The sequence below is a fragment of the Cibotium barometz genome, chromosome 33 (assembly GCF_041138505.1).
Source record: "Cibotium barometz isolate CiBa-2024 chromosome 33, ASM4113850v1, whole genome shotgun sequence".
Lineage (NCBI taxonomy): Eukaryota > Viridiplantae > Streptophyta > Polypodiopsida > Cyatheales > Cibotiaceae > Cibotium > Cibotium barometz.
This window is the reverse complement of record NC_141078.1, coordinates 21,722,931-21,795,019: the sequence shown is the minus strand read 5'-3', so window position 1 is coordinate 21,795,019 and position 72,089 is coordinate 21,722,931. Positions and strand designations below refer to the sequence as shown.

The following is a 72,089-nucleotide window of genomic DNA, read 5'->3' as shown; positions in this document are numbered from 1 at the left end:
AGCTTTGACTTGAAGCCCTATAAACTTACTTGGCCTTCATGTTTACACATTTGCAACCCACTACTACTCCAGAAAATTTGATTCCAATTGAAACCTTAGGGAGGGAGAGAGGGAGGGAAGGAGGGAGGGAGAGATGGGCATACCTGCAGGCAGAAAATATTGAAAGCTTTTCACATCCACATCCACATCTCTTTTCACTACATCACATCTCATCCACATCCACATCCACATCCACATCACTTTCACATCCACATCCCTTTACATCACATTCTTTCACATACACATCCACATCCATTTACATCACATTCTTTCACATACACATCCACATCCATTTACATCACATTCTTTCACATACACATCCACATCCATTTACTTCCCATCTCACCCTTTCACATATCCTCTCATCTCATTCTCATCTCATCATTCACATCCACATCCATTTACTTCACATCTCATCAACGTTCATTTTCATCACACCACATCCCATTCACATCTTATCACATCCATTCACATCCTATCGCATCCCATTTACATCTTATCACATCTATTCACATCCTATCACATCCCATTTACATCTTATCATATCTATTCACATCTTATCACATCCCATTCACATCTTATCACATCCCATTTATATCTTATCACATCTATTCACATCCTATCACATCCCATTTACATCTTATCACATCCCATTTACATCTTATCACATCTATTCACATCCTATCACATCCCATTTAGATCTTTATCGCATCTATTCACATCTTATCGCATCCCATTCACATCTTATTCCCATTTAGTAGCTTTTCCTACTTCGATACCGATAATGGGACTTCTTCTAAATTTCTGCCAATTGTTTGGCTTAGATAAAGGTTCTTTTTCTCGACGACTATTTCCATATTCTTTCTCAATTTTTCAAATGAATTATATTCAATATTCCTCTTTTGAATAAAAGAATTCATGGGATTTACAAAAATCAATTCTATCCATATTTCCACTTTTGATAAATATTCATAAATTGAATTATACTAAAAATTTCTCTTTTTTTCATTTAATTTCTTGGATCTCAAATATCATGGGAATTCCTCTTTTTACATTTAATTGCTTGAATTTTAAATGTCATGGAAATTTCTCTTTTATCATCAAATAAATTTATCTAAAATTTCTCTTTTCTTTAATAAAAATATCCACTAATTCAATATGCCAAGAATTTCACTTTTACTATTTAAATCATTGAATTCAAAATGTCATGGAAATTCCTCTTTTATCATTTAAATATTTCTCATAAAATAAATTTATCTAAAATAAAATATCCATTAATTCCAATATGCTAAGAATTTCACTTTTACTATTTAAATGATTGAATTCCAAATGTCATGGGAATTTCTCTTTTATCATTTAAATATTTCTCATAAAATAAATTTATCTAAAATAAAATATCAATTAATTTCAATATGCTAAGAATTTCACTTTTACTATTTAAATGATTGATTTTCAAATGTCATGGGAATTCCTCTTTTATCATTTAAATATTCCTCATGCATAAAATAAATTTATCTAAAATTTCTTTTTGAATTTAAATAAAATATCCATTAATTTCAATATGCTAAGAATTTGACTCTTCCTATTTAAATGATTGAATTCCAAATATCATGAAAATTCTTCTTTTATCATTTAAATAAAATTATCATAATTTTCTCTTTTTTAATTATTTAATTATACATAAACCTTAGAAATTAGTTTTCCATTGAATGTGATGAAAATCATTCTTTTAGCCTAGGATATTCAATCCTGGAATATGGTAGGAATTCCTCTTTTCATGTTATGCATAAGAATGAATTATGTATCAGTTTCTTAAAATTTTTACCATAGCTCCGTTGCTATTACTGATAATTTTTAATATTTTTGAAAAGAATAAGACTTAGTAATGTAATTATGATAGTATAACTATCTTTTAACCTTAAATCCAATTTATGGATTTAACTCATAAGATTACCATAATTTACTAGCATATAAGTATAAAAAACCATTTTCTCCATGAGAAGCATCCATTGAATAGAGAATTGGTCATAGGAATGACCATTCTTTGGGGGAGAGAGAGATAAACATAAAAAGCATCCTAATTAAGCATAAATGTAAACTTTTCTTAATTATTTATTACAACTCTTAATAAAAGCTTGATTTGCATTATAAACACTTAATTTAAAAACTTCTCAAGCTTGAGAGGGGTTGAGAAGTGAAAACATTGAGAATAGTAGAGAAAAACCATAAAATTACACTTTACCTCTTATTTTTGCTTGCTTCTCTATCTTAGAAGAAGCCCCCAACCAATCAATTGGTTAGTGTGTTGAAAGGAAAGCTCCAAGGATGGTTGAAGAGAGAGAGAGGCTCCACTCTCTCCAAAAGTAGAGGATTTTTAAGGGATAATAAAAAATATCATTATTTTAATGTAATACTAGCATGGTATAGTTCACAAGTTTTTTTAAAAAAGACTAAGGATCTATTTATAGGTGGGGGAGGCCTCTAACTAAGTCCAACTAAGTTCTAGAATTTTCCAAGTTCAATTTGGCTTAGTTTGGACAAGATTCGGCTCCCTTTTGATTTGGTTTGATCCAGGAGAGGAGAGAGAAAAAAATATCGCAATTTTTTTGAGTTAAAAACTCCACCATATGTGTGAAATAGGCGCCTCCTTGAAGTCTCCCCCCCTCCAAGGTGTCAAAAATGTATCATTATACCAAAATATCTCATTTTTTTAGTAATATCTCATAGTTTTTAACTAATAAACCTTGTACTCAGTCAACTCTTTATCTTATGTGGGCATTTACTCATTTTTGGGTATTTTTTTTATTCGTTGGATTTACTCATTTTTTTAGTAATATCTCATAGTTTTCAACTAATAAACCTTGTACTCAGTCAACTCTTTATCTTATGTGGGCATTTACTCATTTTTGGGTATTTTTTTTATTCGTTGGATTTATCTCCTCCCCACACTTGGATTGATCCTATTGGCCCATAGGAACCTTAATTCGACCATAATCCAAAAATTTCTAAAAATCTAGACCCTTAGGCTAAGGTCCTTTATACACATTTTCAAATAATTCCAATTGTACATTGGAAAGTTCTTTTTGAATTTCTCTTTCAGGGGAAACCATTTTAGACACTAGGAGGATTTTTATATCCAAAAATATCTCAATTTTGGATTACCTCTCTCTTTAGACATTTTCTCTCTCCAGGCCAAAACAGGGTAAAACATGATCTTTCTTCTATTTGAGAGAGGGGAATAATTACAAGATCAGAAGGGAAGGTTCTTACACCTATACACCTCAAAAGCTGGAGGGAGGAATCTTACACCGCGGCATTACAAAATGAAAGCTCGACATTTTTGAACCTTATGTCCTGGTTTGAACCAGTGAACCTCGACTTGGCAAGACTTGTTTTCACAGCTTACCATGAAGAGTGAGGACGGCCCTAAACGCCTGTCTTTTAATAAAGAAAATTTTTGATATTCATGATGTAAGTGATGTTTGTAATGTAGATTTGCATAATCAAACATAGCTATAATGTCCCTAACAAAGCTTTTCTCTATGTACAGGAAATAAGTTTGAAAAAATATGCTCCCTTGCACGTAAAACAATTCAGGACAAAATCTATACAAAGAATTATTTTGGCTATCCATGATTGTGCAGAAGATGAGATCAGGAGGGCGGACGAATTATCAGGAGGGTGGACGAATTTGCAAGGGAAGCTGCAGAGAGAACACGTTAGCGAGACGAGGAGCGATAAAGACAAGTCCAAGAACATGTAGCTGCCCTGAATGAGTATGACAGGCTGCAAGCGAAGGTGGAGGAGTGGGTGGATTCCAAGAGGCATGTCGAGCTGCAGGCGAAGAGGGAAAGAGAAGAAACACTATGGAAAGAAATGGAATGGCTGCAAGAGGAGCAAAATCGATGGCTCCCTTAGTCCTAAGCGCAATCAACCTCTCAATCACGACATCGCTCCCCTGCCCCCCCTAACTCTTCTGATTGGCGTCACCATCATTAGACTTATATTTACATTTGTAACATTAACATTAATTTTGTAAGAGACCTGACATTGTTTTATAAGAAAAAAATATTTCATATATACAATTGCTTGTGGAGTTACAATGTCTCAATATTATCATCATTTAATGATTAATCAAGTGAATAGTATGAGAGACAGATTCTTTGCAGAAAGTCCTTTTCTCTTTTTGCCTTGGCACCTGTAAAAAAGGGGTTTTGTTAGTGTTATATTACATAATATTATGCACAACATTCTAAATGGTGAATGTAAATATAAATGGTTTATCTTTTTAGTATCCATTATAAATGTATAATCTTTTGGTAATTGTTCAATCTCCTCGTATGTAAGGTCTTCTCTAATTTGAGAAAGAGATGTTTTAGATAGTGTGTTCAGCATCGTAAAGCAATTGCCCTTCCAAATATATCTCCATTACTAGAGGCATATTCTCTGGATCTGACTCCAAATCTTGATCTAATGGAACAAGGTTGCCATTAACATAATGATATGTGGTGTAGTGAAAAGTTGCAATGAAGTTTTGAGAGCCAATAATGTACTTGCAAACTATTGAATTCTTCTCTAAAACAGAAATGATGCCTTCTGTCTATCTCCTATCCCAACCATTGTCCAAAAAGTCCAGTGCCTTACTTGACTTGCAAATAAACATTGTTGAAGTATTTCTTATTTCTTCATTCAAAGAAGAAGTCAACAAACACTTCGATAGTAGGCATAAAAATAGTAAGCGATAGTAGGCATAAAAATAGTAAGCTTGACAGTCTTTGTTGCAACAGATGCCTTAAGAGACTTCTGTATGTCGTGATACAACCTGATCCTATAACTTTCACTAGTTTGTGAAGTTGGCAATGACCAATCTTTGCTTCCAAATAATGGGAGGGGTAATGGAGTCAAATGATCCCATCCACAAGACGTGTTTGTGGTTCTAAGTACTGCATATCATAAAAACATATGTCGTGGTCTGCAAGATCTCTATGAGTTCTTCCTTTGTAAATTTGTTCATATGCATGGAAAGGGTAAAAAATCCCACTTATACTCTCCACTGGTTTCCATTCTATTCTATCGGATGGATAAATATCTACATAAAACCAAATGATTAGATATTTTTAAAACAATAATTAGACATTTTTAAAACAATAAGGAGACATGATTGAATGGATAAAAAAGTGCATAATAACAACAATTAAACACTTTTAAAACAAAATAAGCTTTGACTAAGATACTACTCACAGTTGGGATGATATCGTGGAAGACCAGGAGGAAATTTTTTCACTCTCAATTCTACATGCTGGAAAACATGTTGTATTAGTATCTCTGTGTCACACGCTTTCTCAATTCACATACCTTGAACTCTTTAACTTGTCCCTTGAATTGCTCCACAAATTCATTAGCATTTCTCCTCTTTCTCTTTCTTCTCTGTAAAAGTACCCAGCTCCCGATTGTAATTGTAGATGGTATCCATATCCCATCGTCCGTATTATAACTATTGAATACGGTAATAGCTGAAATGCTAGTATGAGGCTTTCTACAGGTTGCCATTTTGTGTAGCAAAAGACACATGAAAGAAGAAGATGAGAGATTAATTTGGAGAAGACTTAGAAATAGAAAGAAGGACTATGTTGGAGAGATGAAGAAGATCACAGCTAGTTTTGGGGGGAAACTTAGAGATTCTCTATCATTAACTACCATTCTCTATCATTAACTACCACTATCTTTACGTGCAAAGATTCGGTAGTATTATTTTATTATTATTTTAAGTTGATTAAATGTTATTTTAAGATGCATTTTGAGCATAATTTTACTCTATTTACTTGAATTCTTGCTTTAAAATGCCAAATTTCTCCGTCCTCATGGAAGCCTCCTCCTCATTGGTTGAGTGCCACTCTCTCTCTAGAACTAAAAGGCCCAAAATTGAGTCCACATTTCTCCTAATGCTCATTCATGTGCTCAGACTCCAACTGAAATGGATGTAGAGCAAAATATGGAATCAAACACATCAAAGCAAGAATCTAGTATCCATTAATCATGAGATTAATTATCAAATGGCTCATCACATGAATATACAAAAGAGAGAGAATCGATAACTGCATGTAGCAAGAGAAGATGCACAAATAGCCTAAGTGTGTTTAACCTCTCACCAAGAGGATGGCTTTCAAGCTAGCCATGAACTTGACCATGGAAGGCCAAATCTCCATAGATGGAGTCCAAAGGTACAAGATGACCAAAATTAGTAAAAGTGTCAAAAGATGTCAAAAGATCCTACCAATGTCCCCCAAGCCCTATTTTTATAGTCACTTTCTCCTTTTGCCCATGGGCCCCTATGTACATGTGGAAATCAAGCTCTATGGTTCATGAGACAAACCATCCCTTCCCAAAGATTTTGTCCTCAAAATCATACAAGATATTTATAATTGAATCGCAATCTCAATGTAAACCCATGGAAAGTAGAGGTCTTCAAAAATGTGCCTCAAATACATTTGGAATAGGGAAACCAAATGAGTGAAGCCGACAAACTCCTTCTCCAAAAATAGCATGTAGGACTGTTATGGCAGCCATGTTGTCGATGAAGCTTCCCTTGAAATTCTTCATGAAACCTCCATAAAAATGAGCTGTAAATGATGCGTAGCCGCACCCAAAAGGGTCCCACATATTTGTCATCGAACCAAATGATCTTCCAAGTGTGTTGGAGTAGATTGATAACCCCAACAATAGATCCAACCAAAGCTGTCCAGAAATTACAGCACATATAAAACCTCATGATATGCCCATTCTTCACATAATAATCATGCCACTTGATCAAGGAATACTTCCATCAAGTAAACCATGTTGTTGAACATACTCCATTGATTGCCAAGTAGCCTCATCTATGGGCAAGCACTTCCATTTCACAAGGAATTCATCAATATTCTGGTTCCTCAAAACCCTTGTCCTCTTGTCCACAATCCTCTCCGGCTCATAGATAATCTCTCCTTCTTCATCCACCGGTGGTAACTCTTCAATCTCTTGAGAAAGAGAGCCCACAAACCTCATAAGGTTGGATACATGAAACACATTATGAATCCTTGTAGAAGGAGGTAGGTCAAGCTTATAAGCCAAATCACCCACTCTCTTGACTACCAAATATGGTCCATAGTATCTATGTGCCAACTTGGAATTGGAAGACCCTTTGAGAATATTGTGACGGCTCTTAGGAATCTTGAGCAACACATAATCACCTTCCTTGAACTTCATTTTGCATCTATGCTCATCCGCATTTGCCTTTATGACTTCTTGTGCCTTCTTCATATTATCCTTGCATAATTGAAGAAGCTGTCTCATCCTTTCCAACTCTTCCTTGGCTAAAGGATTAACCATTTTATCCTCATGGAAGGCAATAGATGGCACATGCACTTGATACCCATAAAAAGCCTCGAAAGGTGACATCCCAATACTCAAATGCTTGCTTGAATTATGACAAAATTCAGCAAGGTAAAGCCATTCATCCCATGATGCTTGCATGTCATGAGACAATAGTGCCTCAAGTACACTTCGAGCCATTTGTTTGTGCACTCCGTTTTCCCATCCGTTTGAGGGTGATAGGCTGTAGAAGGAGTGATTTGAGTCCCCAAGTTCTCATACAATGTCCTCCAAAAAGTGCCCATGAACTTGGTATCTCTATCACAAACTATGTTGAGTGGCAAACCATGTATCTTGAATACATGCTCCATAAATTGCTTGGCAATGTGAGAGGCCCCATAAGTAGTCTTGGAAGCAATAAAATGAGCTGATTTGGTGAGTCTATCCACCACCACAAATACTGGCAAGCCCGTGATGAAGTCCATGGAAATGTGAGTCCATTTTCCATCCGGAATAGGCAAAGTGTTGAAAAGTACAAGTGAATAGGTTGTGTGTGGGAACAAGCTCTTGGATAGAGGCTGTAAAAGAGGAGATGTAATTGTGAAAGAACCTATGAAAAGGTGAGAAGAATCTACTGGGAGAGAATAAAGGGTAGCATGAGAGAATTTAGGAAGTGTGAAGATATTCTGGGAAGTGTGGAGTTGTTCTGGGAGATATTCAGGGAAAAGAGAAGAGGTGGAGAGAATCAGGCAAAAGATGGAGATATTCTGGGAGTGAATCATGGAGAAATCAATGGGATTTGATGCTTGATGTAAAATCTATAAATTGAGGCATAGCCCTAATGAAAATTTGCTGGTTTTTGAGTATCCATGCCTACATTAATCTATCTACTAATTACATCTTAATTATTTGCTAATCACTTTGTTAATGATGTTGATTCTAGTGTTTGATCTACCATAGCTCATCATTATGCTCAAATTTTAACATGGTATCAGAGCCATGCCTAGAATCAATTAGGTTTATGAGCCCATTAGTTAATTAATTAGGATTAGTAGATAAAAAATCAATTTTTTAGTGAGTTTTTCACTTCCCCCTTCACCCCCAGCTAGTGGAGGACTCCATTCTCCTTGCACACATAACATTAGGCTAAGCCCTTTTAGGTACTCATAGTAGACTCATAGGGCTACACACACCTCAAAGCTTGTGGCCCAATTCAGCGCAGAACGCCGGCGGGAGCTCGATTACTGGGCATCATTTTTCTGAGAAATTTTTGCCATTGCTGCTTCATCAAGTAAAATCTTTCTAATTTCTACTAGCCCAAGGTGTAATCAAGCATGCTCTACGAGCTGGTGAAGACAGAATTGAGTTTCATCAAGTCTACATTGAGATCCAAGCTCTTCATCAAATCTGCAGGTGACTTTGGTAAAACAGAGATTAAGCTTTCAATATTTGGTCAAATCTTGTGTTTCTTGGCTTAATCCTCTACTAGACTCATTTCTATTGATTCCTTTGAAAGAATTTGAGCTCATTTGAAGTGGAAGACACCAGATCTGGACTCCCCGCATACTCTGTTTTTTGCACACAAAACAGAGCATTAATTTACTAATCAGTGATTAATCAATACTAATCACTATATTTTGGTGCAATTGAGGGTTCAAATTAACCATTAGGTATTTGATACAGATCCCTAAAGCTTCAGATTGCAAATCAGAGTTGGTTTGATACTCCAACCATCCCGTACAAATTGGTTACCCTTAATTTAATGTAATTTCTGAAAAAATTGTGCTGATAAATTTATGATAATCATCATTTTGCATTTAACCCTTGGTTAATGCCTATAAATCTCACTCAAATTCAAGATTATTCACAGCCAGAGTTGCATTTGGAATGTGCATAAGAATGAATGCTATACGCATTATGTATTGGGCACATTGCATCAGTGTAAATATGGGAACAGACACTGCCCCATAAGTAGTCTTGGAAGCAATAAAATGAGCTGATTTGGTGAGTCTATCCACCACCACAAATACTGGCAAGCCCGTGATGAAGTCCATAGAAATGTGAGTCCATTTTCCATCCGGAATAGATAAAGTGTTGAAAAATACAAGTGAATAGGTTGTGTGTGGGAACAAGCTCTTGGATAGAGGCTGTAAAAGAGATGTAATTGTGAAAGAACCTGTGAAAAGGTGAGAAGAATCTACTGGGAGAGAATAAAGGGTAGCATGAGAGAATTTAGGAAGTGTGGAGATATTCTAGGAAGTGTGGAGTTATTCTGGGAGATATTCAGGGAAAAGAGAAGAGGTGGAGAGAATCAGACAAAAGGTGGAGATATTCTGGGAGTGAATCATGGAGAAATCAATGGGATTTGATGCTTGATGTAAACTCTATAAATTGAGGCATAGCCCTAATGAAAATTTGCTGGTTTTTGAGTATCCATGCCTACATTAATCTATTTGCTAATTACCCACTAATTACATCTTAATTATTTGCTAATCACTTTGTTATGATGTTGATTCTAGTGTTTGATCCACCATAGCTCATCATTATGCTCAAATTTCAACACAAAGGATGTAGTAAACCACTTGGCAATTGGTGACTATCCTTATTCCTTTGGCATGACACACATTCTAAAACAAACTTCTTGACATCCCTCCACATGCCTTTCCAATAGAAGCTTTTGCTCACTTTGTCAAATGTCTTGAGAACACCAAGATGACCCAAAAGCGGTGAAGAATGCATCTCATGAAGCACCTTGGGAATATAGGATGAGGTTGGAACCAAATACACCTTATCCTTGTGCTATAGTAGACCCTTCCGAAGCTTATAATACATGGGCTGCATTTTCTGCATTTCCTACATCTTTTAGCATATTGTCCCTCAAAATGCATGCATGATCCCTTCCACCGGGCTCAAAAGGAAACTCATCCTCTTCTTTGACAAAAGAATGACCCTCCAAGTCTTCTTCATGTGTCTCCCACTGAAACGTTCAAACTCTTCCACATCATGAGATGACTTGGAATTGTCATCCTCCATAATGATCATAGTAGCCACCACTTTCTTTGATTTGCAAATGTGCCTGGGTGACCACTTCTCTTTGCATTTAAAGCATAGGCCTTTGCTCCTCAATTCCTCAATCTTAGGATCATCCATCCATTGAGTCTCCTTGAATGGTTGAGGAGGCTTCTTGACAAACCCATTGCTCTTCTTAGCATCATTATGAACTCCACTTGTGGACTGTCCACTTCCAAAAGATGTATGGAATTTGGAAGTGTAAGTGGATGTAGAAGAAGGTAGACTTTTCCCCACATTTGAAGAAGTGTGAAATGGCTTATGAAAAGGTATATTGGGCTGAACCCTCTTATACTTTGGCTCATATAGCTCCGCCAACCTCATAGCCTCTTTGATAGTGCTTGGTCTTTGTGCCGAGACATCCGCTTTGATGTATGAATCTAGACCATGCACAAACTTCTTCAATCACATGCCTTCATTGATTCCATCCACAAACATAGAGAGCTTCATGAACTTCTTGATGTACTCCCTAATCGACATGCCCTTTTGTGTGAGTTCATACCATTCTTCATGGTATTGGTCAAGAACCAAAGGCGACACAAATGTCATATTCATTTCATGCTTGAGTTCCTCCCAAGTATGTGGCATAACTCCTTCCTTGAGCATATGTCTCCACCATTGATATGCATAGTCTTCCAAATGCAAGGATGCAAAATGCACTTTGTCCCTTTCACTCTTCGGATAGAGCTGAAAGTATGTATCCAACTTATTCATCCATTCTTCCAACTCATGTGGGCCTAAACCATCACCCTTGAACTTAGAGAGTGAAATCTTGTCCTTTACATCCTTTGACACGATTGACGATGCATTCTCATGATGGTACGAGGGCTTGTGCTTTTGCATTTGCACAAAAGATCCAAGGAATTGTGCAAAATCCTTGTACTCCCTCTTGAGGAAATTTGGCATTTCCATCCACCTATCATGAGCTTCTCTTTGTCTCTCAATGAATGACATATGTTCCCAATCAAGCTCAACCACATCATCCATATCATACACCTCCTCTTCAAGCATGGAGAATTGATTTGCTTTGGGATGCAAAGGTACTCTCCTTGGATTTCCATCCAATTGAGAAGAACCTGCTTGGAATGTAGTAGGCTTTATCTCCCGCATAGAAGGCCTCCTAGCGTCTGCCACATGAATCTGAAAGTAACATTCTTGGTGGAATGATCGTGTGTTACCTTGGGAGAAACCTCTTGTACCATGGGTAGCTTGCCTTCCCTACGGCCTTCAAAAGCTGTCCCAAATTGCTTGCCTTCATGTAAAGCACCATGACCACTATCATAGGAAGGTTGGCTCATTGGCCGAGTGACCCTCTCTTCTAAAACTTCCATCCTTGTAGCCATAGGGTCAAGCCTACCATTGACTTCCACCCTTGTAGCCATCGTGTCCATCTTAGCATTCAATTCCATCAGCATTTGCATGATCGAATCGATGGGTATGGCATGCAAAGATTGTGGGGTGTGCTTATGGGCACTTCTGACATTCAACTCCTCATTCCCTTCTCTTGAAGTATGCCCAAAAGTATCCCCTTCTCTTGAAGTGTGCCCAAAAGTATCCTCTGGAGCATCCAAAATTCCTTGTTCCATCATTGCCTCTTCATCCTCTACCTCGTTGGAAGCCAAAGTGTTGCGCCTCGGTCGCCCTTTTGGCTTCGGCCCCATGGAAACCTTCGGTTTCAGAAATTTGGCTCTAAATTGAGGTAGGGATGTCCGATTAAAGTGATCTAAAGGAGGTTGGAGAGCTAATGAAGTGTACTAGACCACTATGCAAAGACCTGAAAGAGACGAGGTGTGCTACTATTCTCTGTTTTAGGGTATAGGCTGAAACGGTATTTTGGGTATAACTTGAGCTAGAAATATCCAAATGCAAAACTTTTTAGCTCAAATCGAAGCCTTCAATAAGTACTACAAGCCTATGTAATTGGATCTAGAAGACCTTCAAACCCTTGTGTGATTGAATTAGGGTTTATTGTTTCTACAAAAACCCTAAATTCTACCCTAAAGAGATATCGAAATGCGGAGGTTAAGGATTCGTTGGGTAGCTCTAAGGAAGCACTAAGAGTTTATATGGTCCCTTTAATTCAATCCAAAAGGGTTGGGACTGAATTAGGGTTTTTGTGAATCTGTAGATTCTTGCCAAAGTGACCCTTTTTGTGCCCAATTGATCTTTGTTTGTTCACAAACCAAAAGTATCTACGGTGGAATCTACATGCAAAATAGTCCCAATAGCTACCTTGGTATCACTGAACATCAAGGATACTTGTGTCCTTCTTTGGAATTAGGGAGACGCCATGAAGATGAACAAGTAGCACAAGAAGAAGGAGATTGAACAAGGAAGAAAGAGTCCTAAAAGATATTAGAAAGCAAAATATAAAAATAGAGCAAAAAAGCAATAGATATAAATAAGGGATAGATATAAATAGAGAAAAAAAAGATTAAATTTAAAAAATTATGATTTTAAAAAAAAGAGAAAGAAGAAAAAAACAAAGAAGAAGAGAGGAAAGAGAAGAAACAATGAAGTAAATAGAGGAGAGGAAAGGAAGAGAGAGAGAGAGAGAGAGAGAGAGAGAGAGAGAGAGGAAAAAAGAGAGTGAAGGAAGGGTTGAGAGAGAGAGAGAGAGAGAGAGAGAGAGAGATTGTCTCAATTCTCTAGCAAGGACTATTTACTTTTCATTTTTTAAAATGTTTTAGGAGGACAATAAATATGGTTATATGTTAATGGCTTAAATATGTTCATTACATTCATCTAATTTTTTAAATAAAGTGGATAGCCATGCATCTACTTTTCTAAAATTAGGGAAAAGCCATGCATGTATTTTTCTAAATTTAGAAAAAAGCCATGCATCTACTTTTCTAAATTTAGTGGATAACCATGCAAAGAACGTTTTTACTTTTTGCTTTGTATATCTATAAACTTTACCCCTACCTCTTACTCTAATCCTCACTTCCAAATCTTGTTGCCTCCCCCTCCCTCTCATTGTATTCTCTCCCTCACTATCGTTCTCTTCCTTTTTTACAACCCTCACACCATCAACTAACCTTTGTTCATCTCTAATGGTTTCTTCTAACAGCCCTAGCTATACTCTGAAGAAAACCCTGGAAAGGGTTTGCAAAGATTTATGCAATAAAATAGGAAGAGATTCGATAGAACATCTCAAAATCACGGCAGCATCTTTGGACAAAGATGCTAGTGGATGAGCCTATTGATTCTGGAGATTTGTTCATGTGGAACATGAAGATTGGAAGCACCATCGACACTTGGTGAAGTTTCGGGTATATTGCCGAAGAGATGGAGGAGTCCCTATGGGAGGAGTTAAAGAATAAAGTAGCCCAAAAAAGTGTATAGGTGTAGGATCCCTAGGTAGTTATGGTATGTTTTCAATTTTAAACAATTTTAGATTGCGGTAGCCTATGTAATAACATGTGGTCTCAACTATAGATCACCTTATCTTTTGTATTAATTGCCTTGGCAAATTTTTGGTTTGTTGTTGTTTTGATTAATTATGTCAAATTCTCGATTTATTGTATGTTTTAAATAACAATTATGTTAGTATAAGAGTTGTATTTGGAAGGTGTATGTGAATGAACATGGTTTTATCTGTAATTAAAAGTGGTATTTTTTTATCCTAAGGATGTAATGTTGTCATGTTCTTATTTCTCTCACTCTCTCTTCCTCTCAAATAATTAGGCCATGATCTCAATCATAATTGAAAAATTATTGACCTTAATAATTTTACATTCTTAATTGCTTCTTACACAAGGCATAGTAGATATCTTGTCTAGAATGAAATTATCTTGTACGTATAATTCTTGAAATTATTCACCTTGTTAATTGTACTCACATGCAATGATATGCCATCACATGCAAAGGCTTCAAATAATTTGAAATCACATGCAATGACATGTTGTTAACACTATGCAAAGGGCGTGGAGTACCATGCAATGACATACACATGTAATAACATCCAGATGCAATCCATGCCATGCAATGCAATGTATTGTAATTGTACATGAGAGAGAGAACGAGAGAGAGAGAGAGAGAGAGAGAGAGAGAGAGAGAGAGAGAGAGAGAGAGGAAAGGGCTATCCTTTAAGGGTTTAGGGAGGGAGAGAGTTTGTGAGAGAGAAGAAGAGAGGGCTATTGTTTGTGAGAGAGAAGAAGAGAGGGCTATTGTTTTATGGGGAGAGGTGAGAGTTTTGCTTTTAAGGAGGCGAGGGGACATTTTGTTGTTAGGAGGGAGGGGGGGAGGAAGAGGGTGTTTTGCTTTAGGGAGGGGAGAAGGCATTTTTCTTTAGGGGGGGTGAAGAGGGGGCTATCGCATTTTACTTTACACGGGGGAGAGGGCTGTCGTGTTTAGCTTTAGGGGGGGTGGGGGTGGCTTCCACATTGTAGGTGGGCCGCAGTGCTTTAGGGGGGGAGGGCTGTCGTGTGTTTAGCTTTAGGGGGGGTTGGCTTCCACGTGTTGTAGGTGGGCCGCATTGCTTTAAGGGGGGCTGCCGCATTTAACTTTAGGGGGGAGAGTGGCTACCGCGTTGCGCCCAGGTGGGAGTGAGGGGGGAGGGCTGCTGCGTTTTGTTTAGAGAGGGAAGGAGGGCTGTGACATTTTGTTTAGGGGGGGGGAGCTCAAGCATTTAATGGAGGGGGGAAGGTGCATGCACGCCCTACTAAGGGCAAGGGGCGATCGTCGCCCTTAGTGTCCCACCCCCCACTAAGGGCGACGTTGCCCTTAGTGGGGGGGTGGGGGGTTGCCAACTAAGGGTGATGGTTGTCCTTAGTTGGTGGGGGGGAGGGGGGTTGCCAACTAAGGGCGATGGTTGTCCTTAGTTGGTGGGGGGGAGGGAGGTTGCCAACTAAGGGCGATGGTCACCCTTAGTTTGTGACACCTCCTCCCCTCCCCCCCACCCACTTAAGGGTGACGGTCGCCCTTAGTGGGTGGGGGTTCACCCACTAATGGCGACGATCGCCCTTAGTGGGTGGGCCCCGCCCACTTAAGGGCGATGTTTGCCCTTAAGTGGGTGGTTTAGGGGGGTCACCCTCAGTGGGTGACCCCACTCCCCACCCACTTATTAAGGGCAATGTTCGCTCTTAAGTAGGTGGGGGGTGCCAAGGGCGATCCCCCCCACACACCCACTTAAGGGAAATGGTCTTCCTTAAGTAGGCTTAGGGGGAGGGGCTGGTCGCCCCCCTTAGTGGGCGACCCGCCCCCCCACCCACTTAAGGGTGACGATCGCCCTTAAGTGGGTTTAGGTGGGGTTGCCCTTAAGTGGTGGGGGGGAGTCACCAACTAAGGGTGATCCCTCTCCCCCCCAACCAACTAAGGGCGATCGAACCTTAGTGGGTGGGGGGATTCATCGACTAAGGGCAAATAGTCTTTCAGAGTTACATCAATGGACTTACAGGAAATTGATTCACAAAGAAAAATAAAAGACACATTCAAGTCCTCTCATTGACACGTGCAATACAATTGATTAATACAGAAAAGCGACAACGCACTTGGAATCAGTCTCAACTGCGAGAGAGAGCGCCATAATTTATGGCGTCATTCAAGAGTCAGGGTTGGGAGAAGGTGGTCTGATGAGGTGGGCTTGATCTTCTTCAGTGGTCTTTCTTCTTCGTCTTCCTTTTCCTCTTCTTTCTCTTCATCTGCCGACCGGGAGATCTATTTTTGGCATCTGCACTGTTGGAGACAATAGTTCCTATCGACTTTTTCTTGTCCTTATTAGATATCTTTTTCCATATGGATGCAATGTGTCTGGGTCTGTAATTCCCGCTGCAATAGCATGCGCTATATATGGCAGGTAGTAGGGGCATCTTAGTGCTTGGCAACCATACCCCTAAGTGACTAAACACCCGCAGTGCAAACTGTTTCTCGACAAGCACCACCTTCTCAGCATTTAAAGACACTTCGTGTCCACCATCACAAAACCTGGATAGTACTTTGAATGCGAATAAAGGGAATTTTGCATTGTCTTTTGAGAACTCCTTGTTAAATATAATGATCTGCATAGTAAAAGTGTAATCATCATGACTCATGCCACTGTTGCTGCTGTCAATTTTAAGCAAGTGTCGTAAATTGCACGTACCTTTTGATGATTCAAATGTCTTATATATTGAACGAGAGTAACATCCTTTTGATGACCTATTGACTTTGAAGTGGAAGCTCTGGATGATATTGAGCCTCCTGATCTCTTCTCAGGAAATCATCATCATATACAAAAACCTGGTACCAATGTTATATGTTTAATTCACACAATCGACAAAGTCCATGTAAATCAAATTCTTATAGTTTGAAAAATCTTTGGCTCTATTACCTGTTGATTTTCATCACCCTCAAGCATGGATCTTGTCCACAAAGGGATCGTGGACTTACTGTCTTCATGCATGCTCGGTGCCAGAAATTTACCCATATCTGCCAAACCAAGACAGTCGGCAATTGTTGCAGCCTCCTCCCTTGGTCGGCAATTGTTGTAGCCTCCTCCCTCGGAAGGCAATTGGGTTTCATATGTCCTAGCTTCATCGAACATCTTCTTTAATATCTCCTTTCCAGGTAGGTACTCGGAGTCCTGGGACTGCAGATTTAGCTAGTAGATAATTATCAACTCCTTCCTCTATCCAGCCCATGTCTGCTTCACTAAAATTTGCTAAGGCAGCCAAGCAATAGTCTTCACGAATATTGAAATGTTGCATAATGTGTGTTAAGAATACATAATCATCTTGGGTTGCCATAGTAAAGTTGGGCAAGGAAGGTCGACAACTCCCCCTGTTCATTCTGTGCTACATCGAAGGGGATAACGGATGCATTAGCCTCAAAGGTTTCCTTTTCAGCCTCTGCCCTCTCCTTGGTTGGGTCTATAGCCTCTCCTTGGTTGGGTCTATATCCTCCTCTTCCTCAACCCCATCATCCTCGATTGGCACTTGAGTGCTTGCCAAAATCATTGTCTCGGGCTCTGAGTCCTCAATAAGGAGATGCAGAAAACAAAGAAAACCATAACTAAATTGGAGTAGGTGACACTTCTTTGAGTGTATTGGGCATTTCTCCTCTACTCTATTGCTACAATTGGGAATCTTTTCAAGACAACGGCTAAGCCTCCTCTTCATGACTTTATCTATTGCACAATCAGATGGATGAACATATTGTTCACCATCGGACATAACGATATTAGCACAAATAGTGTCTTCTTACTCCTGCTGCTCACCACGGTCACCGAGAACAATCCTACAAGAATTAATGACATTCTCAATGTTGAACATTGAAGACAACTCCGAGATACGCTCGTGGGCTTGTGTATTGTGTACAAGAACATAAACAGCTTTTCTGCACAAGACTCTTTTGCCCGTCATCCGATTCGTAATGTCCAACTCTTTCGAAGACATGCCCAACTCTTTCGAAGACATGCCTAAAAAAACATTTCAGTCAATTAGAACATGCATGCTTATTATACATGGGGTCAGTACCTGGCGATAAGGAGATTTGGATATGCAAGCCCCCTATCGCTTGGTACTAGCACCAAAAAAAGAGGGGTCAGTACCAAGCGGTAGAGGGCTCACGCAAAATTCACGAGCCCATCACCGCTTGGTACTGACCCCTAAATTTAAAGAGACTTAAAGGGGTCAATACGTTTTTTTTTTTAGATGAAGCCTTTATATATATTAAATAAAAAACATACAAGCGGCATATTTTGCATTTTAGTTGTATTTTGTAAGCTAAAATAGTCTGTCTTCCAGGCTTGAAAATTTAAGGCCTGCCCTAAGCTTTGACTTGAAGGCCTATAAACTTACTTGGCCTTCATGTTTACACATTTGCAACCCACTACTACTCTAGAAAATTTGATTTCAATTGAAACCTTAGGGAGGGAGGGAGGGAGGGAGGGAGGGAGAGATGGGCATACCTGCAAGTAGAAAATATTGAAAGCTTTGGCGATGCAGAGGGATGGCGATGGTGATGCAGAGGGACGGCAACGTAGGCAACTCAACGCAAATGGGTGTCTCAGCTTATCACAGAGGCAGTTAGCTTTGAGGATTTCCTATAAGACTTAAACCTAACCTAGAAGGATTTTAGCATGCAAAGAAACTTTATGAAATAGTGTAAATTTCTAAAAATGTATGTCCCAAATTGCTTGATTTACTAGTTCGAGAGGAGTCCAATGGGAATTTGGGTACGTTTCTCAAAAATATCCTCCCCGAACACTCCTCCCAAGGGAGATTTGGGACTTAAAAAACTAGTACCACACGAGGAGTTTTGGGACGTTATCGACTCATACCACTCGTGCAGACATTTAAAAGATCGACCGCATTAACGACGCGTGAATATGGTATGTACTATGTGCTCTCATTGACTTTCTTGCATGTGTTCATTTTGTTCACCTAAGTCTACGACAAAATAGCATAGTGTTCATTTTGTCGTACTCATTGACTTTCTTGCATGTGTTCATTTTGTTTACCTAAGTCTCCGACAAAATAGCAAGAGCCAAACGCCATCGCTGCTACATCCATTGTCCTCCGAGTCTCCGACTGCATCAGCCTCCTCAACGCCCCCCAAACTAAGCCAAACACCATTGGTCTCTACATCCATTATAGGTATTTCAGAGTTCTTTCAGACCCTCTATTAACGTTTTGCTATCTGTTTTGTGAATGTTGATAATAGTGTCTGTACTACAAAGCGCTCATGGTTTCATCGGGGTCCTTCTGGTCCCATATCGCTTAATACTGACCCCCTTGGCTCACGTTGCCCACGGGTCTAGTACCATGCGACATTGGTACCTCTGGACTCCTGGACTCTTGTTTGTTTCATATCGCTTGGTCCTGACCCCACTGTGAGTCATGGGGTCAGTACCAAGCAAAACAAAGGCCTTCGGGATCCTATCTCCTTTATATCGCTTGATACCGACCCCACTGTGAGTCATAGGGTCAGTACCAAAAGTGAAACAAAGGACTCCAGGATCCTGTCTCCTTTATATCGCTTGGTATCGACCCCACTGTGAATCACGGGGTCAGTACCAAGCGAAACAAAGGACTCTAGGATTCTGTCTCCTTTATATAGCTTCGTACCAACCCCACTATGAGTCATGGGATCAGTACTACCAAGCGAAACAAAGGCCTCCGGGATCTTGTCTCCTTTATATTGCTTGGTACCGACCCCACTATGAGTCATGGGGTCAGTACCAAGCAAAACAAAGGCCTCCGGGATCCTGTCTCCTTTATATCGCTTGGTACCAACCCCACTGTGAGTCACGGGGTCAATACCAAGCGAAACAAAGGCCTCCGGGATCCTGTCTCCTTTATATCGCTTGGTATCGACCCCAGTGTGAGTCACAGGGTCAGTACCAAGTGAAACAAAGGCCTCCGAGATCCTGTCTCCTTTATATCGCTTGGTATCGACCCCAGTGTGAGTCATGCGGTCAGTACCAAGCGAAAAAAAGGCCTCCGGGATCCTATCTACTTTATATCGCTTGATATCGACCCCAATGTGAGTCATGCAGTCAGTACCAAGCGGAACAAAGGCCTCCGAGATCCTATCTCCTTTATATCGCTTGGTATCGACCCTAGTGTGAGTCATGCAATCAGTACCACAAGTGAAACAAAGGCCTCCGAGATCCTATCTCCTTTATATCGCTTGGTACCAACCCCACTGTGAGTCACAGGGTCAGTACCAAGCGAAACAAAGGACTTCGGGATCCTGTCTCCTTTATATTGCATGGTACTGACCCCACTGTGAGTCATGGGCTCAGTACCAAGTGAAAAAAAGGCCTCTGGGATCCTGTCTGCTTTATATCACTTGGTACCAACCCCACTATGAGTCATGGGGTCATGGAGTCAGTACCAAGCAATACAATGTACTCTGGAATCCTATTTCTGTTATATCGATTGACTTTTTTAAATGCGTTTCTCATAACGCTTTGTTTATTTGTTTAGATGGCTCATACCAAGACAGCTTGCTCGGAGGCTTGAAAGACCTACTGAGTCTGCTGAAGGCAAAACAAGAAGGTATTTGCAGGAGCTTCGTTGCATTGAGCGACACATGCAGCTTCGTTGCATTGAGCGACACATGCAGCCTGCGATATCCACGCTCCCTTTCCAAAGGATTGTGAGGGAAATTTGTGAGCGATGGAGTATCGGCATGCGGTGGCAATTATCTGCATTATTGCGTCTTCAAGAAATCAATGAGGATTGGATCATCGAGTTTTTTAAAGATGCTTACTTTCTCGTCGCTCATGCCCACAAGCTAACAATAATGCCCACAAGCTAACAATAATGCCGAGGGATTTTGATACCCTTCGTCGATTGCGGTACAAATATGACCAGATGCTTGTTCCTATTTCTGTAAGTGATCCTCAAATGCGGCGTATCCTTACAGTTCCCCCCCTCCATCCTCGTACAAGGTCATCTGAGAGCCCCCGTGCTCCTCATGACAGGGACACCTGTTCTTAGAGTAGGTTGAGACTTGAACACTTCAGTGATGATGCCTCTCAAGAGCAAAACCTCACAAACAACTAGAATCGGAGGCATAACCACAACCGGAGGCCACTGCAGCACAACCACAACCCTCCGCTAAAGTAGAAATTGTTGCAGAAGAAGAAGATGCAGACATGATAGAGAGGGAATTAAGTCTAATTGAAGCAGATAATATCAAAGAATTGAGAGTTTTGGAGGCTGTTACGTGCCGGTTAGAGCGGCTTTTTCACTTCAGGACCAAAGAGTTGTCAGGCGTCTGGATGCATACGATTTAAATGTTTTGAGAGGAATGACGCATTCGAAATCACAGATAACATTGTCAATATTTTACTATGGTATGTATAGTATATACAATGCATGATGTATATAGTATGATACATGACTGAGCTGTAAGTACCAGTGGACTAATTCTTTGTTCTTTTCATTGTTGCCTTTAGGTATTGTATATTACTACTACCAGAAGAGGTCCAAAATTGTACATATACTGTGGATCCTCTCATTTCCGTGTGAAAGATCCCTGCCCCCTCCGCGCAACAAATTCGGGGGTGCTAGGAGCGGAAGTAGTACTTCTTGCGCGGGATAGAGCCTCTCACTCGGGGCCTCACCCACAGATATCCGGACAAGAGACTAATCCCTCCGCGCAACGAATTCGGGGGTGCTAGGAGCGGAAGTAGTACTTCTTGCGCGGGATAGAGCCTCTCACTCGGGGCCTCACCCACGGATATCCGGACAAGAGACTAATCCCTCGGTTCTTCCAAAACCGAACCCGAAAAAACTTCCCTCGCCCAGAAAGCACAGGCGATTCCTCCATGGGATATTTTTATTCTAACGTAGTCAAGGTCATCACTAACCAAACTGATTCAACCGAACCCATAAGTCACATGGTCAGATCAAGGAAAAGGATCATAGAGACCAATGCTTTTTTCCTCATCAAGAGGCACAGCCATTGATTCCTTTCCATAGAACAAGGACTGTCTGGGATTTACTTCATCTATCGTACCATAACAGAATTGAGTCTCATTTTAGAGATCCATCAGTCTAGCCTACAGTCCCATGGGTTAGCCAACCGCCCAACCATTGTAGTGATAGAATCCGTTTAGGAATTTGATTATGTTTTGTCTCCCGAGTACCAAGGAAAAGAGTTCCCAGGCCCCCTAGCTAGCGCTTCATGCAAACTTCAAGATAGTCACACCACTTACACACCCAATATGAAATTGCCTTTCTCACAAATTCAACTAACTTTAAAATAATCTTTTAATGAAATCATAGTATCACAGATTCAGCTAACTTTAAAACAATCTCTTAATGAAATCATAGTATCACTGATCATAATCCTCCAAAATATCCGGTTGAATTCTAGTTTCCAATCATTCTTTCATCGGTGTACCTATGGCATCATTGGCAACCAGAACGCTCACCACCTATCCACTCAAGGACCTTTTCAATAGTTCCTAGCTCATAGTACCCGAAAATATATTCACTTATAAAAATCTAGATGGACTCTCCGTTGAAGATCAGCAAGATCAACCAATAGATCCATATAAAAGAGCCATGGACTCATCCGTTGAGGACCAGCAAGGTCAATCAACTAGATCCATGCTCAAATTCAGAAAACAACTCTTACTCCTTGTTCCAATATCTTCCTCGACGCACGCGTGGGTATCTTCGGTGACCCAGAGCCCGAGCACCATATGGTCAACACCCTCTAGGATCCTTCGCAGGTCACCTACTAGCACTTCACTCATAGGCCACTTCCTTGGTCCCTCATCCACCGTACCGGAAGCTCACCAAGACCTCGGCCGACTGCGCTACTACCCGAGACATCCTCCGTTGACTCTCCGTCAGCTGTTGCAACTTTATCACTTAGGTCTCCACGAGCTCATTCACAAGATGGTCAAAATGCTTCCCCAACATTCTTGACATAAAACAGTCATTTAAAAACAGGTCATAAATACAGTTTCTATAACGAACTCTTGTCTTTCCACATTGTTCCACATCAATCCACTTTATTTAATCGAAGTCCAATCATATGTATTCCCATCATCCTTCATCCATTCTCATCACATCATTTTCCATCTTATCACATCTTTCCACATTTATACTCATCACATCTCATCTACTCGCATCTACCCATATCCATATCCATATCCACATCTACATCTCATCACATCTACCCATATCCATATCCATATCCACATCTCATCACATCTCATCCACTTGCATCTACCCATATCCATATCCATATCCATATCCATATCCACATCTCATCCACTCACATCTACCCATACCCATATCCATATCCACATCTCATCACATCTCATCCATTCATATCTACCCCGATCCACATCACATCACATCCATTTCACCTCACATCTCATTCATTCACATCTATCCCGATTCACATCTTATCCATTCACATCACATATCATCCATTCTATTCCAATTCACATCACATACATTCACATCACATATCATCCATTCACATCTATCCCAATTTACATCATATCACATCAAATCCATTTCACATCACATCTCATTCATTCACATTTATCCCGATTCACATCACATCACATCCATTCACATCTTATATCATCCATTCACATCTATCCCAATTTACATCACATCCATTTCACATCACATCTTCACTAAACCCTTTCACATGAAGCATAAGCTTGAGGGACTTGTGAGTGCACTTCTTCACACTAGAATACCTTTGTTGAAGATTATCCCACTCACACAACCAACTTGTCTATATGATACAAATTAGAAGTTAATGCATCCTTGAAAGCATCCCAAATTGTAATCTCATAAATTTGTGATTAAAGATGCCTCCACCATGCATGATCCTTCTAAGTGTAGTGTAACAAAATAGACTTTGGCCCTTTCACTTCAAGCATTCATCTCAAAGTTAAGGTTTATCTTGTTAATCCATTTCTTAAAGTTTTCATTAGTGGTAACTTCACCATTGAATTTGGTAAGCACAATTTTTTCCTTGACTCCTTTAAAGACGATTCACATGAGCATTGTCATCCTCCAATCTACCTCATAATGATCTTTATACCCATGGAATCTTGAAGCAAAACCTTGATGACTATGACTTTTTTGGGTACATAACATCATTCTGAGAAGATTGATATGCATGACCTTTGCCCTTGGAATCATTTGATGTGGAAGCATACATTGAGTTGCGCATGGCTCCAAAAGAAGAGTACAAGTTTGGGTTGCTCTCCTTATTTACCAAATACAACTTGACCCATGTCACACTGAACATGTTGCCTTTAGCTTGCCTTGAACCATCAACATTGTGTAATCTACTAAGATATCACCCAAATCATGTGATCTTTTTTCCACAAAGGATTCATGCATTGTAGTAGCTCCATAAATAGGTTGCCACACATGTTCATGTGACTATTATGTTGAGACAACTCACTCTTCATGTCATTATGAAGATGTTTAATCTCATGCACCATTGGTCTCATGGTAGTCTCCATCATTCCTCTCATCAACATCATCATTTGAGCTACATCACTTGTCACAATTTGCATTGCATTTGCATTTGACTCACCACCATGATGTTATGCATTTGCAACATTGGTATAAGTTGTACCTCCTCCCATTGATCTGAATTTGCATTAGAGCTCCCAAGCTTGGGATTAGTATCTCCTTCCTTAATCATGTCCAAATGATCCACATTATCCATGTCCTTCAACTCTTAAAGCACCTAGGCTTGTCTAGGTGGTCTCGCGATACACTGAAAATGGAAATGGAGTGTAGACGGCTCAAAACTTATCCAAATTTGGAGATTCTTAGTTTTATAGAAAGCTCTAAGTGTGTACTATCCAACTAAGAAAATATTAAAAAAATTAAAGGTGCCCTAACATTCTCTGTTTTAGGGTTCATGTGACATTGTTGAAAATCGAGTTTCAGTTCAAAAACGTAAAATATTAGTCTGATTTTTTATTTCTTTTGACTTTTTAGAAAGTTAATGCTTAGTACTACTTACCCTTTGAACTATTTTGCTTCAGTCAGAGACTTGTATTTGGTTTTGACTTTTTGGCCGAAGTCAACTACCTAGGGTTTTGACCTAGTAAATGATGTCAGAATCAAATGCTTTGGTTCAAATGAAAGCTCTCATTAATGAGTACTTTGAAGCCAGATCAATGAACTCTTTGTCTCTATTGAAGGCTTACAATGAACACTTCTCAATGATGTATTAGCCTTGGTTGAGATCACTAAATCTTTTGTGAATAAATTTTAGGTTTAGCTTGCAAACATGCATGGATCTTGGCAGCATCTCAACAACTGTCCAATGTATAACACAATACATCCCATCAATAGCTAAGCTTTTTCACGTCCAAAAACCACATCAATGGCATGCATCCTTATGGCTTCTACCAATACCGTGAATAACAATCCTCTTGCACACATTGGAAAATTTGAGAAAAGAAAGGAATGATCCCTAATTTTAGAAAAAAACCCTAAATCTCAAGAAAAAGGTTCAAATCTTATAAAAACATGTAAGAATAACACCATTAATGCCCAAAGAAGCTTGTAGGGGTTGTTAATGACATAGAATGGTGATTAGGGTTTTGAAGTAAATGACCACATGTAGGCGGTAGCCTTCGAAATGTCTTTGCGTAGAGATTCGCCTATCCCATCCACGAGTTTTTGCGTAGAGAAAATGACCACATGTAGGCGGCGACCTTCAAAATGTTTTCGCATAGAGATTGGCCTATCCCATCCACGAGTTTGCTATTACAGCTTATGTCATTCATAGCTCCTAGTGCTTTCTTTGCCCTTCCCCATTGCTTATTCAAGCTATCAGTGTCCAATGGCTACTCCAAGTCTTCCATCTCCACCAAGTTGCCATTCACAAAAAGAAGAGGAAAGAAGAAGCATGATTTGTAGGTCTCCACCTCCATATTTTGTCCACTCTAACCAAAATTTTGGCCCAAAATATGTTCAATTGTCCAAAATGATCCAAAATTGGTGTAATTGTTTGGGTATGAAATTTATTACATTTTTTATGCTCTCAATATTTGAGAAAGAATATATGCTCGAGGAATATGTGTACAGGAGCCCACCCCTATGTTAAATGTGCGAGAAATTTATTTAAGGATTGTATAAGGTGCAAGTGGTAAATATGTGCACAAGGAGCACCTTAATTTGATTAATTTATTTAAAGGTTATATAAGGTGCAAACAGGTGATGAGCGGTGCGAGTGTTTCACTCATGAAGGATACTATTTTGTTTCAAGTTGAGTTATTACTTCGTATGGTTATTTTATGATAGTGCACCATGATTTTGATGTAATGCTTTATCCCCATTTGTGTATATGGACATGCACATTTAAATTGTATGTGCACGTTAATAAAGTCTATGGTTCAAGGCACATAGGTGTGAATAGGGTAAATGCCTTGCCAATGTTGTAAAAGGAAAAGCCCAATCTTGTACGTGCACTCTATATTATCTTAAGGGCTAAATTTTGGAATATTATTAAAATTCCCGTGTTGTGGAGAGAGCCTCATGCATGGGGGGCCAATGGTTTGTCTTGTGTGGTGAAGTATTTTCCATTCAAGTGTTTACACTCACCTCTTCTATGCTTTGTATTATTTCTTTATTCAATTTCAATAAGTTATTGAGAGTATACGGTTTAAGTTTGTACTTGTTGCAGAAAGATTCATAATTCAGTGGTGTCAGAGGTTTGGCAAATACGAAGGATATCTCTTCAAGGTTTTAAATCAAAAAATATATATTTGAATCAATTCTAAAAATTCAAGCTATGCCTATTCCCTTGTAAACCTTGATTTAATTTATCTCAAAAAGAGTATGTAAGATTCGTCCCTCCAGCTTTTGAGGTGTACAGGTGTAAGAACCTCCCCTTCTGATCTTATAATTATTCCCCTCTCTGAAATAAAAGAAAGATCCTGTTTTACCTTGTTTTGGCTTGGAGAGAGAAAATGTCTAGAGGAAGGTAATCCAAAGTTGAGATATTTTTGGATATAAAAATCTTCCTAGTGTCTAAAATGGTTTCCCTTGAAACAAATCTTGTCCAAATTTAGCCAAACTGAACCTAGAAAATTCTAGAACCTAGTTGGACTTGGTTAGAGGCCTCCCTCACCTATAAATAGATCCTTAGTCCTTTGTAAAAAAATATGTGAACTATACCATGCCAATATTATACTAAAATAATGATATTTTTTATTATCCCTTAAAAATCCTCTACTTTTGGAGAGAGTGGAGCCTCTCTCTCTCTCTTCAATCATCCTTGGAGCTTTCCTTTCAACACACAAACCAATTGATTGGTTGGGGGCTTCTTCTATGATAGAGAAACAAGCAAAAACAAGAGGTAATAGTGTGATTTTATGATTTTTTCTATACTATTCTTAATGTTTTCACCTCTCAATCCCTCTCAAGCTTGAGAAGTTTCTTAATTAAGTGTTTATAATACAAATCAAGCTTTTCTTAAGTGTTATAATGAATAATTAAGAAAAGTTTACATTTATGCTTAAATTAAATTGCTTTTATGTTTCTCTCTCTCTCTCCCCCAAAGAATGGTCATTCCTATGACTAATTCTCTATTCAATTGATGCTTCTCATGGATAAATTCTTAATTCACAAATCAAACTCTAGGCTTGTGAAGCTAGAGGTTAAGAAAATAATTTTTTATACTTATATTCTTGAAAATTATGGTAATATTATGAGATAAATCCATAAATTAGATTTAAGGCTAAAAGATAGTTATACTATCATAATTACATTACTACGTCTTATTCTTTTCAAAAATATTAAAATTTGCGAGTAATAGCAGTGGAGCTATGGTAAAATTTTTAAGAAATTGATATATAATTCATTCTTATGCATAACATGAAAAGAGGACTTCCTACCATATTCTAGGATTGAATATCCTAGGCTATAAGAATGATTTTGTCACATTCAATGGAAAATAAATTTTTAAGGTTTATGTATAATTAAATAATTAAAAAAAGAGAAAATTATCATAATTATATTTAAATGATAAAAGAAAAATTCCTATGACATTTGAAATTCAATCATTTAAATGAAAAAAGTAAATTTTCTAACATATTAAAATTAATGAATATTTTATTTAAATTCAAAGATGAATTTTAGATAAATTTATTTTATGTATGAGAAATATTTAAATGATAAAAGAGAAATTTCTATGACATTTGAAATTCAATCATTTAAATGAAAAAAGTGAATTTCCTAGCATATTGGAATTAATGGATATTCTATTTAAATTCAAAGATGAATTTTAGATAAATTTATTTTATGTATGAGAAATATTTAAATGATAAAAGAGGAATTCCTATGACATTTGAAATTCAATCATTTAAATAGTAAAAGTGAAATTCTTGGTATGATTTGGATTCTAATTGAAAAAAGATGATTCCTGAATTTTGGTTAAAAAGTGATAAGCTGAGCAAAACCATAATGAGGATGAATGAAACAAATCCCTGTGGTAATGTTCGTAAACTGAAATGATGATGATGACCTCAACAAATCACTATATGAGATTAGTGGATTGTGCTGTCAGATTGCTACTGTTAACACTTGACCCGGTGGATCAAGTTAATAGGATGACAAATTGAGAACTTGCTTGACTGAAATTCCCGTGGAGGAATGTTCAGAAAGAAATTTTTCGATCTAATGGACCATTATTGTGTTAAAGATATGAATGATATGATCTGAATAAATTGTTATTTAATGATGAGTTCCGTATAAGGATATTTATCCCATGATTCTGTTGGGTTAACCAAAATATAAGAAACCCCAGAATCAGATGGATCTTAAGGAAAAGAGTTATCCTCTAGTTTGCGAGATAAGGACATCTCGCGTTTTTTAAGTGGGGTAGGATGTAAGATTCCTCCCCCCAGCTTTTGAGGTGTACAGGTGTAAGAACCTCCCCTTCTGATGTTATCATTATTCCCTCCTCTGAAATAAAAGAGAGATTCTATTTTATCCTATTTTGACTTAGAGAGAGAAAATGTCCAGAGGGAGGTAGTCCAAAATTGAGATATTTTTTTATATAAAAATCCTCCTAGTGTCTAAAATGGGTTCCCCTGAAACAAAAAATCAAAAAAGATTTTCCAAGGTGCAATTGGAATCAATTAAAATTGATTCAGAAGACCTTAGCCTAAGGGTCCAAATTTTTCAAAAAAAATTGATTATGGTCCAATTAGGGTTCCTATGGACCAATAAGATTAATCCAAGTGTTGGACAAGATAAATCCAAAGAATAAAAAAAAATACCCAAAAATGAGTAAATGCCCACATAAGATGAAAAGTTGACCAAGTACTAGGTTTATTAGTTAAAAATTATGAAGTATTAATAAAAAATGAGATATTTAGAGTAATCATTCATTTTTGACACATGTGTAAGGAAAAGGGAGACCTTCAAGGAGGCGCCTAATCAAAAGGAGACCAAACTAGGTCCAAATCTTGTCCAAATTTAACCAAACTGAACTTGAAAAATTCTAGAAATTAGTTGGACTTGGTTAGAGGCCTCCCTCACCTATAAATAGTTCCTTAGCCCTTTGTAAAAAAATATGAGAACTATACTATGCCAGTATAATCATATTTTTTATTATCCTCAAAAAACCTCTACAAAATTGAAGAGATTGGAGCTTCTCTCTCTCTTCAATCTTCCTTGGTGACTCCTACAACATACCAAACCAATTGATTGATTGGGAACCTCTACTGTGATCAAAGAATCAAGTAAATTAGAAGGTAAAGTGTGAATTATTATCTTTTTCTTATTAAAACTCCGAACGCTTCTCTTCTCAACAACTCTCAAGCTTGAGAAGTTTAAATTGAATGGCTTTTGATTACTATTGAAGTTCTTTTATGAATTGTAATAAAGAAACACATAAATTTTCATTTATGCTTAATTTTAATCGTTTTTAAGCATTTCTCTCTCTCCCCCCAAAGAAAGGTCATTCCTATGACCTATTCTCAATCCAAATGAAGCTTCTCAATCATGAAGGAATTCTCTAATCCAAAAGTAATTTCTATGCTTGTATAATTGGAGGCCAAAATAATGGCTTTTTAATGCTTTTATGATATTTATTTCATAGAGCTCAAGAAAATGCAAAACCCCCAAAAGAAGACAAGATGGTTGTCGGCTTGTATTGTTGTTGGGGCCGACAGATGATTTACAACTAGTCAAGTGAGACTTTGATAGGCTGATAGTAGGCTGACGAGATCCATTGCATGATGTGAGCCTATAAAAAGACTAGGCCAAGATCTATTCGGAGCACGTCTAGGATAGGGTTTTTGGGAAGACCTAAGACCAATGTATTATAACCTTTTTAGATATACTACAAGTATACTAAAAATACAGCTATCTCTCTCCATCTCTTCTTTGTATTTTACATCAAGATGAAAGGTGCTTAGGGTTGAAAGATGACACAAAGCTTTCGTCCATGTGATAGCGGTCCCAACACTGGAGGTTTAAGCACATGACATGGTAAGGGAAGTGGAAGACGGTGGAGGACTTGGTGAGGGAGATGGTGTTTTGGAAGAATGTAAGGGACCTTGGAGAGGATGGTGGAGAAATTATATATATCGTCATAAGGCAGATGAATTTGAACTCACGAGTAATTTTAAAAGAAGGAAGAGAAAGTAGTAATAATAACTTGCAAAAATAGACACACTCCCACATACACACAAATTCTTTATTGAACCACAACAAAAGAATTTCTAACAAACAAGCTAAACAAATTTTTAATGACTAATTAGCAAAACAAACTTTAAATGAATAATTCACTAATTTTTGTTTATTGAGATGGTGGAGAAATTACACTACCATTTCAATAAACAAATAAAATGTGCAAGTGATATCTGTCAATGCAAATAAACAAAAGGGCAATAAACTTAAAAATGCTTTCTTGGGAAAACAAAGATCTCCAGCAAGACATAGCAACACATTGGGGTTTGCACAAGCCCTAATGTATAAGGAAGGCCAACAACCTTAAAAATATACTTGCTTGGGATGACAAATATTTCCATCAAGCCATAACACATTGGAGTTTGCATAAGACTTGTTTGAACAACTAAAGGGTTTCATCAAAGAATTGCAAATGCTCAAACATATAATTCACCTTCTGTAACATCAAACCCTCCACAAATGTGCTTATCATAACTTGCACATCCATAAAATACATGTGAGTTACGATGAGGGTGATGTTAAACCACTCTCAATGCTAGCCAAAGATCAATATGGTTCAAGATTGTATTACACACACTTTTATGTCAAAGTTCTTAGTATCAAAAAATACCACAGTGAAGTTAACCCAATCAATGTTGGCCAAAGCATTATACACAACATCAATGTGCTTATTGCCTAAAAATAGCAAGTTTTGCTAATCAACACATGCATGAAAACAATAGGTTTCAATGGGCATGACAATGATCATCCCTTTAATAACCAGATTTAGTTGGAATCAAATCACTTATTACTAAAATAATGATTTTTGTAAAAACATTAAGTTGTTCCTAGGTTAACCACAACAATGTCTAAGATGTTAAAGGCAACACATAGGTAAACTTTGAGGCTCTGACAAAAGGTGATTAAACTTACGAACTTTGTAATAGTTGGGCACTCCAGGTAAATTCAAATTACAAATTCAACTTCAACATGATAAGGTGATCGAGCATCTACATCAACCAAAGATGGATTTCTAACAATAAATGTGTGGAGACCTTAAGTCATCTTGGCCTTATGAATAGACCAACACTTCAAATACAAAAGACAGAGCATCACAACACGACGGAAGAACCTTAAATAATACCCGGAATGACCGCCCCCCCTAGGAACTGCTTTATTCCAACAAACTGGTTACAATCAAACCAAGGTGTAGGTGCGGATTTTCCACAAGCTTCCTCAACAAACACTTGCACAGGCATCAAAGCACAAACTGCTCCAAGAGCCAATACGAATCAACAGCTCGGTATGGTGTCAAACCCCAATGCCAAACTCTCCAAACACAACCAAGGCTCTTAAACAGTCCCACTGAGCAAAAGAGAGGAATCCGCCAGATCACTATACCACTGTACGGTCTGCACTTTAGGAACAAGAGAGAATGTCAAACTGCTGCCCACCAGTTGCCCAGAAGAGGGAGAAGGTGGCTTTCCATGCTGTGTACCACGCTGTTGTACTTGCTATATGACCTGTACCGCTGGCTGGATTGCTGTCCACAGTACGACCAGCGCAGGAGAAGGAAGGAGCTGCCCGCAACTGTCCACTATACAGGCACCACAAGGGCGAAAAGGAAAAACACTGCTATCCATCTGTGCGGCCAGTGCAAGGGGAAGAGAGAGCTGCCGGCCTGCTGTCCACAGTCCACCTGTACGGTCAGCGTAGAAAGAGAAAACCACCGGTCTGCTCAAGACTAGGCAAAGAGAGAGAGTAAACAGGCCTATACAGCCAGTGTTGTAGAAAGAGAGTCCAACAGCTTCTGTCGTGTGAAGGTCTAATCGCATGAGAGAGAGAGAGAGAGAGAGAGAGCGCCGACTGTTGCTTGAAGGATCTGTACGACCAGCGAATTCAGAGATAGCCCTGCTGTCTCCCTTCTCATGTGTGTATGTGCATCACTTCTCCCCTCCTTCATAGAGTCGACCTCCTCTGTTTCAAGTCTATGATTGCTTTTCCCATCCCTCCAAAAATACCATAAAACTCCTCTTTTTGGGAGTTAAAAACAACCGCCATATATATTTATATGTATAAAAGCTTGCAAGACCCATGCAAAGCTCCTTGAAGTGTTCACACGGTTTAAAAGATCAAGTCCACCTCATATATATATATTCCTTGACCAAAACTCCACCATGTCCACTCACTTATAAGTGTGAACAAGTATCCTTATGAACCATAAAAGTGAGTAAAATCCTATAAACTCATGTCCTGTAATCTACCTTCAGATAGAAACATGCCAGATAAGCCTTCACACAAGTTTTGCGAACAAGACTTAGCTTTACACAAGCGTCTTCCATTTTCTGACTTCGTTGCTTCTGTGGAAAAATCCCCGTTCACACCTTGGTTCCCCTGGTCAAGACGGGTGAGGGATCAAATGGTGACATCCCCTCCGTCTTATAAAGCAGTTGTCCGCAACTGTATAAACCTGATACCATTGAGATATCCTTTAAGAATAGCAGATCCGCTACCCATCAATAGTATTACATAAGTCCAGCATTAAAGCCATAATTCCATATCCACGATCCGAAGTCAAATACGAGCACAAGAGCCAACCGTATCAAGAAAGTGTATCCATATCCTCAGTCAATAACTCTGATAATAACCAGACACACGCACAAGAGCCAATTGTGTCCCAAATATCCATAAATCTATAAGCTGCTTTTTTTTTAATGTTCACAAATGCTGAATCCTTCCCAAAACATAAGTATGAAGTGAGCACCAGGGTTGCTAGTCCTAAGAAAGATCACATCATGTCAAGCTGCATCTGCTATACATGTACTGTATCAGTTAGGTTGTATCTGCCATACATGTACTGTCATGTCAGGCTCCATAAGCCACACATGTTTTGTCATGTCAGGCTTCATAAGCCATACATGTTTCCGTCATGTCAAGCCTCAGAAGCCACACGTCCTGTCACGTCAAGCCTCAGAAGTCACACGTGTCCTGTCATGTCAAGCCTCACAAGCCACACATGTCCTGTCATGTCAAACCTCACAAACCATACATGTTAACATTTCAAGCCTCAGAAGCCACACATGTCTTGTCATGTCAAGCCTCGCAAGCCACACATGTTCTATAATGTCAAGCCTCAGAAGCCATACATGTTACCATGTCAAGCCTCACAAGCCACACATGTTCTGTCATGTCAAGCCTCACAAGCCATAAAGGTTACCATATCAAGCCTCACAAGCCACACGTTCTCTGTCATGTCAAGCTTCACAAGCCATACATGCTCTCTTGCCATGTCAGTGGGCTCACACCAGAGTCCTTTCTCGAGATCCATCCACACACATGCAAAAGACGTAAACTCTTGTTGACATGTCAGTGGGCTCACACCGAAGTCCTTCTGGAGATCCATCCACATACATGCAAAAGGAATATGCCATGGCATGATCAATGTCAAAAAATCCTTCTCCACAAGCCACCAAAATAAGCACATGTTCACACAAGCCAACGAAGCTCATCTGGCACGCTGTTGTCCAGGACAGCCCTACATATCGTCAACCGACCATGCAAGCGCAGAATACCTACCATGTTGGTTTCAAAACAACTCATAGACTAGAATCAACCAATCCATGATACTGATAAATAATTTATAGTGTTGTAACCGCAGATGCTAAATATTCTAGCAGCCCATACCACTAGAATATTCCCCATATGAGATCCTTGTGTAGGCGACAATTCAAATCCATAAATCCTTATGCTAAGCTGCTCATGCTCGCGACACATGATTGCTTCCATAAGCCTAACAGCCAAATTGTTGATCACTATAGTCCCCGCTTTTGATCTTTTCTCTTTCTCATTGTTGGAAAGAAGCCTCTGCTTCCGAGAAAGCCTAAGCTCTAATACCAATGAAACCTCGTCAATCAATTGACAAGTAATGTTTGGCATATAAGCTCGTGATGGCAATATGGTATGCACGATAATATGCATTACACTACTTTTATTTGTAGAACTTACAATAGAGAAGTAGAATAAGGTATAAGTAGTGTTCGAGTGCACCGTGCCCACACTTATCCATTTGTATATCAATCAAAATCTCTACTTTATAATGCACAACATGACACTTTTACCTTTACTTTTTGCTATCTTCTAGCATTCGCTCTTATTAGTGCTCTTGTTACGCTATAATGTTGCATTTCTCTATGAGATTTAGCTCTAGACTAGTTAAAGCAAGTTTTAAAAATTGGATATATATTACCGTCTCCATGAGTGGTTTTCTTGCCCACCATGACTTGTAGTTTGGGTTGGAAACATATGGCTTCTCTACTAGAAGCTTAAGCATGTAACTCTCTCTCTCTCTCTCTCTCTCTCTCTCTCTCTCTCTCTCACACACACACACACACACACACACACACATTCATTTCACTAGCCTTGTGATGTCCATAGCTTGACTAACAATAGGGATTGTATTATGTGGGGTCCCCCTTGATATTCACCAACAATAGTTCTTTGAGCAAACTTTTGATGGATTATTTGCAAAAATTGGTAAAAACATGTTTTAATCAATTGTTGTTTTGGTATACACACCCGCGCGCATGCACACACGCACACGCACGCGCGCATGCACACACAATGTGAGGGTTTCCACGTTCAACTTACAATGAGGGTTTTTTTTTGTGGGGCTCCCCTCATAAATACATGCAAAATGCGGTTTCTCTCACTCATGAATATGCTCTATATACTTCATGTTCAACTTGCAAAGAGGGGTTTTGTGTGGGGCTTCTATCATACATACTTCTGACATATGTTCTCTCTCACATTCACCATTATGGTCTACGTACATGAGAGTGAAAACAAATGTATATAGACCACATGAGTGTGAGAAAGCATGTATACAAAGCATGATTGTGAAAACACATGTATATGGTCTATATACATGAGTATGAAAACGCACGTATACAAAGTACATTTATGCAAAGTTGTCTAGGTCAGCCCCCAGACATACTATTTAACTTCTAAATTCATCTCTTTACCTAAATTCATATCTCAAAGACAAGCAACACAATTTCCATCGCCTCTTCAAAGACATAAATGCATCCTCTACTTGATCAAGCATCATTTCTTTATAATCTTGCTTAAATCCTTCTAAAAGTCTGCCTATAAAATCATGACAAGAAGATGTGAAACCTAAGTCTAATTATCCTCAAATTCAGTCAACTATCATCACAAAATAACATATTGCTTTTATGCTTGAATTTACCACATGCAACAACATTGAACCAAAGACTTGCGACAACATGGCTTCATAAAATCATGCATGCACTTCATACTCACTCCTCAAATGGTTACCATTATGATGCGAAACCAAGAGAGAAATTGTGGTTGACTTATGTCTTCCTATAAAGAGCTCTGTAACTCAAAAATCTATCCTAGATTTCCTCTATAAACCAGATTATCTAGCATGCCTTGCAATATGTAAGCTTCAACCAAACAGGTTTCACTTCATGCAATAAAATCCATATCCATATGCCATTGAACTAAATACCAATGCTAAAGCATTCATATAATCTCTTGAGATCTCTATGCAAAACCATTCTCTCACCTTTCCTAGAAATTTATATTTTTCATCCTTAAAGATAAGGGGAAACCATGGGTGATCATTCCAATCCCCCTTTGTATAAGAAGATACAGACCTTGAGATGGATTTGACCACACTACTTGGGAAGAAACTAACTTAGAATTCCAAAGCTTGAGATCCTATATCAATCATGCATAAGCTTACATATGAAAGAATGCACAGAGCGAAAGCAAATAAGCACTAGAGTGTGCTGAGTAGAGAGTGCAAGAGAGAGATATATAAAGCAACTATGCTGAATATACTGAAGTGATTCAGTCCCAAGCAAGAGACAGAAAGAGTCTCATAAGTCACTTATAAGACTAGGCAAGATGAAAAAGTGAGAGGCCAGCCCACCTATTTATAGGTAGGAAGGGCTGGCCGACTGGACATGCTACTACTGGCCGACTGGACATGCTACTACTGGCCAACTAGACATGCTAAAGCTGGCCGATTGGGAAAATACATCCAAGCTGGGAAAAATCCCAAAAAAATATGTGAATAAGGGGTGGCCAGCCTACAACCAAGGGCCATGCAAAAGGGACCAAAAGTACACCAAACATGGGCAGAAACTGGGGATGAATGTGCTAACAACATATCCATGGGTTTTCTCATTTATAGTTGTATTATTAATACCATAAGGGTCAAGTTTCTCTAATATCCATGGGTTTTCTCATTTATAGTTGTATTATTAATACCATAAGGGTCAAGCTTCTCTAATATCTTAACTAGATCATGCTTAAACAAAAGCTAATCTAAATTCTTTTGTCAAGATTGACTGTAAAACTTAATCTTAACCATGTAAGATATTATTCTTACCTGTTAGGAATCACCAATAAGATTTAAAGAAGGTTAAGAGTTGGAAGTATGAGCTTGTAAGGTTTGAATCACTTGGAATGGTGTTAGATGAAGATGGAGTTCCTCCCTTCTAGTTTCAATTCCGGACCTCCGATGTACCATAATAATGGACTAGCCTGAGCCCCAAGATAATTTGCATAACCGTCGATTGGAATCTCCAGGAAGCTTGTTTGATGAATAGGAGAAGATGGTGAAGTTGGCACAATTTTTCAATAGCAGAGTCCTTTTCTTGCCAATAAAGCATATTTCCATATTTTCCATCTAGGCCAGTCCAAAAACTTGGAGACCATTAAGGCTGACTGAACCACAATTTTTGCAAAAGGATCCTGTAGCAACAACTGAGCAAGCCTTGAGCTACTCATAAGCTCTCCAATAATCCGTGCCTTGCTTTCTTCTCCAGCCAGGTTCAAGCATTACTTCAAAGTTCAAGTAGACCACGTTGGTGGCTTGGAGTAGATTGTGCTGGTGGCAAGCTCTCCTAGATTGAGAAAACGATCAACTATTCAAGGTCATCGATGATGATATAGAAGGTGGATATCTAGCGTCTCTGCGTACTCTCTATCCTAGCTTGTCATGGAGATCCATGACCTTATTGTTAAGAACGGAGAGCATAACCTTAACTACCTCTCCAATTTCTTCCTCTCTTGCTGGCTAAGCAACCCAAGATCATGTTGACAACTGAAGAGACATAATAGACTAAGACTATAAGTCCCCAGCTTCTCCTTCTTCCCAACCAGTCGTAGGAGCTCACAACCATAAGAAAAAGTGAACAAAAGCTTCGCCTACTCTATTGGACTAGCTTCCCCTGCCTTCTTCCCACCATAGAGATGCTGACTCGAAACTTCTCCCTTCAGGATGGTTCTGACCTTACGCGGAAGCGTCGGGAAGCCTTCCTAAGGCTCTAGCGACTTGGTCCTTTTCTCACAGATAATGGTGGTGAGCCAACTTGGCATTTTAGACCACCCATGTGGTTATTCCCTTCCCCACCGCTTGTATGAGATGGCCTTCCCCTCATAGAGCAGCCAGCCGGAGGAAAGTGCATCCTTCCCCCCCTTTTCTGTTCTTTGATCCTCCCTCCGAACATGGAGGTGAGTTTGTAGCTAGACTTTTAAGGCTGTTTTCTGTTAACTAATAGAAGGATTGTGTTTCCGGGGGGGAACATACTAGACGGTCTCGGCATACCATCTTTTATGAGTACTTGATCAAATGTAAGGGAAGGCCTGAGGTCGAGGCTACATAGGAGTCGGTGCGTAGTCTGAGGTGTCGCTTCCCCGGATTCATTGCTGAGGATGTCAATGGTTCTTATGTGGAGAAGTATACGACCCATGCCTAATCAAGGTTAAGACCTTCAAGTTAGGTTAACCATAGTCTACGGTTTAGGCATCTTAAGTGGGGGTTAGTGGATTCTATGGGGAAACACGGATCAGTTATAGGTGATCACCATCTTTTCCACGCAAGATTGTTTTATCCTATGTAACACATCAGCCCTAATTAAACGCAGCAAGGCAGCAATTCTCCAGTAGTCAGTGGCAATAGAACCTTGCACCCTCCCCACCATCAACCAAGCAGGCCCTCTTCAAGCTGTGAAACGGTGCTTTTTCTCCACACCTCAATTGCTCTCAACCTTCCAGGCAACTATCTTGTAGCAACAGACACCAGGCAACTCATCTTGTAATGGTCTACTCTAGAGCATCTTCTCCACTGCATCTCCATTAGCAATTTGCAGCAAGAATCAAAGTTTCCTTAAGCGCCTCATCCAAGGCTTCTTTTGGTGTAGCTCTCAGAGCCTCATCAAAGGCATAGCTCTCTTACCTGTATATATTTTTACCAGTACATGTGGCATCACTGAGAGCTCAGCATTTGTTTTTTCCCCACATAGCCTGCGTAACCAATGCAAACCTGCCAAAAAGTATGACCAAAACACTACCCTAAACAAGTGATTTCTACCTGTGTAAGTTCAACTGTACTGTAATGTTGTGCTCCACTTGAGCGAACAACACTTGGCTTTTTCATTTCCTGATGTAGCCAATGCAAACCTGCCAAAAAGTATGACCCAAACACTACCCTAAACAAGTGATTTCTACCTGTGTAAAATGTTCAACTGTACTGTAATGTTATGTTCCACTTGAGCGAGCAACACTTGGCTTTCTCATTTCCTGATGTAGAGGAAAACAGTCCTCTGTGCACCCTTGCCCAGAAACCTCCCCACAAAGTACTCTTGCCAGAATTGGACCTTCCTGTACACACCACCTTCACCAGCAGCTACAGCAGCAGAAGGTGCATTCTCATCTTCAATTTGCATGTGATTCCATCACATGCGCTTGGTTGAACTCTTGCAGTATTATGGTTTCAAAGAGCCCACCCATGCCTATTGGCAAGCTTCTTGAGGGGCCCTGCTGCTGGGAGGGCAATTTAGGTCTTTCCCTCAAAATTGCTCGGCACCTGAGCTATGTTTCCATGGAACTGCTTGGGTGTCAGGCCGCTCCAGCCTGAACCCTTGCACAAGATGGAGGTGGAAACACAAGAAGCCTATTAGGACCACATACCCAGAAACCCTATTAGCAATAACCAGCATCGAATCTGGATTGATGACTGCACTGGCTGGCAACTCTCCTCCCAACCATAGGCTCCCTTCCGGAACCACCCCGAGCCTGAGGTCAGATTGTCCCCACAGCATGCCCTGCCCCCTGCCTCCCTGCAGCCGCTGTGGCCTTAAGGTCTTGCACGCCTTGGTAGACCGCCCTTTACTGCATGGATACCGCATAATAATCATAAGTGAGCCCAAACTGACTTATATAGTGATAATCAAGTTATATTGGCTGAGCCTTAACCCTAACCCTGGGTTAGTTTAGCACATCCCCTTAACCCCAGGTTATCCCCTAACCCCTGGTTAACACTGGCCCAAGGCCCAATTAGGCATGTAACAAAGCCTAACTCTTGTCTTATGCATGATCAGAGAATCGATCTCCATAAAGCATATCAAGCTAAAAACAAATAGAATCCCAGCTTGACATGGGTTTAATGATCAGTCCCTCCTTTATATACCAATAGACATTGGGCATTCACACTGGCCACTAACTCATGAGTGAACATCTCATGCCTTGAATCCCCAATGCATACACACCACTGAGCCCCTAGACAGTTCAGCTTGACCCATGAACCTAGTCTTCCTTTGGCAGTTTGCCTCAGACTAGTTACCACACCCACTACTTGCAAGTGCTCTCATGTATCCTTATGCTGCCATGCGTGTTTCTATTCGTCCTCTAGCACTATTTCTTTATCTCTCAGCCACATGCACCGATCCTTGCCCAAAGAATTCATCTATTGGCCTTGATCCACTCGACCCTTGCCAATCTATCAGTCAACTAAAGTCATGACAGGGTTTAGCCAGCGTTGACCAAGGTTTGACCATCCTTATATTCTCAGTATATGAGGGCTTCCACATCATCCATCCATATGATTTTCCCACATAAAAGGGCCGCAGATCAGCCACAGCTTTTCTGTTATGAAAGCACCTTGGACTATGGCTTTTCTCTGTGGGATTTCAATATTTACGTAATATTTCTGTATAGTAGAAATATGTACCTAGAAATCCTCAGCATTGAGAGCCAAAGTCCTGCATTGGTATTGATTTTTGGTTTATGTTTTGGCTGACTTTGATCTTTTACATGTAGCTTGGTACTGATGCAAATCAAGCTTCTCTGACTAGCGGTTTATGTTTTGGCTGACTTTGATCTTTTACACGTAGCTTGGTACTGAAGCAAATCAAACTTTTCTGACTAGCGGTTGATGTACTATGAGTCTATGACCGATGGAAAACTTTAGTGGAAGAAACAACAAAACAAGAATTCACCAACTTGCACCCTCCCCTCCCTTCTGCTCGCTTTCATGAATGAAGCAATTATAAAAGAACTGGCTTAGGACCAAAATACTTACTTTCAAGACTTTCAATGCATTTTTCAAAGTATGAACGTGTCAATCAACAACAACAACGCCAAAAAAAGTAATGTTTAGACTGTTATAAGCATCAACCAACCAAATTTGAATCCTTTCAGCATTGAGAGCCAAAGTCCTGCATTGGTATTGATTTTTGGTTTATGTTTCGGCTGACTTTAATCTTTTACATGTAACTTGGTACTGATGCAAATCAAGCTTCTCTGACTAGCGGTTTATGTTTTGGCTGACTTTGATCTTTTACACGTAGCTTGGTACTGAAGCAAATCAAGCTTCTCTGACTAGCGGTTGATGTACTATGAGTCTATGACCGATGGCAAACTTTAGTGGAAGAAACATCAAAACAAGAATTCACCAACTTGCACCCTCCCCTCCCTTCTGCTCGCTTTCATGTGTCACAAACAGGTCCGAATGAAGCAATTATAAAAGAACTGGCTTAGGACCAAAATACTTACTTTCAAGACTTTCAATGCATTTTTCAAAGTATGAACGTGTCAATCAACAACAACAGCGCCAAAAAAAGCAATGTTTAGACTGTTATAAGCATCAATCAACCAAATTTGAGTCTTTCCTGTACAACCACTCTCCTCTGAAAACTATAGATGACTTATTTTATAAATAGGAGAAAAAATACTTGTTGAAGAGCTTGACTCTGTATTTCATCTCTTGTTGTATCATTCCAACCATCTCCCAGTCAAAAAACAGTTCCAATTTGGTGCCTTCACAGCATTGCATCCCCCCCCCCCCCCCCCCAAAAAAAAAAAGGGGGACCTTAGTGGCTATCCTAGCAGATACATGTCTGCAAAGATATAAACTCCTTGGGTCATTCTACCAAGGATTCTGATGTCCCTTGCATAGTTCCATATAGCACCTTCTGGTGACCCTTTGCTCATATGAAGCAAACGGCGTATCATGATGCAAGAATTCGGTCCAACTATTACAATCATTCAAGTGCCTTGTTCACATAAACTTATATTAGCATCAGATGTAACATCACTCCTTGTTTGCAATAAAATATGAAATATAACCTTGCCCCACAAAGTAGTAGACAATAGCGTCCAAAGCAATAAGCACGTATTCTCTCTCTCTCTCTCTCTCTCACGTGCATGCTTCCCACCAACCTTCAGTTCTACAGAGAGCACTTCTTCAGGGTTTTAGAGGCTGGCTTCATTGAGGCAGAGTATCAATTGAGGGTACCACCTCAGGATTGAGGCATCCCACAGGAGGCCAGTGTATGGACTCGGGAAATTGAGACAGAGGAGCAATACTTATGCCGATGCCCAATCTACTATGAGATATGCGGGAGATTTCAATTGCCTCTTTTGAGATGTCATGGGTGATGCAATGTAGAGATCAGAGATGTTTGGGCTTGTACTTGATGGTGTTGCCATCATTGGGAGACTCTGGTGAGGCAACACTCAGGGAAACATGATCAGCCAGACACCTCTCAAACTTCATCAGAGACTTTTTTGATTACCATGGCGTGACAGGACGCCCACCACCCAGACTCATCCAGGGAAGAGAGCACAGATGGTGCAACCAAGCCCATGACTCTCTCGCACCACGCACCCGAGAAGTCACCAAAAGGGCACAGGCTCTCTAGAGAGCCCGCCATCCCTGCCCCCAAAGATCTAGGCCCTCCACCGGCCAGCTGCAGATGAAGGATATCCTCAGATGCCACAGAGATGTACCACCACAGGACGTGGACACTGCACTATCCACCATTCAGGAGGAGGAGGATGAGCTTTAACTCTCTTTTTGTATCGAGGATGAGCTTTGACTCTCTTTTTGTATCCATGGGCTGCTTTATTTTGTAGAGGTTTATTTTTTAAAATGTTTCTCACATCCAATTATTCATGATCATATGTAGTCAGCTCCAGTCTCATAGACCCTTTGGGTCTCTCTCTCTCTCTCTCTCTCTCTCTCTCTCTCTCTCTCTCAGTTGAGAGTGGAGACAGCCAGATATGAGCCGGGGCCAGCCACACTCTCTCTCTCTCTCTCTCTCTCTCTCTCTCTCTCTCAGTTGAGAGTGGAGACAGCCAAATATGAGCCAGGGCCCGCCGCACCAGAGGACACGATATGTCAGCTTCGTCACAGACAGGCTTAGACAGAGGCCCACTATGTATGCAGATGCCCAGTATATTATTAGATTAGGGGGAGGTTTCACAGCCTCTTCCGAGATGGATTTGGATCACTTTCGAGGATCACGGATTTCCAAGACCAGAGATGCTTGGGGCTTTTCCTCCTGGAGCTTCGTAGACACAGGGAGTCCCTTTTATGGCCCAAACCAACAGTACCCATCAGAGGACCACTACAGAGAGCTCTCACCGACTTCTTCCAAACCAAAGCGACGAGGGCAGTTTCACCCACTACACCCGATCTTCAGGCTGATGCAGGAGCTCGAGCGAGAGGAGTGACACTAGATAGAGCCATTGTGCTATGCAGAGCCTGGCACCCCGACCCTCTGGTCCCCGCCCGCGTCACTTAGGAGGATCAAAGAGATCATCTCCCACCACCACAAGACTTTCTCCCGCCGGACCAGCTTTACTACATTGGGTGCCATGTTGCAATGTCCTATGCAAGATATTTTAGGGTGATATGAGAGCTGGACACATTTGTTTTGGGATCAGATCCGACATTTCAGCTCTTGTTACTTTCTTTGTTTTTTATTTTTAGTACCCATGATGATGTATTTCATGGGCATGATGTAACCTTTTGGTCTCATAGGTCATTTTGGGCTTTTGTAGACGTTAATACAACTCTCTTTCTCTCTCTCTCTCTCTCTGTCTCTCATGTGCACAGCATGTATCTACCGTGTGCTACACGCACACAAGACTAGCTTCGAGGTTTGGGGAAGCTTGGAGCTAGGTAAGCTGATTGGCAAACTGAGTTAGGGATAGACTAACGGGCGGGCACCCAAGTACGAACGGGCGGGCGCCCAAGTGTGGACGCCCGATGACCGACCAAGAGCCTATAAAAGGGTGGCCAAGGTTAGTCATTAGTGATATAGAGTCTCGCGAGATTTGTGAGAGCTCTATGGTCACGAGCCTGGATCTAGTGCAGATGTGCACCTGCTTCATGCAGCCGAGGCCGACAGCAATCTCGAGGCCCACGAGGGTAGCTTCGTGGCGGTATGGGGCGTCATGAGGTAGAGATTGGTCGGTACATCCATCTAGTTAGCTCAGCTCGTGGCTCCGTGGGGACAGCCAAGTCTTGTGGGCTTGCCCACGGCTATCGAGGTTGGGAGGTGAGTCAGGCCTGCATCCCCATCTTGTTTGTTTGTTTTGTTTGCAGGATTGGAGTCTCGTACCAAGAGCGTTCTACGAGGAGATCTTATGGGGATTTGATAGTGGTATCAAAGCATGCCTCGTGAACGAGCAAGTCGGTAGGTAGAGAAGATGAGGCCGAAGAAAAGGTATGAGTTCAAGAAGCTTGCTGTTTTTTCTATGCATACTGCTGTTTTTTCATATTAGTATGTTGCTTTTTCATTGAAGAAACCCATGATGATGGAGATGGTGGTCTAGTAGGGTTGATTTGTTTAGCAAGAAGAAGGCTAGATGCGTTTTTTGCAGCCATATGAACAGTTGAGAGAGAGAAAACAAAAAGCATGTCGGCTTTTGTTTGTAAGAGAAAAAGAGAGAGAGAGAGAGAGAAGGTCGCCGACTGTTATTGTGCAGCGCTGGTATGCGCAGGACGGGTGCTCATCTGCAGACGCTGGCCGGGTCTTGCACACGGGCAGTGAGCGCAGTATGTATAGGCGAGCATCACCAGATTATATTTATATTTATATTTATTTATTTATTTATTTATTAAAATTTATTTTTATTTTTATTTTTTTTAAACACAAAAGCTAAAGCTCGCAAAATTTAGGACGAGGCCATTCATTCCGCTCGTATCTATGATGATACAATGGTCTCTTCCAAGTCTAAACCCGTTACCGAGCAGGGAAACAAGCACAAAAGAAAGTTCTCCGCACCAATGACTAACTTAACTGAAGGAAAGTCTTCGGACCAACCTTCGAAGAATTCAAGTTCGACACCAGCGAAGAAGAAACGTCTCCTTAAAGCTTTGAAGCTCAAGGAGGAGGGACGTTTCATCATCTGCGAAGAAAAAGGACACATGCGTAACGAGTGCCCGAAGTAAAAGGGTGCAAAGACCAACGCAGAACCCAAGCCAAAGGCAGCTAACCAGTTATCTTTGACAAGTACGTCAGTTACTGTACTTTCTCGCCCTAGTACATGTTCTGATTCTTTGTTCAACTCTAAAGTTTTTGGCTTGCATGATCTCCTCTGAGTTTATGGAGAAGTGAATGGCCATAGAATCCACATTCTTCTAGACCCTAGCAACTCACACAACTTTGTTAACTACAAACTTGTGCAAAAATTGGGTCTTGATACAACACCCAGCGATCATACCTATGAGGTACGCCTACCTGCGCGTCGGCAAGTATGGAATCGAAAGGTGGAGATGATACCAATCCGGATTCAGGACACAGAGATACTCTGGAATGCTATATTATGCACCTAGAACATGTAGACTTGTTATTAGGGATTGAGTGGTTTAAGACTCTTCAAGTCTAGATAGATTGGTCTAGTCATATTTTTTCTTTTCAACATAGGAACACCCAGTAAAGTATCTTAGGTGATTGTATACATCCCTCTCAGGGACCTCTTGTAAAGACAGTTGATTTTGAAAATATAATGGATTCTTCTTTGTATACCGCTTTCCATTGTGTATTGATTCCACTTTCTTCATTTCTCATACCTTCTATGGATGTCAATGAATTAAGTGTATTTGAAAGCAAAGAATTACAGAAGATACTTGATTCATTTCAAGATGTATTTCCTAAGGAGCTGCCATCGGGCTTACCACCTAAAAGGACAATAGATCATCCTATTGACCTGATCCCTGGTGCTCATCCTTGTTGGGGTAAAGGCGTTATGCCCACCCTTATAGTGTGTACAAGCCCATAAGTTATAGTACATAGTACACTTAGTACTTTAAAAGTACTAAGTGCACTATGTGTACTAGTGCAATATACATGTGTGATAGGGGAGTCACACACTCATGCCTCATGAGTTGACTTATCCCCACAACTCTCTCTCTCTCTCTCTCTCCCTTGCTTCTCTGTGTATGTCTCCCATGAATGAACTCTAACCCTAATTCAGTTTTCTCCCCATCAACTGGTATCAGAGCCCTTAGTGATCCCTCCCTTCCTCTTCTCCTTGATGATTTCTGTCCAAAGTCTGTTCTGGTCGTATCCTGCTTCCATCAACTGCTGGTCGCCTGCTTCCATCAACTGATTACGTGGAGCTGGTGAAGCGGTAGACTAGGCAGTCGTAGGCCTTTGTCTATACTCAGGCGAAGACTAGCGCTACTGGCGGAGATAGCGCTGGGCGTACATACGCTAGGCGAAAACAGCAGCTGGGAGCGATGGCGTAGAAGGTCGCAGGCAGGCGCTAGGCGTAAAGCCACAAAACTCGCAGCGAACTGAACTAAGCGAAGGCAGGGCGGGCGTCCGTCAGTGTCTGTGCGCGCAAGCTCTCGTTGCTGGAAGGCAGCGTAGCTGGAGCGAGTGGTGTGCGTGGCCTCCCTGCAGTTCGCCTGCATCGACGATGTTGAAACCAATCAACTGGTAGGACGGACAGAGGGTGTACGCCCAACAGTGTGTGAACTGTAGGACGGACAGAGGGTGTCCGTCTGCGGATTTCTCCACACTTCCGACGCCCTGGTCATTAGGCCACACAAGCTTAATTCTTTGGAGCAAGATGGCAGTGCCCAACGGTTCTGTGGAGGAGGCAGAACACCTACCGAATGGCGAGCCAGCACGTGAAGCAAACCCCATTGTCGAATCACTTGTGGAGCACGCCTGAGGAGAGCTACGCACTTACGCTTCTGTGTATAGAAGCTCCAACCAGCTGCAGTTCATCTGCACACATTTTCAGTAGCATCAGCATCAAGCATCAGCACCAAATTCGCCTGCAAATTGAAGAAAAATCAGAAATTACAATGTATTTTCCTCAATTTTTTTTTGGGATTTGCAATTGAGCAAGTACAATCAACAATTGAGCAGATACAGATGTCAATTGCTCAATTTTTTGAGCAAAATTGGCAAAATTGGGTGACATTGGTCACAATCAGGATAAATTTGCAGGAAATTGGTCAAATCAGGATCAATTTGCAGGAAATTGGATGTCGAAATTTGGGGCTTCTTATGTAATTGTGCAATTAAGCACTCATACATGCTGTATGATGTGAAAAATCGCACATTTGGGCAAAATTGCAGCAAATTGCAGTGCAAATCAAGGGGCTTTTGTGCCGATTTGGTTGATTTGCATGCAGGCAATCGCATTTGATGCTGTGGATAATGTGTTGATGCTTTACAAGCACTCAATGTGCCTGTAAATCAAGGGGCTTTCATGTATTTGATGTATATGTGGCCAGGGGGAAGCATAGTGAACACACAGGATGCCTTCATGTGCGTCAATGTACCATGTATGATCAGCAATTGATCTCAAATCAAGGGGCTTTTCAAGTTTGTATGCTTGTTGAGCTTGGCAAAGCAGCAGGCAAGACATTTATGCCTTGAATCCTCAAAAATCAGCTTGCAGTCAAGGGGCTTTTGCCCAATTTCTGTTCGGGACTGTTTTATGCAGTGTACAGGACTGTAAAAGTCTGATTTTCACTCATTTGGACAGCCAGGAGAGCATTTATTGCTATTGTACCTGCTGGTACAGATTTGGCACAGCTTTGTGCATGTTTTGGCATGGCTGTACACTGTTTTGAGTGACCAAAAGGTTCAATTTCAGCTGCTGAAATTGCCGGTACAGGTTTGGTACATCATTGGTGAGCACTTAGTACTGCTGTACAGTACTTTGGAAGGGCAAAAGAGCACATTTAAGGTGCTGTCCAAAATCTGCAGCAACCAGATTTTGGTGTTTTCATCACAAAAAGTGGGAGAAAAGTTGCATTCTTGCTTCCGCAGTGGGAGATAAACCTTGGGAGAACAACAGTGAGCACTTTGTGTGCTTTTGGTGCAGTGTTTGCACATCTTGGGTGCAGTGTTTGCACATTTGCAGGGAGTCAGGCATTAAAGGTTGCATTTTGCTATGGCAACCACAGGTGAGAGCTCTTCATTGCTTCACATCAAGAAGCTTGAAGGCTCGCATAATTATGATATTTGGCAAACCCAGTGCTACAATGTGTTGCTCCAGAAAAAGCAGCACAAGCCTATCAAAGAAAGGGGTGTGATGCCCGCTTATCTTACAGCTGAAGAGTGGGAAGATATGGATGAGCTGGCAAGATCTACTATCATGTTGTCTGTGTCAGACTCATTACTTTTCAGCATTCGTGAAGAGAAGACAGCTTGGGGAATGTGGCAGAGATTGCAGGACTTGTATGCCCAACAAAGTGCCTCAAGCAAAGTGTATTGGTTGAAGAAACTCATAGGCCTTCAGATGAAGGAAGGGGCATCTATGACAGCCCATCTAAATGAGTTTAATGGTATTGTCAGCCAGGTCATTAATCAAAAGTTGGCAATGGACGATGAGTTCAAAGCCACTTTTCTGTTATGCACTTTGCCAGAGAGTTGGGACACATTCAGGACAGCCACTAGCAATTCGAATGCTATGCTGTAATATGCAGATGTTGAGGGTGCTCTTCTTCAAGAAGAGATGAACAGGAAAAACAACTCTGTTGGAAAGTCCAATGCAATGAATGCACGTGGGAGATCCCAGCAAAGGGGGAAAAGCCAAGAAAGGGGAAGGAGCAAGTCTCGCTCCAAAAAGGATTTGGAATGCCATTATTGTGGCAAGAAGGGACACATTAAAAAGCAATGCTACAAATGGAAAAATGATCAAAAGGAAAAGGGAAAAGGCAAAGACAAAGAGAAAGATGAAGCCAAAGATGTAAAGCCAAAGGGCAAAAGTGGAGTCAAGATTGAAGAAATCAATGTGTCACATGCAGGTGGCAGTGAGGATGAGGTCCTCTTTACGTCTTCACTTGATGCCCATTCACTTCTTACAGGTGGTCATGGTATGCACTCATGGATCATTGATTCAGGTGCCTCCTTTCATGTCACAGGTTGCAGAGACTTGTTTGTCAGGTACACTGCTGGCAATGAAGGAGTGGTTTATTTGGGTGATAACCATGCATGCAAGATTCTTGGCAGAGGTGATGTGAGGCTTGTATTTTCAGATGGCTCACAGCTTATGCTCCATGATGTCAGGCATGTGCCTGAGATCAAAAAGAATCTGCTTTCTACTGGACAGCTTGATGATGCTGATTATGTTACCACATTTGGTAGTGGAAAGTGGAAAATTAGTAAGGGCTCACTGGTTGTTGCCAGGGGCTCTAAGGTGGACACTCTTTACTTCATGCATGCAGGTGTTTGTCACCATGCTAATGTAAATGCAACCGAGCTGCCGGAAATCTCTATGTGGCATAGCCGGTTGGGACACATGAGTGTCAAGGGAATGGAGCAATTGTCTCGTTTGGGTTACTTGCCTTCTCTAAAGTTTTCAAGTTTTCAGTTTTGTGAGCATTGTATATATGGTAGGCAACTACAGTGCCCCCACAAGAAAGCTCTTGGACAGAAAGATGCTCAGTTAGAGCTTGTGCATACAGATGTATGTGAGATGCCTCAGCTTTCTTTGGGAGGGGCAAAATATTTTGTGTCTTTTATAGATGATGCCACACGCAAGGTGTGGGTTTATCCTCTTCGTTTGAAGAGTGATACATTCTCAGTGTTTCAGAAGTTTGTTGCTCATGTTGAGAATCAAACTGGCAAAACACTGAAGGCTTTGCGTTCCGACAATGGTGGAGAGTATACGTCCAAACAGTTTCAGGACTTTTGTGATGCTAAAGGCATCAAGAGGGAGCTCTCTACTCCTTATGATCCTCCACAAAACGGGACAGCAGAGAGGATGAACAGGACCATACAGGAGAAGGTCCGTTCTATGTTGTCACATGCTGCATTACCTCATGGTTTTTGGGCTGAAGCTGTTATGACAGCCGTTCACCTTATAAATAGGTCACCTAACACGAGGCTTGGTGGGAAAGTGCCAGAAGAAGTATGGACAGGGAAGCCTCCGTCATACAAGCACTTGAGAGTGTTTGGTTGCGTTGCGTACGTGCACATACGCAGGGAAATGCGCACCAAACTTGATCCTAAGTCTCACAAATGCATATTCCTAGGATATGGTGACAGAGGTGAAATGGGGTATAGACTTTGGGATCCCATGAATAGAAAGATCATACGCAGCAATGATGTCATTTTTGATGAAACATGCATGTATAAGGAGCCTGCAAGGCAACAGGAGCCTGGCAGAGTCATCTTTGATGATGATGGACATCATGGACAACAACAAAGGGCTGTAAATCAGCCATTACAGCAGGAAAACCAGCCCTTAAATGGTGCTGAAAATGGTCCAAATGGACAGCCAGAGATGGCAGAACATATCCCTATGGATATACCACAGTTGGAAGATATACCGGGCATGATTTTTCAGCCTTATGGCATGGAACAGGAGCCACCAATGGGTGATATGCAGGCTGGACAGCAACCTGCAAATGATGGTCATTGGGTACGGAGGTCCACTAGACCCTCCAGAGCCCCTGACAGGTTTGTTCCAGGGGTTGACTATTTGATGCTTACTGACTGTGGAGAGCCCTCATGTTATAAAGAGGCTTTACAGAGGGCAGACAAAGCTCTATGGGAGCGTGCCATGAAGTCAGAGATGGATTCTCTGCATAAAAATGGAACTTGGAAGTTGGTGCATTTGCCTGCAGGCAAGAAGGTTTTGCCACGCAAGTGGGTATACAGGCTCAAAGTTGCATCTGATGCAAAGCCAAGATACAAAGCCAGGTTAGTGGCTACGGGCTTCAAGCAGGAATATGGTGTGGACTTTGATGAGATCTTCTCTCCAGTGGTCAAAATGACCACACTTAGAGCTGTGTTGGCTTTGGTTGCGCATGATGATCTGGACTTGATTCAGATGGATGTGAAGACTGCTTTTCTTCACGGTGATCTCCATGAGGAGATATATATGCAGCAGCCAGAGGGTTATGCAGTAAGTGGAAAGGAGAAGCTTGTATGCAAGCTGAAAAAGAGTCTTTATGGGCTCAAACAGGCACCAAGAGAATGGTATCATAAATTTGATACATTCATGAAATCTCAGAAATTCAGGAGAAGTGACATAGATCACTGCTTGTACACCAAGAAAGCTTTGGATGGCAGTCTATTGATCCTCATCTTGTATGTTGATGATATGTTGATTGCCGGGAAATCTCGTAAAGAGATGGATGCCTTGAAGAAGAGGCTGCATGAGACCTTTGATATGAAGGATCTGGGTGATGCAAATCACATCTTGGGTATGCGGATACTTCGGGACAGAAATCAGCATGTGTTGTATTTGTCTCAGAAGGAATACATTGGCAAAGTCTTGCAGAGGTTCAATATGGACGGGGGGAAGAAAGCTAGTACTCCTTTGCCTCCATATGTGAAACTCAGTGCTATGGACAGCCCACAGTCGGATAGTGACAGGGCTGATATGGCCAAGATTCCGTATGCTTCAGCTTGTGGCAGTCTCATGTATGCCATGGTTGCTACTAGGCCGGACATTGCATTTGCAGTGGGAGTGGTTTCTAGATACATGGCCAACCCTGGCAAGAAGCATTGGGAAGCAGTGAAAGGTGTCATGAGATACCTGAAGGGCACATAGGATTTGTGCATTTGCTTTGGCAAACAGGATGCATTAGTGCATGGTTACACGGATTCGGATTATGCCGGTCATCCAGATAACCGGAAGTCTACTACCGGTTATGTATTTACATTCACAGGAGGTGCTGTGTCATGGATATCCAGGATGCAGAAGTGCACAGCCTTATCTACTACAGAGGCCGAGTATATTGCAGCCACAGAGGCTTGCAAGGAGGCATTATGGCTATCTCGGTTAGTGGTTGATTTGGGCTATACAGGGGATATTCCATTGTTGCATTGTGACAGTCAGAGTGCCATTCAGTTGGCAAAGAACCCTGTTTTTCATGCAAAAACGAAGCATGTGGATGTGAAGTATCACTTCATCAGAGAGGTGATAGAGAACAAGCAAATTCAGCTTGTTAAGATTCATACGGATGACAACCCGGCTGATCTGTTGACAAAGAGTTTGCCTCCGGAGCGGTTTGCTCATTGCAGACACTTGATGGGCATTGGATGAGGCCATTTTCAGCCTTGATATGGCCTTGTATATTATCATGTACATGCTGATTTTTTCTTTTCCTTTACTTAAGGGCACTTTGCCTTTAAGTGGGAGGTTGTTGGGGTAAAGGCGTTATGCCCACCCTTATAGTGTGTACAAGCCCATAAGTTATAGTACATAGTACACTTAGTACTTTAAAAGTACTAAGTGCACTATGTGTACTAGTGCAATATACATGTGTGATAGGGGAGTCACACACTCATGCCTCATGAGTTGACTTATCCCCACAACTCTCTCTCTCTCTCTCTCCCTTGCTTCTCTGTGTATGTCTCCCATGAATGAACTCTAACCCTAATTCAGTTTTCTCCCCATCAATCCTGTTAGTATTCCACCTTACAGGATGAGCCAAGCTGAGGAAGATGAGTTGGCTAAACAACTCGAAGATTATCTGAGGATGGGCCAGATCCGTCCAAGTAAATCACCTTGGGGTGCACCTATGTTGCTTGAGAGAAAGAAGGACAACACCTGGCGAATGTGTATAGATTACAAGAGATTGAACAAGTTGACAATTAAGAACCGTTATCCTCTCCCTGGATCAGATGACCTGATTGACCGGTTGGCAGGAGCGAAATATTTCACGAAGATAGATTTACGTACTGGCTATCACCAGATACGTATTCATGAAAGGCATGTCGAACGAACCACCTTTCGAGTTTCTCGTATTACCTTTTGGGTCAACCAATGCTCCAGCCACTTTCCAGCAAATGATGAACGATCTTTTTCGTGAACATTTGGGAAAATTTGTGGTTGTGTTCTTGGATGATATTTTGATATATAATCGTACTCTTGAGGATCATGTTAGACACCTCACGATTGTCTTATCTATTTTAAGACAGAATCGACTATATGCTAAGTTAAGTAAATGTGAGTTTTTTATGAGAGACATCATTTACTTGGGACACAAGATCACTAGAGATGGATTGAGCATTGACTATGACCGAGTTCAGAAGGTTCTGGACTTGCCTATACCACGAACACTGAAACAACTTCATTCTTTTCTCGGTTTTGTTGTTTTTCTTTGGAAATCTGAGCGAGAGTACTCTCAGCTCACACTACCGATGACCGACTTGTTGAAAGATCGTGGACGTAAGTCAAATCAGCCTATCACTTGGAATAATGATCTGGATATGGCCTTCAGACTTTTGAAAGATAAAGTCAAGGAAGCACCTATTTTAGCATTACCCGATCCTAGTCGGCCTTATGTTCTTGAAACTAAGGCCAGTGACTATGCCATCGGGGCTACTCTATTTCAAGATGATAGACCTGTTGCTTTTGAAAGTAAAAAGCTAGACGACACTCAATCTCGTTGGCTAACCCTTCAGAAGGAGCTTTATGCTGTGATTCACGCTCTCAAGGTTTGGAGACATTATTTATATGGCTCCAAGTTTGTGGTATTGACTGATCATCATTCAATCAAGTATGTGTGTGATGCGGACGATTTGAGAGGAAGGAAAGCTCAATGGGCTGAATTAATGCAAGATTTTGATTTTGAGATTCGTTATAGAAAAGGGTCCATGAATAGTGTTGCAGATACGCTTAGTCGAATTAGAGAGGTGAATACTTTGTCGTTCATCGAGATTTCTACTGAATTATTTCAGTCATTGAGAGAGCTTTACAGAACTGATAGTTATTTTGGTCCATTTTGGCAGAAGATCCAAGACGGGAGCTCATTGATTGACCAAGACTCGATGATTGAGCAGCCTACCATTCACGCTGCAGGAGGGCAGTGGATGATTCGGAATGGTTTACTATTCCGTAATGACAAAATTTGTGTACCACAGATCCCGGATATTCGGTCCAAGATTCTTAAGGAGTGTCACGACGCCCCTTCTAAGTTCTGTTGGACACCCTGGGGTACACATGACATTATCGTTACTGAAACACACTTTTTATTGGCCAAAGATGAAAGGCTATATAGAAGATTATGTTCTCAAGTGTCAAGTTTGTCAAGCAAATAAAGCTAAACGCTTTATACATGTTGGGTTGTTGCATCTTTTGCAAATCCCAGGTAATAAATGGAAAAGTATTTCTCATGTGAAGTTCATCCTGTATTTCATGTCAGTAGACTTAAGGAAGTACTAGGTGGAACAGACCAGTTAGTTACTCCTTAAGAAATCATAGATGTCGAGGACATGACATTTGTTCCACACGAACCTGAAAAGATTCTTGGATTTCGTGAAAGAAGATTGAGTAATACGCTTATCACGGAATACAAGATCAAGTGGAAGGATCATGTTGAGGAGGACGCTACATGGGAGACATTGACTACTCTTCAGAGAGATTACCTTGGCTTTTTAGTGAGCTCACGAGTGAGCTCTTAGAGGAAGGGGCGTATGCCATGTGCACAGTGTGTATCTACCGTGTCACACAAGACTAGCTTCGAGGTTTAGGAAAGCTTGGAGCTAGGCAAGCTGATTGGCGAGCTGAGTTAGGGATAGACTAACGGGCGGGCACCCAAGTACGGACGAGCAGGCGTCCAAGTGTGGACGCTCGATGACCGGCCAAGAGCCTATAAAAGAGTGGCCAAGGTTAGTCGTTAGTGATATAGAGTCTCGCGAGATTTGTGAGAGCTCTATGGTCAGGAGCCTAGATCTAGTGCAGACGTGCACCTGCTTCATGCAGCCGAGGCCGGCAGCAATCTCGAGGCCCACGAGGGTAGCTTCATGGCGGTATGGGACGTCATGAGGTAGAGATTGATCGGTACGTCCATCTAGTTAGCTCAGCTCGTGGCTCGGTGGGGACAACCAAGTCTTGTGGGCTTGCCCATGGCTGTCGAGGTTGGGAGGTGCGTCAGGCTTGCATCCCCGTCTTGTTTGTTTGTTTTGTTTGTAGGATTCGAAGTCTCGTACCAGGAGCGTTCTACAAGGAGATCTTATGGAGATTTTACACTCTCTCTCTCTCTCTCTCTCTCTCTCTCTCTCTCTACGAGGAGATCTTATGGAGATTTGACACTCTCTCCAACGAGAAGATCTTATGGGGATTTGACTCTCTCTCTCTCTCTCTCTCTCTCTCTCTCTCTCTCTCTCTCTCTCTCTCTCTCTCTCTCTCTCTCTCTCTCTCTCTCTCTCTCTCTCTCTCTACGGGGAATCAACAGGTCCCAGGAGGTCACGGGCATTCCCTGGAGTGTATGGGTTTCTTCCATCACGTCACTGCTGCATCGCTCGTGCTTCGCACTCGCCCACTCTACACGCTTGAGTATGGGAGATATTTCTTAGAGCTGGGAGCTGCACATGGTCTTGTTATCTACGACAAAATGCCCCAATGGCCCTCTCCGACGCCCTCACCTCCTTCCCTCACTCAAGAGGTACTAGCACCATGCAAGGTGGTAAGGTACGTAGTGTACGGTACGCTATCAGTACGTACGGAACGTACTTCTGTACGGAACAAATTTTAAGGTACGTAAACAGTACATACCATTTGTAAACAGTCCTAGAAACCTGAATATTTTGTAGACATAGCAACCAAAATACTTAAAATAAAGAGACTGAACCTCATTACTTAAAGTTTAAATCAATTATCAGTTACCAAGCCCATTACACAATACCTCATGTTAACATTAAACAGTCATAGTGATATAAGCAAGAACCATGAAAATCATAGATAATAAAAGAGAGTACAAATATCATGTCTACAGCTGCCAGCACATGAGTGCAAAAAGCAAAACAATGAAACACTACACAGTTGTCTAGACTCTAGAGTCTAGACGCAAGAGTCTCAAATCTCATCATCAGATGAAGATGATGAGTCTTCTGAAGAGAGCATGCCTCCATCATTGATACCATTGCCCTCTTCATCGAACTCTGGCTCAGTAGCAACAAGCTCCAGTGCATCCTCATCATGTGCCTCGGGAATCTGAGTGTGAATGAGTTCGACAGCCTCATTTGCACGCCTCTGCTGGGTGCGACGAACTGGAAGCTTTCCCCTGCAAATGCTCTCTCGTCTCACAGAGCCTGGATCTGGAGCTGCCGGGCGTAGAGGAATGCTAAGAGATTGTGCACGTGAGCGGATCACACAACGATCCACGCTCTCAAGCTCTCTATGTAAAGCTCTCAAAATCTCCTCTTGCTCATCTCTAATCTGCCGATCCACAAGCTCCGGGCTGGGTAAATCTACCATTTTGAGTAGTGTTGGATCAACCTGTTTAAACATGCCACAAATTGCATATTGGACAATGGACATCCATTGAACTACAAAAAAATTTCTACTTCTAAGTTCTTATTGAGTCCAAATTTCAATGTATACCTGCTTCGGTGACCCCAAAGCATGGTAGCTTCGCACGAGCCTCATGTTGGCTCTGCAATACACCAACTTCTCTAATTGAGAAGTACTAAGGCGATTCCGAATCTTAGTGTGTATAAGGGAGTATGAGCTCCAGTTCCGCTCACATGCTCCAGCTGAGCAATCCTGTGCAAAAATGAGTGCCATGCGAGCAAATTTGTAAATCTTTCAATGCTAAAACATCAATCTTCATTTCCGAAGAGTATACTTTAGAGATTAATTACAAGTTACCTGAGATAGAACACGAAGAGCAACTCGTGAAAGGTTTGGAAGACCAACCCTTCCATAAGAGTGCCACCATGTCAAAGGGAATTTCATGGCTTCCTTTCTCAATGACACAGGTCTCGCAAATGAAGCACCAATACCACTCATGTAAGTGGTGAACTCTCTATCAATCTGAAGTTGCTCCTCCTCTGAGAACATCCTTCCCACATACTCTGACTGCTTCATGCTCAAAGCAGTATTATTCCATAGCTCTGGCGACCTGTAGAGAGGATGGAGCATGGCAGCCATCGCATGGATGGGACGGCTCATGAATGTCCACCGTTTGTCTACAATGTCCAGGATCTCACCTCGGCTGAAAATGAGAGATTGAACATACATGTCTTAGGTTATAGTGCTAAGAGAATCGAGAATCGAGAAGTCATAAAAATCAAAGAAAGAGGAAGAAATTAGAACTATTGCTTACCGTTGAGCAGTCATCATGGAGCACTGAGCAACATGGTCTTTCATTTGCATAAACAAATGAAAGACCAGCCCCAAAGTTGAGCCCTCCATGTCTGTAAGTCGGAGAAGGACATACATGGGCTTAAGTGCAACTGAAAGGCTATGAACTTGCTGCCAAAAATCATCATCCAGGATCCGCCTCTGCAAGTATTTTGTACGCTCATCCTCTGAATTATGCATCTGTCTCCACCTTGGATCCACAACTGTTGATGATAGTGAATCTCTTATCTTGTAGAGCCTATCCAAGGCCAAGAACATGTAGGCAAACCTGGTCTTGGATGGTCTCACCATATCCAAAGGGCTATGGCTCCGAAAGATGGCAAGAGCCTGATGCTTCTTGCGGAAGAAGGTGGTGATCTTTACAGCATCTGCAACAATGGGCTGCACCCAAACAAGCTTCCCAACGTCTTCCATAAGTAAATCAAGACAATGGGCAGCACATGGAGTCCACACTATATGTGGAAACTCTGCCTCGACCATTTGACCCATTGCCTTGCAGTTAGAGGCGTTGTCGGTCACCACCTGCACAACATTGTCCTCCCCAACCTCAAGGATAGCCTGTCGAATGTGGCCATAAATGAACTCCCCTGTGATCCTGTCGCCTGCTCTCCCTGCATCCACGGCACGCAAGAAATAGGTGCCCAAGCAAGATGACACAAGGATATTGATTATGTGCCTCTTGCGAATGTCTGCCCACCCATCTGAAATAATAGTGCATCCAAACTCCTGCCAACCTGCTTTCACAGGTGTGAGCGCCTTGTCTATCAAGGCCTTCTGCTCATCCAACATGGATGTACGCATCTTCGTATACTGAAGACCTGTCCATGTCTCAGTAGGCCCTACCTGCGCAATTGCTTTCACCATTCTTTTCCATTGGTCTGTCCTTAACACATTGAAGGATATATTACACTCAATAAGAGTGCGACAAATCTCCATTTCTGCCACCCTTTGCCGCTCTTTTACCCAAGCTTGTGATGAGATACAAGAACGCAGAGTGGATTGCTTTGATGCCTTCCCTGTACCTCTCGCATCTTGTGGCAAGAGGTCCTCATCATCAGCAATACGTGCCCTCTTCCTGCCTGTGGTGGATTGGGCTGAAGCCGAAAGACTTTCACCCTCATCTACTGTACCTGAACCTGTAACATCTCCAATAAAAGCATCATGGAGAGCATCTTGCGTACTTTCACCACCTCTAACACTGCTTGCACCACCCATTGCAGGACAATTCTCCGCAATCAATTGGTCCCTCACAGCTTGTGGTATTTTATCACATGGACCACATTGATTGGTGCACCCGATACCTGTCATGTGCTTGATGACGCGAGTTATGGTGCTAGTGTACTGCTCCCCGCAATACTTGCATGCCCATAGCCGAGTACCTGACCCTTGTTGAGAAGGGGTGTTAACAACCCTCAGGACATTGGTGTGGATTGCCCAGTTCGGGTTAGTCTTGCGCGGCATGATGAAGCCTGGGCGTGAGAGAGAGCGAAGAAGAGCGAAGAAGCTACTCTGCAGAGTTTTGCAGGTACACACGATTGTGCAAGTATTCACATGGACCCAAAATTTGGTCGCTTAATGCCCAAAATCTGGTCGCTTATCCGCAAGCACATGGTCGCCACACACGTTTCGCCACGCCACGCCACGCCACGCCACTTTTTTTAAAAAAAAAACCGTACGGATCCGTACAGTACGGTACTGTACCGTACCGTACGGCTGTACCGTACCGTACGGAATCAACCTTGGTGCATACATGGGAGTCCCATGGACTACCTTATGGGATCTCCGGCTTTGGCACACCTCCTCCCTGACTTCTCCATCCCGCCACCCCCCTTTGAAGCTGACCATACCTACCTCTCTTTCACTCTTACCTGCACACCACCCATCCCTCCTCCACCACCCTCCATCTCACATTACACCCAGGTCCATTTTGATCACAAGCTTGACCTTGTTTACTCCAACCACATCTACCGCCAACTCCAGGATGTGGAACCTACTATCCCCCTACCTATCCTCACATCACAAATCACAAAGCGCCAAGCACAACGAATTTCTCAATGGCTCACCCAAAGCAAAAAACGGGAGTTCTACGCTCCGAAAGAGGGTGAGTTATACCAACTTTTCTTAGGGCCGAACTGCAAAGAGGCCCAAAGGAAATTCCGACAACATCGCCCCCACCCCCCCCCCACCTATCACCTGCCCGGACACATGGCACTCCTAAGCACGCTCCCTTTATCATTATCCCCCATCAACCACCTCTACTCCCACCACCAGATCCCTGCCCAGCCACCTCCGCCTTCTTCACAAAGGGCATGATCCTCAAAGCCATTCGTAGACTAGGTAATGGGCGAGCCCAACATCACTAGGGAGTCGGGACTCATTGCCGAGTACATCTCATATCCCGATGATACCCTGGTGCCCCTACTAGCCCACATTTTCAATAGAGCCCTTTGTGAAGGATTAAAGAACACCATCACCCCCATTCTCAAAGGCAGAGATCCACTTGACCCTTATAATTACAAGAATATCATGATTAGCCACACATTGGCCAAACTCTATGGATCGGTGCTAGAGGCAGAGCTTAGTTCATTTGAAGAGAGACAAGGATGCAAAGCCTCAAGACATGCAGGCTTTCGGATGAGGTACTTTACCCTTGACCACACCTTCACCCTACCTACCATCATTGAGGAGGGTACAACACAACATCAAAGGATTTACTGCTTTATGGATTTCCGCAAAGCTTTTGATATTGTACCCCAAGCCCACCTCCTACACCGTCTACAGGAGATAGGAGTCCCATCTGACATGGTTCGGAGCATCTTCGCCCTCTTTGAATCCGTCACCGGACGAGTGAGAGCCCCAGGAGGTACACTACAAAATATTTCTAGCACTATTGGGGTGAAACAGGACTGCCCTCTATCACCCACTCTTTTTAGCCTCTACATTGATGAGATCTCGAGCTTCAATGATGGATTAGGCAAGGCTGGTCCCACACTGGCAAGTATTTTGATCCCCATACTACTTTATGGGGATGACATCACCCTCCTCAAATTCAGCCAAGGGGCTTCAGAGACAGTTGGATGCATTACAGAACTTTTGCACTCAACGAAACCAAGGTAATGGTCCTCAATACTTTCCGCACCTTCACATCCACATTGAGCTTCACATACACAGGGGATCTTATGGAGATTGTCTCATCCTACTGTCTGATCAGCAGAAAACCATCAATCCCACACCAACTTATCCAGGCAAAGCTTGCTTCAACCCATAGTCACATAGAAACGCGTTTTTGGGTTCAGAAACTCCGAAACCCCGAAACGGCCGAAACGCCAAAAACGCGTTTCAAAAACGGGGATTTTTTTTCGTTTCTGAAAAAAACAAATTGTCTTTTTTTTATTTTGTCTAAGTGTTTTTTTTTAATGTTGGGCTCTCTCTCTCTCTCTCTCTCTCTCTCTCTCTCTCTCTCTCTCTCTCTCTCTCTCTCTCTCTCTCGCACAATCACCTCTCCTCCTCCTCCTCCTCCTCCTCCTCTCTCCCCCAATTTCTCACAAATTTCCAATTCCCTAAATTCTCAATTGCCCAATTTCTCACAATTGTCCAATTTCTCACAAGTCACAATTCCACAACTCCCCAATCGCCCAATTCTGACCACAATTGCCTAAGCTTTTACCATATTTTAAGTGCCTAGGTAGCACTAGGTAGGCCTACAAATAATTCTACAAACTACAAGTTCTAAATCATTTTATTGTATTTATATATAAAAATTTACAAAACCTCCGCATTTCTTAGCCGAAAGATGAAACATTTTGTCTCAAAACATCAAAAACCTCGAAACGTCAAAAGCTTGAAACGTTTCTGGTGACTATGCTTCAACCCCGACGGTAGTGGATGCACTCTTCCAAACAGTCATGTACCTCCATCACATCAGTCACATGGATCCCCACGGGTACCCGAGGCTTGCCTTGGAATCGTTGAGACAGCTACCACTCGAGGGCTACTCTAGAGTATGGTATGCCGTAATTTCCACTTGGTTCTCAATATATGGGCTCTGCATGGACTGCCTACCATCCCTTCAGTAGAGTTTGGACTCCCCTTTTCTCCAACTCTCTCACGATGACACCAACTGGGAGATCAATTCCTCATGGCGCCCGCTCACTGAGGATGGATTCATCCAGCAGCCGAGCTACATAAGTGGTCACATGTCCCATGCCATGTGGATTCCTTTTAATATTTGGCACATAAATGTATCACTCCAATGAGATAGTTTTATTATGCTTCCAATTTATTTTCCATTATGCCATGGACATTCTTGTATCACATTGGTTTCATAATCTCTCTCTCTCTCTCTCTCTCTCTCTCTCTCTCTCTCTCTCAATAAGTGCGCTAACATAAACCCTTTACATTGTGGGTGGCAGGCTCACCTTCACTAGTTTCCAAGACTGGCCTGATAACTCGCAGCAGAAGTAACAGAAAATCATGTGATGTCGAGAGGGGAAGACCACAAGCAAGGATGCTGGTTCAGTTGCAGCACCAAAGAATGGTGGCAAACTGCCTATGGGCCATGGGTGCATCTACAAGGACTCCAAGATGATCCACCCATTGAAAGAAAAGGGCTCTTTTTTAAAAGACCTTGTTCCTGGCAACTGAATATGTAAGCCTAATGTGGCTCACTTTGTAAGTGCAGGAAGTGTTTGACATACTTCCAGCTTGAGACGTACTCAAATAGAAATGAACGAGGACGTGTTACACAAACAGACATGTCGTGTAACATAATTATAGACATGTAACATGAGAAATGACAAACGTGGGAAATGTATCGTGAACATGAGTATAGACAAGGAACATGACAAATGACCAAAAAACATGACAAAGGAAATGAATGTACCTTGAGCGGAGCTAATTTTGCCAAGAGAAAGAGACCAAGAAAACGCAAACGCTCACCTCATCGTATTTCCCAGCATCGGAGTACATTCATACAGCCACTCAGCGGGTGACCTATGAATGGACAAAAAGCAAAGACGGCTCAGAACACTGAAGACACTAAGAAAAGAAAGTAGCAAAGCAGAAGACCCAGACCTAAAAGCAAGTACGGTTCGAAGCTTGAACCTCTCTAGAGGTAAGGTTAGAACAAAAGTTTTATCATTTGATATATATCTATACGTTTATATATATATATATTCACCTGAACTTAAATTTTAAAAACAATGTTGGGGCCTATTTTCACTCTTTTGTTCATTTACTATTAACTATTAGTAGGGGTTGTTAATCAATACTCAAAGGTCTACCACCCTTCCCTAAGCCACTCAAGTGTGCCTCCTTGTCCGCCCCATTAGGAGATTTTTCCCCCGAACATGTGTTCACTTGTACTTCACTCATTCTCATCAATCTACTTTGAGTGTTGCTTATTTGCTAGCATCATTTGTGTGTGTGTTGCTACCTTGGTCTCCACTCCAACACTAGCATGCCACCACCATCTTCTTCATAATATTTTTCTTTGAGATCAAACTCAATAACATGGTACATTCTTGGGTGTAATACTGATTCCATAAAGAATATGCTTTAAATATCCACAAGTTTTATCAAATCAAGTAGCTTTATTACTTTGTACATGGCACAAGCCTTGGTGATATCCATTCCATTTCCCAATTCTTGTAATGATCCAAGATGGAGCCGAATAGTACTTTTTAGATCGTAGCATCCTCAAGAGGGTTGCCCCACCTCCTACTATGGATAACCTATTACTAATTTAATTATCCATGTGCATTTATGCCCTTTCAAATGCATCAAGCAAACCTTATGTTTCAAATCAGCTTATCCATAGACTGCACATATTTGCATGCCCTTACTCAAGAGTGATATTGTGTGTAAAAAAACTAAAGTGTCACTTGTGCGAATCCTCTATGCAATATCCCAACATCCCCTTAAAAGTATGGATTCTTACTTGATAAAAGCAAACCTCGATATGGTTTACATATATCCCAAGCCACGTATGGCCATGTATGATTTTAGCAATTTTCCTATTATAATCAAGGGTGTGGACATCGGCTTTACAATCATTTAAAAGTGAAGATAATAATCAAGGATGTGGACATTGGCTTGACAATCATTTGAAAGCGAAGATAATGTGATGTCCCTCCCCTCTCCATAGAAAAAACAAATTGAGACATTTGAATGTCATGAATTCTTTAATTGACTCCTATAACTAAGTTCCATTACCCACATTGATAGTTATTAATACCTCGTACAACTTGGTTTTCTTTTTCTAAGTAACAAAATGATGCATCTTCTTCGACACTTCCACAAAAGCACAGATGACTTTGTAGTACCTACAACAATCACATGCATTATAAAAACACACAAAAAGGACATGCATTAATATTAAGAAAAAACATGAGCAAAGGATGCGTATAAAAACTTGGCATGCACAATTCAAATTGATATCATAGGCACAATAACTCACACTAAGAATGAATGGACAAGACTAATAAATGCCAAATAGCACATCATGCACTAAGGGAGGAAAAAATGATATTAACTAAAAATAACCTTCCAAAGGACCCGTTTACCACCCACATGAAAAGCATACATGATTACTCACATAGCAAATGAATGGAGATGACTTGTGAATACTAAAGAGCACGTGCATGCAGGGAGAAATAACATTAATATGCATCCAAGGATTCACCCACACAACAAACTATTTAAGCAGACGTGATTCTGTAACATTCACACAACTATGCATAGAACACACAAGCATGATTCTATATGCATTCACATAGCCATGCACAGAACACATAAACATGATTCTATATGCATGCACCCACATAACAAACTATTTAAATAGACACGGTTCTATATATAGTCACATAACTATGCACATAACACACATAAGTGATTCTATATGCATTCACACAACTATGCACAGAACACATAGACATGATTCTATATACATTCACACAACTATGCATAAAATACACATATATGATGTCACAAACGGGTGCATGGTTATACAGAATTTAATACTGAAATCACAAGATTTATCATCCTTTGATCACTGCCATATCCCACATACATTGCCATAATAATTGATTTTACAATGTGGAAGTACTGAAGAGAAATGATACTACACTAGGGACCAGAAGATGGGCTGGTCCCCCCCCCTTGAAGGATATGTATTGCCTTAAGGGAGTAAGAATTTCACAAGTACATAAAACGAGTGGATTGGCCCAGCCATACACCACCGTTTCTTCCAAAATGATTGAATATGAAAACAGCTTACAAGCACTATGCTTACCTACAAGTAGCCCAGCTACAAGTTAGCAATATGGTGCCCAGCACCCTTCACCAAAATTGCCCAACAATCCCAATTTCTTCAAATGTAGCTTAACTTCAATAAAATCAACCACCTAATGGCTGAAAATCAACCTTAGGAGAATGCCTAGCACTTCCCAAGGGTTCTCCCACATAGAACTTGTAGCAACCGGATCCAAGATGACTCTTCCAAAGCTTCAATCTTGGGAATAGTCTTCTTCCTCTTCTTCTAGCTTAAATGCAGACTTTCAATTCTGAAAATTGGAATTCAGCCAACTTCTAAGTGTTTTGGGGAAATAAAAATACTATGGTATAGCTAGAAAAATATTGTAGAATAAGTGCATTAGATAGAGCAATAAACAAAGGCCAAGAAGTACTCTTGAATGAGGCTGGAAATTTGAATTTATAGAGTTCTATTCATCCTAGAAGGAGCGCCTACAAGAAGAGGAGGAGTGGAGGTTATTGCTCATGAAAAGATATGGTAGGGAGAGGTTTGTTGCAAGACTTTTGGATCAAAGAATGGCTATTAACAAAGTAGCAACTCATGTAGCTAAAAGAGGAAGAAAAGTTTACTTTTTATCTTTTTCTTGTGAGTTAACTAGCTTCCATGACTTTTTTAGAGAAAAGTGAGCTTGCATGATTTACTTTTAAGTAAAGTAAGCTTGCATGGCACACTTTTAGGTGCTTGAAAAGATAAAGCATTGCATGATGCATGCATGTAGTTGAAAAAGCTTGCATGTTGCATGCATGGGGGTTTTTGGCCATGCATGTCGCATGCATGAGGATTTCTGGCCATGCATGTCCCATGTATGGGGGTTTCTAACTATGCATGTCGCATGTATGGGGGTTTCTAACTATGCATGACTATGCATGTCACATGCATGAGGGTTTCTGACTATGCATGGAGGTTTCTCATCATGGAGAAGAATTTATCAATAATACTTAGCTAGACTGTCATGCATGGAGGTTTCTCATCATGGAGAAGAATTTATCAACAATACTTAGCTAGACTGTCATGCATACATGCATAAAGATAGAAAACCCACATAAGAGTGGGCTTCCTTCAAAATGTCAATTATTCCTGCATAAATCCATCAATACAAGTTAATTAAAGACAGGTTATGTAACATACTAACCCATGGGTGCAATCCAGGCGTCCCCATATCCATGAGCTTCTCATGCAATAAAATACAAGCATTGTTTGGGCAAACAAAACAATACATGCAAATAAAAATAAGCCATGCACTCAAATGTATGCATTTATATGTACTTGATATTTACAAGGGCTATGGTATTTGGCTCTCCAAGATCCATTAAATATCTATGGCATTATGTATTGCATTTGGTTCTCTAAGATCCATCAAATGCTTAACATGCTTCTATGCAGCTAGGATCTCGTAGATACAGGTACCATACACATACATGGGAAGCTTAACCATAAACATTCCATGGCTAGATATAGTGTCCAACACCCACGTCCATGGATAATAGAGAATGAAAAAATATGAATCCCGAGAAATTAGGGAATAGTTACATTCCCCCCTCGGCTTCTAAACAGTTGTCTCGTCAACTGAAAAGCTTCCAAGTAGTTGTTGAGGAGATCACGATATTCTTTAAGATCTTGTTCTTGCATCCACCTTGAATCCACAGGGTAATAGTTGTTGAATTTAACAAAAATACTTGCATATGACCTTGCCTCCCTTCAGCTTATGCTCTTGATGGAAGACAATATGTTCGGGTTGTAGTACCTCCTCTAAATGAGCCAATTCTAATGGAAGACAATCTGTTTGGGTTGTAGTACCTCCTCTAAATGAGCCAATTCTGGTGGATCTTCTGTAACTGGTTGAGAAGGTGGAGTTCCAATATATGGTTTCAATAGGCTGATGTGGAAAGCATTATGTATATTCCAATGAGTGGGCAAAGCCAACGGAAAAGCCACATCATTAATCTTTTGAATAACTTGAAATGGACCATAATACCTGTTGGCAAGTGTGACAGCCTTGCCTTCTTGTCCTGGCTTGCGGAGACGTGCCTTGTCAAACTTGAGAAGAACCCAATCCCGCGCTTTGATGTCCATATGACATCGATGCCGATCGACAGCTTTCTTGTGCTTTGCTTGAGAGCGTTGTATGGCTGCCCGAACTTGTGCATAGGCAGTATCTAGATCTCAAACATATTCACAGCAGCAAAAATCTCATCCTTAGGTGAAGGATGGGTGGAAGTATTACCTTACCATAGATAACCTCAAATGGAGCTTTCCCACAGTGGAGGAATGGACTGTATTGTTGTATGCAAACGCAACCAAGGGTAAATACTTCTCCCATGCTGTCTTTTGATCATAAACATAGCATTTGAGTAGAGCGAGGACCACAGAATTTGCTATTTCACTTTGCCCATCTGTTTGGGGATGATATGCAGAAGAGAAATTGAGCTTAGTACCTATATTGTCAAAGAGAGCTCTCCAAAAGAGAGCTTGTAGTCCTTGGAGCTCTATCGCCCACAATGGACTTAGGCATTCCATGATGTTTAAAAACATGAAAAAGAAAGAGTCAAGACATATGATTGGTCTTGATAGTCTTTCTTACAGGAATAAAATGAGCTTGCTTACTAAAGCAATCAAGAATAGTCCAAATAGCATTATTACCATAAGCAGATCGAGGAAGATCTATGATAAAATCCATTGCTATGCTATCCCAAGGTGCTTAAGGAATAGGCAAAAGCTGAAGTAAACCAGGCAATGTATGCCTATCATACTTAACTTTCTGGTTGGCAGACCACACACTCACGAACATATTTTTCCATATCAGCCTGCATAGAAGGCCAATAGAAATATTTTTCCCAAGCTTGAGTAGTGGGCAAAACACCTCTATGCCTTGCATAGGGAGGTGTATATGCTCCATCCATGACCATTTGACGAAGCTGCTTGACTACATAAATGGCTTGATGGTGATATAAATCCATCATCCTCGATGGAGAAAGGATGGACTAATTTTGTAGCCTGTAAATCAACCCATATCTCTTTGAAATCTTCATCAGTATTAGACATTTGAGGCATAGATGAAAGGTTGTCATGATAGGCAGTGATGATAGCATTCACCTTGGGCCTACGAGATAATGCATAAACTACTGAATCATTCTTTCCAAAAATGTGAAGAATTTGAAAATGAAGCATGGAAAGAAAATTAGTCCACCGCATCTACTTCTTTGAGAGTTTTCTATGTGTGAGAAAGTGCCGGAGACTCTAATGATTTGTTTTGACCATAAATTCAACACCAAAGAGAGAGTGCTTCCATATGGTTAAAGCATGAATCACAGCCATTAATTTTTTCTCATAGATGGTACTGTGCGTCTCTGCGTCTTGCAATCTTTAACTTTCAAAAGCCACAGCATGGCCTTCTTGATTGAACATTACTCTTATGCAATCACCACTTGCATCACATTCCACAACAAAAGGCCAATGCAAATCTTGCACAATAAGAACTGGCCATTGACTAATGGCATCTTTTAGCTTCTGGAAAGTTATCTTTTGTCTAATACCCCAAACAAAAGCAGTCTTCTTCTTTGTAAGATCATGTAATGGACCAGTCAAAGAGCAAAATGCTTAATGAACTTGTGATAATATGAACATAAACTAAGAAAGCATATGACTTCATGCACATAAGTCAAGTCAAGCCAATCAACAATAGCTTGAATCTTGGCAGGGTCCATGTGTATACCGTCCTTCGAAACAATATGACCAACATAATGGATTTTAGCCAAGAAAAATTCACTCTTTTTGGGATTGATATAAATTTTATGCTTGCAGAGGTCTTAAAAAATAATAACCAAATGGAGCTTGTGTTCCTCCTTGGATTTGGAGAAAACTACCACATCATCAAAGAGAACTCATGTAAACATACTATGATTTTTGAAAATACGATCCATCATGCGATTAAAAGTAACAAGAGCATTAGTAAGACCAAAAGGCATCACTAAATACTGTTATAATCCAAATGTAGTCCTAAAGGATGTCTTATGTACATCTTGAGGAGCTACTCTTATTTGGTGGTAACCACTTTTCAAATCAATGCGGCTGAAAACAGATGCCCCTTGGAGTTTATCTAAGATATCATCAATTCTCGGTATTGGAAACTGATTCTTGATGGTTATCTTATTCAAGGCCTTGTATAGTCAATGAACATTCTATATGAACCATCTTTCTTTTGTACCAAAAAACGGGTGAGCAATAAGGGGATGAGCTGGGTTGTACCAAACCCGTCTCAAGAAGATCATTGACTTGTGTCATGATTTCTTTTTGTTGGTGTGCACTCACCCTATAAGGGGGCTGATTTGGAGGTGAGCTCCTAGGAATCAAATCAATGCTATGATCATCTAGACGCTGCGGGGGGAAGTTGCTTAGGCAAAGCATCGACAAAACAATCTTCATAATGATATAAAAAATCTGCCCTAGACTTATCTAGAGCTGACATGCTTTCGTCTTTAGACCTAATTTGCACTTTGACAAAAACCAAGTATGAACAAATAGACTTCTTTATTTTATTTTTAATGGTAATATGGCCTACAATGGGAATAGTTGCACCAGTAGTGCCTGCATGAATACAACATTGCTTGCCCTTCTGAGTAAAGGTAAACGTCTTGTTTTTAAAGTCTTCTGGAGCTAGAGGCATGCAAAAATGCCAGGGCATGCCAAGTAAAACATCATATCCTGAAGATGTAGGACCTATGAGGAACTCCTCCTGATCACCATAGTTGCCAATTTGAATGCGAAGCTTGCCAACCACTTATGTTACATGTGCATTCAATCCTGCAAAGCAGACTCTGCATGCATACTCAAACCCAATTGCTCAAGATGCAATTTAAGTGCTTCTGCCATCTCAATAGAAATGAAATTGTTAATAGAACCTGGATCAATAAAAAACAAAGCACTTTTATCTTGTAATTTACCCAAAGCCTTTAACAAAGTGCAACTATTTGGATCAACTGAGGTATTGCCTTGAACATATGGTACGACATTAGAAGAGGGTGAGGCTGCATGGGTGCCTTTATCCTTAACAAGTTGAGGACATTCCCTCTTCATATTGTCTTTGCTATCACATTGAAAACATTTACCTTGCTCCCAATACTCCTTAAGTTGTTCAGAACTAAAGCGGTTTGATTTGTTTTTAACCACTGGCTTCTTTTTGTCGAACCCCTTCTTCTTTTGCTCTCTTTCTCCACTTCTAGTGTGCTGTCCACCCTTGGATAGCTCTTTATTTTCCCTCTGTTTAGCTTTATATGAGCTAAACTCTTGCTTTTTGGGGTGCCCTTTGAATGCAAACTTTCGGCAATAATTGCCGACTCCATCATGTGTTGGAAAGTACTATTAGGATAGAGTTTTAGGCTCATCCTAATAAGAGGTTGGAGACCACTTTCAAACTTTAGCATCTTCTCATTATTAGCAATCTTCAAAAAGGGGGTTACTTTAAGCAAAATAACCCAAAACTGATCTCCATATGCAGACACACTTTCATGCTCTTTTTGTGACAGCTAATCCCACTCTTTCGTTACATCTTTCTCAAAGTCAGGTGGAAGAAACTGCTCATAAAACTGAATTTTAAAGTCTTCCCAAGACTTTGGATCCTTATTCTCAAGAATCTTGGGCAGCCACCAATTACTAGTCGTATCCTTCAAATACATGCCCACATGATGAAGTTTAAACTTCTTAAAAAATTACCATTAGACCTTGTGGTCGTCTTGTCCATGTAGGGGCACTGTTATACCCTTGCAGTTATTCCATATCATATTTAGCTATAAGTAGAGACCGGTCTTGGGTATACAGAGTTGAGTTGCAAGCAAAGCATTGTTTGGACAACTTTGACAGTATTTTTTAAGTTGTGTTCCCTTGCTCTGTTGAGGGAAGGGCAACTCCAACAGCCATCATGAGCAGTTCTCCACATCATAGTAGTGAGGCTATGTTGTAGCAGTTTACAGTCCGAAGTGTCTGAATTGAAGTGAATTTTGACCATCCCAGAAATTCAGCATACTCTTGAGTCTCTAAAGAAGAGGCATAGAGAGCCAACACTTCTTGCCTCTCAAGAAGCCTCTTGGAGATCCCATACCAGCTCTCACTCTCATATGAGCCCATAACCATTCTCCTTCACCTGGCCACAGTTCATCTCCTTGTAAAAGCCATTCTCGCCATCACAAAAGCCATGCTAAACCAACAGCCCGTTCTCCTTCTCCCACTAAAAAAATCCCCAAAGAGATTGAAGACTTTCAAGGCTGGGGATAAAGATGTTAAGTTTAAATCTTATAATGGTAAACGGGATCTTACTAAAGCTCTTTCTTTTATTAGACAGTTTGAGGTTGCATTTTTCAACACGCTCAGTTCCACCAAAACCATTGGTACCTCCTTTCGGAGTGTGACAATAAGACGAGGGCTACCTTAAAATCCCAACCTTCCCTCACGAATAATGATGACTCCACGGTCTTATCCAGTATCATAAAAAGATTTATGCAAATTCAAAGAACCGATGCTCTGATACCACTGTCACAAAAATGGGTGCATGGTTATACAAGATTTAATACTAAAATCATAATATTTATCATCCTTTGATCACTACCATATCCCACATACATAGCCATAACAATTGATTTTACAATGTGGAAGTACTGAAAAGAAATGATACCGCACTAGGGACCAGAAGATGGGCTAGTCCCCGCCTCTTGAAGATAGGTATTGCCTTAAGGGAGTAAGAATTTTACAAGTACATAACGTGGGTGGATTGGCCCAGCCATACACCATCGTTTCTTCCAAAATGATTGAATATTAAAACAACTTACAAACATTATACTTACCTACAAGTAGCCCAGCTATAAGTTAGCAATATGGTGCCTATCACCCTTCACCAAGATTGCCCAAGCAATCCCGATTTCTTTATAGCTTCAATCTTGGGAATTGTCTTCTTCTTCTTCTTCTTCTTCTAGCTTGAATGGAGACTTTCAATTCTGAAAATTAGAATTCAGCCAGCTTCTAAGTGTTTTGAGGAAATAAAAATACTATGTTATGGCTGGAAAAATATTATCGAATAAGTGCATTAGATAGAGCAATAAACAAAGGCCAAGAAGTACTCTTGAATGAGGCGGAAATTTGAATGTATAGAGTTCTATTCAGCCTAGAAGGAGGCGCCTACAAGAAGAGGAGGAGTGGAGGTTATTGCTCATGAAAAAACGTGGTAGATAGGGAGAGGTTTGTGCAAGACTTTTGGATCAAAGAATGGCTATTAGCAAAGTAGCAACTCGTGTAGCGAAAAGACGAGGAAAAGTTTACTTTTTATCTTTTTCTTTTGAGTTAACTAGCTTGCATGACTGTTTTGGTGAAAATTGAGCTTGCAAGATTTACTTTTAAGTAAAGTAAGCTTGCACGGCACACTTTTAGGTGCATGAAAAGGTAAAGCATAGCATGATGCATGCATGTAGCTGAAAAAGCTTGCATGTTGCATGCATGGGGGTTTTTGGCCATGCATGTCGCATGGATGAGGATTTTTGGCC

The 72,089-nt window shown here is 40.9% G+C and overlaps 1 protein-coding gene and 1 long non-coding RNA gene across 2 annotated transcripts; both read right to left on the bottom strand.

Annotated features, from left to right (window-relative positions):
- Window positions 1-40,003: 40,003 nt before the first annotated feature.
- Window positions 40,004-62,367, bottom strand: LOC147619386 (uncharacterized). The gene is made up of 3 exons (XR_015261845.1): window positions 62,325-62,367; window positions 62,134-62,243; window positions 40,004-41,944 (listed from the first exon to the last, which is right to left on the bottom strand). It is a non-coding gene; the product is annotated as an uncharacterized LOC147619386 (long non-coding RNA).
- LOC147619387 (uncharacterized) lies at window positions 55,228-60,689 on the bottom strand. Its single transcript, XM_086773021.1, has 4 exons — window positions 57,214-60,689; window positions 56,757-57,102; window positions 56,490-56,651; window positions 55,228-56,384 (listed from the first exon to the last, which is right to left on the bottom strand). The coding sequence occupies exons 1-4, from the start codon at window positions 58,710-58,712 to the stop codon at window positions 55,962-55,964; spliced, it is 2,430 nt and encodes an 809-aa protein (XP_086629147.1). The 5' UTR covers window positions 58,713-60,689; the 3' UTR covers window positions 55,228-55,961.
- Window positions 62,368-72,089: the final 9,722 nt, after the last annotated feature.

Bases quoted from the DNA above. Each gene is read 5' to 3' on its own strand.
- LOC147619387 (XM_086773021.1), bottom strand. From the start codon at position 58,712: ATGCCGCGCAAGACTAACCCGAACTGGGCAATCCACACCAATGTCCTG. The intron at 57,103-57,213 runs GTAAGCAATAGT...TCTCATTTTCAG, and splicing joins TCCATGATGACTGCTCAACG to CCGAGGTGAGATCCTGGACA. The intron at 56,385-56,489 runs GTATACATTGAA...ATGTTTAAACAG, and splicing joins CTTTGGGGTCACCGAAGCAG to GTTGATCCAACACTACTCAA.